Source organism: Cygnus atratus, chromosome 34, assembly GCF_013377495.2.
Source record: "Cygnus atratus isolate AKBS03 ecotype Queensland, Australia chromosome 34, CAtr_DNAZoo_HiC_assembly, whole genome shotgun sequence".
In the NCBI taxonomy this organism is placed as follows: domain Eukaryota; kingdom Metazoa; phylum Chordata; class Aves; order Anseriformes; family Anatidae; genus Cygnus; species Cygnus atratus.
The window spans coordinates 561284-625772 of NC_066395.1; the positions used below are offsets into that span (position 1 = coordinate 561284).

The 64489-nt window shown below is 50.9% G+C and overlaps 4 protein-coding genes and 1 pseudogene across 4 annotated transcripts; 3 read left to right on the plus strand and 2 right to left on the minus strand.

Annotated features, from left to right (window-relative positions):
* Positions 1 to 6557: 6557 nt before the first annotated feature.
* LOC118260993 (olfactory receptor 14C36-like) lies at positions 6558 to 7499 on the minus strand. The gene has a single exon (XM_035571603.2). It carries the CDS (start codon positions 7491 to 7493, stop codon positions 6558 to 6560), a length of 936 nt encoding a protein of 311 aa, XP_035427496.1. The 5' UTR covers positions 7494 to 7499.
* A 10531-nt stretch (positions 7500 to 18030) lies between these two features.
* Positions 18031 to 18990, plus strand: LOC126913632 (olfactory receptor 14C36-like). Its single transcript, XM_050716118.1, has one exon. The coding sequence runs from the start codon at positions 18031 to 18033 to the stop codon at positions 18988 to 18990; it is 960 nt and encodes a 319-aa protein (XP_050572075.1).
* A 6120-nt stretch (positions 18991 to 25110) lies between these two features.
* On the plus strand, positions 25111 to 26043 carry LOC118260976 (olfactory receptor 14C36-like). The gene has a single exon (XM_035571585.1). The coding sequence runs from the start codon at positions 25111 to 25113 to the stop codon at positions 26041 to 26043; it is 933 nt and encodes a 310-aa protein (XP_035427478.1).
* Positions 26044 to 34393: 8350 nt separating this feature from the next.
* On the minus strand, positions 34394 to 35323 carry LOC118260994 (olfactory receptor 14C36-like). Its single transcript, XM_035571604.2, has one exon. It carries the CDS (start codon positions 35321 to 35323, stop codon positions 34394 to 34396), a length of 930 nt encoding a protein of 309 aa, XP_035427497.2.
* An 11717-nt stretch (positions 35324 to 47040) lies between these two features.
* On the plus strand, positions 47041 to 47965 carry LOC118260995 (olfactory receptor 14C36-like; annotated as a pseudogene).
* Positions 47966 to 64489: the final 16524 nt, after the last annotated feature.

Sequence of the window (64489 nt, forward strand, 5' to 3'; positions counted from 1 at the left end):
TCCAGCAGTGAACCCCCTCATCTACAGCATGAGGAACAAGGAGCTCAAGGATGCATTGCGCAAACTCACGAGTGGGTGTACATCAGAAGTAATGCACTGCCTGTCTTCTTCTGCAAAGCACTCATAATATAACTCATGATATGTCAAGCTTGTCTTTTGTTCTTTGGTGGTTTTTATATGTTTATTAATGAGGGGTGTAAGGGACAACAATGTTTTCCATATAAATTGTCATTATTTATCCTACTCACGTATTTAAACAAAATAAAGGAACCTGCAGTGGAGTGTGTCTGAGATGCTTCCTCTGAGAACTTTGCTAGGGGTTGCAGGGTAATGCCCATGGGTAGAAGTGGAGAGGAATAGAGTCCCATCACAGCAGCACTACCAGGAAGCACCAGTGTTTGGTCTGTCTAGAGCTGCTTTCATTCCACTTCCACACTCTCCTGCTGAGCCTTTTCTGTTGGCGTAAGCCTGATTGTTCCTGTAGCTTGGCCACAGTACTGCTGTGTGGCAATCCTGTGATCACAGGCAGGGACAGGCAATGGGCACTTTTGTGACACACTTGGCCTCCAGAACAGCATTTCCGTCCCATAAAGTGATTCTGCTCAGGGTAGTGCCTGAGGGCTCAGGTCTTCCTTCTCAGTTGCTGTCAAGAACATTGCAGTCCAGAAATGGACTCCAAAGAGGGACCTGGCTTTGCCTGTTTCTCCATGGGCTCAGGGTGAAGTGATCAGAGCCCCAGCTGGGTGTTTGAGGGCATGGGGGCTGGCTCAGGTGTTGCTTGTTGGTGTCCAGCACTCAGGCATATGGTGAAGAGTCTCCAGTTAACCTGCCTGGGGCACTAGAGCATGTGATGGGGCTGTTGTGGTTTAACCCGGCTGGCAGCTAAGCACCACAGAGCCGTTTGCTCACCCTCCCCCCTCCCTCTCTGGAATGGGGAGAGAATCAGGAAAACGAAGCCTGTGGGTTGAGATAGAGACAGTTTATTAGGACAGAAAATAAAGGATAGTAATAATAACAACAGCAACAACAACAACAACAACAATAATAATAATAATAATACTAGTGCCACTAATAATAATGTGTACAAAACAAGTGATGCACAATGCAATTGCTCACCACCCGCTGACCAATGCCCAGCCTATCCCCGAGGAGCCAGTCCCCCCACCCCAGCCAGCCCCCCCATATTAATTGTTTAGCATGACGTCAGATGGTATGGAATATCCCTTTGGCCAGTTGGGGTCAGCTGTCCTGGGTCTGTCCCCTCCCAGCTCCTGCTGCACCCCCAGCCTGCCCAGTGGCAGGACAGAGCGAGAAGCTGAAAAGTCCTTGGCTTGGTGTAAGCACTGCTCTGCAACAACCAAAACATCAGTGTGTTATCATTATTCTCATTATTCTATTATTGTTAACATTATTCTCATCCTAAATCCCAAACACAGCACCCTACCAGCTACTAGGAGGAAAATTAACTCTATTCTAGCTGAAACCAGGACACTGGCAGCAGGTGAGCATTTTTTGGAAAGAATCAGGAGCTGCCAGGAGAGCCCAGAGGAGCTGCAGGGACAGCGTCTGCCAGGGAGTCAGCAGTGAATGGAGCCCATGGAGTGCGAGCCTGTCTCAGGTGGAGTTCCCCTGCGATAAAGTGCTAGACCTGGGTGTGAGAAGAAGAGCCCCGCGACCCAGGGGACACAGCGGGAACAGGGAAGGGAGTCTGGTGACTGATTTGTTTTACCCCTAGTGAAACACCATAGGCTGGATGCAGTGCAGCAGCCAAACACTTCTCATGGCACTCGAGGAAAGAAAGAAGGCTACTGCTGAGCACCCTCGACAGCCACAGAAGAGCTGGTGTGGGAGGCAGTCAGTGGAAGAGACCCATGACCTGTCTCTACCTCCTAGCCTGCACAGCACGGCCCTGCAGAGTAGCAGAGTGCCCCTGTGTCCCGGACACCACAGCCTCCTCACTCTACAGAGCAGCACCACCAGCTGGGGCTGTGGGGAGCATGGGGAGAGGGTGCAGGAATGGCTGGCCAGGCCAGAACAGGCATACTCCTTCCTGGGAAAGGCTCTTTGTTGAGGTGGGAAGTCCTGGGAGGAGAGTGGGGCCCCCTGTGTGTGCAGGGGATCCCTGGAAAGAGAAACCCCTTGGTACGTATGCAGCTTGGGGCAGGCTGCCAGGGCTTGGGGGCAGCAGGAGCTGCCTGAGGAGCTCCAGGACCAGGGCTCTCAGCCCAGCTCGGAGAGGTGGTTTGTTCCTCCGCAGAGGGATACAGAATGGCTCAGTCAGAAGTCCACATGTGTGCCCTGTACAGATGAGGCTTCAATGTGCATATTGTGTGCATGTAAGGCAAACCTGAGCACAAATGCCCTCAGCATGTGTCCATTCCTCATGCCATGGGGTATCTCAGACAAGTGCAGAGCAGGGCGATGTACCGCAGGGCTGAGATGCCTCCCAGCCTCTGGGAGAGGCAACACGAGCCAGAAGGACACCACAACCACTGCAATGCCCTGTCTTTGGATGTGCAAGACTCATGTCTCTGAACACTGCTGTGTTTACAAGAAGTACATGAGGCCAGCTCAGATGTGGACACCTCACAGAGCCCTGACACTTCCATGTGCGACACCAGGAACAACCCCAACCACCTGTGTGAAATCCATCTCACCTGTCCTGGACAGATTCATTGCAAATGCCCCAGTCTGCTGCATCACCCTCCCCTGCCTTTCCGGACTGTGTCAGCAAATGTGCCAGGGGGACCAGAGAGCTTTCTGGAGACTTGGAATGACATCAGACTTGTTTTCCAGAAGAGGAAGGAGGAGGGTGGGGAGAATTAAGGCTGGTCAGCCTCACCTCAGTCCCTGGGAAGGTGATGGGGCAAGCTTTTCCACAGCTACTTCCAGGCACTTCAAGGACAAAAATGGGATTGCTGAACACATAGGGGAGGAGAAAGAAAGTGACACTGTCTACCTACAGTTTAGCAAGGCTGTTGACATTGTCTCCCAGAGACTTGTTGTAGTGAGAATGGTGCTATGTGGGCGTAACTAATGGATGAAGCTGTGGGTGGGAATTTGGCAGGACAATCAGGCCCAGGTGTCATCCGTTGTGCAAAGTTCTGCTGTCAGGCAGTTCCTAGCAGCATCCCTCAGTGGTCAGCACTTGTGCCAACACTGTTGAGTGTTGTTATTAAATCTCGGAATTACAGGATGGAGCATGCTTTCAGACCCTTTCTGGTTTGTGCCAAGCCGAAAGGAGCCCTTGAGAAACCTCATCTATTTAGTTTGCTTTGAGCAAGACAGTCCAAGAAGATGCCATTCAGGGGTCTCCTTGAATATGAGTTATTTTGCAATTCAAAGATTCTTTCCATTGGAGAGCTCTCTGAAGACATAACATGCAGAGAAAGAAAAAGAGAAAGGCAGGGGTAGAGATACATCATGTCTCACTATGAACACAGTAGATCCTATGAAGAATGTTTCTAGCAGTGGCAGAAAATTTACTTCATAAATTTGATGTAAGAAGCTTACTTTTTTATCGCCTCATGTGCTGGCCCACAAGGAAGGTGTTGGGTGGGTATGTTATTAGGAGGTCTTTTGTGCCTCAGAAACTTAAAATTCAGTAGGAAGCATCTGGTCACCTCTGACTCTGGAGCTGACAGGCCAGCAGCAGTAACATGGCTGGGGACAGGGCCTGTGAGGTGGCTTCTTCCTGAAGCAGCTGATGTGTCAGCCCTTTCCTCCTGGCTGACATCTGTGCTTTTTGGCTTGCACCTGCTAGTATCCCCTGATAAGGCAGCAGAAGGCACCTGCTTGGCACACTGATTGTGAGATGCCCTCTGTCTGAGAGCCTGATAGGCTCCATGCAGGAAGAGGCCTTCGGTGTGGGTTTTCACGTCTCTTCTGCCTGAGTACGTGGTGGGACAGCAACAGGCACACAGCTTGGTCATGTCAACTTGAGAAGTTGGAAGGCCAGCAGCAGACATGTAGAGAAAACCAAGAGCACTGGCAAGGCTGCAAGGCCCCAACCGAACTAAGGTCTTTGTCCCCTTGGCTGTAGCAGCTGTCTCTGCTACTGAAGCTCATAGGGAGACATGCTGTGCTCGTGACACTGGGTCCTTGTTGCCTCCTTACAACCCTGTGTAAAGACATAGTGACCTTATGACTGTGATTGTGTTGTTTGGTGCATTGTGGAACAGCTCATCCTTGTAGGGAGGGGTGTAAGTTGCTGAGCACATATGCAGGGGAAAAGAGGAAGAAAAACAAGGAACTAACCAAGCTCTGAGACAATGCTGGTGAGACTGTGGGAAGGTTGGTGAAACTTTGCAGCTTGGCTTGTACCCATGACACCTGCAGCTGGAAAAGCTGGCCAGAGGGCAGCAGGGGAAGATGATGATGGAACAACCTTCGCAGAGTGGGTGCAACCCCAACTCAAATGGTACACATGCGCATTTGTAGACATGCTTATACAACACCAAGGAGGAGCCTGGTGGCCCTTGTGACATGTGTTGGCCTCACGTGTCAGAACAGCTACTGGGTAGGAGGGGATAAAACTGGGACTCCCCCAGAGGAGAGAGACAAGGCGCACTACCAAGGACAACGTTGCCTCAATGGGGATGCCTGCTCAAGCGGTGTGCCTAATGACTCCTTCCTCTAGGCCATCAATGATTGGGAAAAGCTTCACACTCATCGGTACCATTGTCATTGCCCTGGGGTTGGTATGTGTGTAAATAGCTCGTAATAAAGCTTGCTTACTTTATGTATATATATAAATATTGTCTGCTCCTTGCTAAACTGAACCAATCAGCTTCAGCCCCTGGAATCTCACTAGAATAGAGCCTGCTAGGCCCCATGCAGGAAGAGGTCTTGGGCGTGGGTTTTCAAGTCCCTTCTGTCTGAGTGCATGGTGGGACAGCAACAGGCACACAGCTTGGTCATGACTACCTGAGAAGCTGGAAGGGCAGCAGCAGACCTAGAAGATCCTGGTGAGGTTTCTTCTGTCTGATCAGTTCACAGTGCAACAGAAGGCTGATGGGTTAGGGCCAGAGGTCACCCAGAAAGAGTCTGTGGTCAGCCCATGCCATTGTGTTTCAAGGAACTGCCAGGGAGGGTGGGGAGACATCAGTGAGAGTAAGGAAATGCATGTATGAGAGCAAGGGGGAGAAGCAAGGTGGGTGACTAAAGCTTGCAGGGAAAAGGGGGCACAGACAGGACAGCATAGGACTGCCTGTAATGGAAAAGACCAAGAGCACTGGCGAGACTGGAAGGCCCCAGCAGAACCAAGGTCTTTGTCCCCTTGGCTATGGCAGTTGTCTCTGTTACTAAGGCTCATGAGGAGACATGCTGTGCTCATGACACTGGGGGCTCGTTGCTTCCTTGCAACCCAGTGAGGAGGCCAGGAGGTGTCATAGTATTGTCCTTCACGCAGCATCACGCACCCCACATCCCACTGCCCCAGGAAGAGCCCTGAGCCATAGGTGAGGGACAGGACCTCATCTTTACTCAGTATCAGAGTCTCCTGCACAGTGCCTTGGCCTATCTGTAATCATGGCCTCCAATTGCGTCCCGTAATAAGTCCATGGGGAGGCTTTGTCAGTAATGACCCTCACTGGAGACCATTAAACTCCAGGACACTTCGAAGTCTCCTTCTGACTTTAACTTCTCTTGCAGTTGCATCATTCTCTCACTACCTGAGGTTTGTGGACTCAGCACCAAACACACCATGGGGCTCATTACCATTCAGCCATTTTCATCCAGTCTTCCAGACTTGTCCTGTTAATTAGTGAGGTATCAAAAGAACAAGGAAGTTTCAGTGACAACTTTACAGAAAGCATTTTCTTTATTTAAGATTAGTTTCCATTAGTTTAGAGTTTTGAGGAGAAGTGATAGCATCATTCTCTAGTTGACATTGGCCCCATGTGTCTCCTAAGGAGCTCTGTATGTGTAGGAAAAGCAGTCCCTTGAAGTCCTAGACTGTATGGACAACCTTGCTGCTCACCTCCGCATGCCCAGCACTTCTCTCATCAGCCATGTGGGACTTCACATTTGGGAATGTTCGAGATAGGTAAGAAATTATGTATAGAAACACAACTACAGAGTTGGCTGTAGGGATGATGAGATAGAAAACTGGAATACAAGCAAGCTTGAAGCTCCCTCAGGATCTGAAAACCAACTGGGTAGGTGAGAAGTATCTGTATGATCAAAGAGTAAGGAAAGGGGAATCTGGAGAAGAATGGAGAGTGCATGTGTCCAGATAGTCTGCTGGAAAGGTGGCGTCCAATATGGTCTGTTTAATCAGGCCAGGTGGCCTGGAGGACCACAAACCTGAAGGACTGTGGAGATTAAGTGAAGTGCATAAGAGTCCTGGCAATGCAAGTATGGGAGAAGATGAGTACATTTTCTACTCCTGCAATACACATCCTAAAAAAAATAATATTCTAATGTCATGGGGAAAAAAAAAACAAAGCAAAAAAAAAATTTGCATTAGAAGTGTTCCATCATTTCAGATGATTGTAATGTGCTGATGGAAATAAAGAAAAGGAATCTATATCTGCTGAAAGGTCCAATTAAATTCCTCAGCACATCCTGGAAAACATCCGTGACATCACTTTCCTAATGGCATCCTTGAGCTCCTGGTTCCTCATGCTGTAGATAAGGGGGTTCAATACTTGAGGCAGCACCGAGTATAGAACTGCCACTGCCAGGTTCAGGGATGGGGAGGAGACAGAGGGGGGCTTCAGGTAGGAAAACATGCCTGTGCTGATAAACAGGGAGACTACAAAAAGGTGAGGGAGGCACGTGGAAAAGGCTTTGTGCCGGCCCTGCTCAGAGGGCATCCTCATCACAGCCTTGAAGATCTGCACATAGGACAGCACAATGTAAACAAAACACCCCAAAACCACAAAAACACTAAATGTGAGAAGCCCAATTTCCCTGAGGTAGGAGTCAGAGCAAGAGAGCTTGAGGATCTGGGGAACTTCACAGAAGAACTGGTCAATAGCATTGCCTTGGCAGAGGGGCACAGAAAATGTATTAGCAGTGTGCAGCAGAGCATAGAGAACCCCACTGCCCCAGGCAGCTGCTGCCATCTGGGCACAAGCTCTGCTGCCCAGTAGGCTCCCGTAGTGCAGAGGCTTGCAGATGGCAACGTAGCGGTCATAGGCCATGATGGTAAGAAGAGAATACTCTGCTGAAAACAAAAAGAAGAAGAAAAAGACCTGTGCAGCACATCCTGCATAGGAGATGGCCGTGGTGTCCCAGAGGGCATTGGCCATGGCTTTGGGGAGAGTGGTGGAGATGCAGCCCAGGTCGAGGAGGGCGAGGTCGAGGAGGAAGAAGTACATGGGGGTGTGGAGGCGGTGGTCACAGGCTATGGCTGTGAGGATGAGGCCATTGCCCAGGAGGGCAGCCAGGTAGATGCCCAGGAAGAGCGCGAAGTGCAGGAGCTGCAGCTGCCGCGTGTCTGCGAATGCCAGGAGGAGGAACTCGGTGATGGAGCTGCTGTTGGACATCTCATCCTCCTGGAGAAAGGGGACAATCCAAGGAGGAAATTACAGTGATAATTAGGAGAGGCGTGTCTGAGAAAAATCTACTCCTCATTGAAGAAGTGACTTTCTCCTTTCTGAGACCTTTCTTCTGCTCCCTTGCTTGAGCTTTGGTTGGTGGTGCCACTGGAACAGGGGACTCTGCTGTGGCCTCTGCAGAAGTCAGGCCTGCCCTGCAGCTCAATGTAAAAACAAACCAGGAGAGATCTCTGATTAAACCTCTCTCTGATGTATGTGGACTTCCCAGCAATACCACTCTCAAAACCCTTGACTGCAGAATAGAGTGCATGGTGTACTTTGTTCCAGTTGCCTGTGTCACACGCAGGGGCGGTAGAAAACCATGGCATTTGTATTCCAGGTGAGATCTTGTGAGTCCCAGGAAGCAAAATGACTATCCTTAGCGCAGTAAGGACAGACAGTCTGTCCATATGTCCTGGTCTCAGCCAGATTCCTCAAGGGCTCAGTACAGTTGCCCATATTTAGCAGCCCAATGAATGGAATCTAGTCCTCTGGACTAGAGGAATTCCCTGAAAGGAGGTTCAGCTTTTTCCTTCCCCATAGACTGCATTGCCCAAAGCCCCATACGTAAGAAGGGGGATTGGGCATTTTCCTCCTACAGACACGTCTGTGTGGTGGGACCCATAGGGTCAGTGCTTGAGCTGCAGCTGAAAGCCAGATCTGCAGAGAGCCATAAAACAAGAACAGCAGCTGCAGGTGCACAAATAGAGTGAAATAGCACAGGGCTTCTGCCAGGGGAGGCAAGGCCAGGGACCAACAGGAACTCGGGAGAGTCCATTCTACTGCAGGTCCTCCTGATGAGGTTATGAGTCATCCTGAATCCTGTGGGCTTGATGGCGGAATGTGAGGTGCCAGAATACTTTGCAGGCTCCGCTGCCTGCAGCTGTCCCTGCCTGCAGCTGGGTCTCTGTCCCCATGCCTCCTGCCTGCAGGTCACAGCCCCCATCCCACCCGCTGGGTGCTCAGCTCTGCCCTGCAGACACCTCCTGGCAGCAGGGCTCTGCCCAGGGGCAGCTCGCTGGGGGCACGTCCTAGAAATGAGGTCACACAGACCCTGCTGACACTGCACGTGTGGTGGTGGAGCTTTCTAGGGGATGAGGGGAAGGAAAGGGACTTGGTACAGTCCTTGTAATGCTCCTTGTGAAGGCTTAGAAATGTCAGCATACTCTTTGAAATAACAGCGTCTATTTCCATTCCCACTGAGCCAAAGAAGAAAACAATGAAAGCAGAAACTCAGGAAAAATGAGCTTGACGCAGCTAACCTCTGCCCTCACTCTCCTCTTGCAATGTCCCCTCGGAAACATCTTGGGTGTGCTGTAGATCTGTGAGCAGACTGCCCCATGCAGCAGTCCCCCACCAGCAGGACCCTGCCCTGCCGGGGGGGCTCCTTCCACCCGCAACTTCTCCCCGCAGCGCCCTGGGCAGCTCCCCGGGCAGGCTGAGTGCTGAGCCTGGCAGGCGGCAGAGGCCCTGCCCCGGCACACAGCCCCTGGGGCACAGCAGGGACCCTGCTCTGCACCACAGCCCTGGGCACCCCTGCCTGCACCCCCGGCTTCTCCTTCCTCCAGGAGCTGCGGCTGCATTGCCCTCCAGCCAGACACTTACCGGGCTCAGGGCTGGCAAGTGTTCTCCCCCAGCGAGCTCTGTGCATCCTGCCACTTCTGCCTGCCTTTACCCACTCTGTCTGTGCAGGCAGTGCCCCCAGCCCTGCTGCGCTGGGCAGAGGAGCTGCTCCTGGGCAGAGCTGGCTCCCTGCAGCGCTGCCCGCTTGCCAGGAGCTCCCCTTGGGCCCAGGAGCCCGGCCCAGCTCAGCAGCAGAGGCCCAGCCCAAGGCCTCCTTTGCTCTGCCCCCCACCAGGCTCCCTGCCCATGGCCCTGGGGCTGCAGGGGAACCTGCTGGGAAACAGCCTGAAGGAATCCCTGGGCTTCCCTCCCTCCCCTGCGCACAGACACACTTGACAGCAGGCTCATTTCTCCTTGAAGAAAACCAATTAAGTGTAACAATCACATCTTCTTGTCCCAGTATCGGTTTGGACATGAAGTCATGGTCAGGGACTGATCTCCTCCATCCCCCCTTAAGGAAGGAATTCAGCAGAGTCAGTCGAGGCATCTCATGCTGGTTGTTATTCCTGGGGCTGGAAGGTGCTCTCAGCTCCCTCCCATGCCTGCCCCAGACCCACAGGAGCTGGGGTTCCTCTGGCCTCAGTTCAGGTGTCCACAACATAGGCAGCTTAATGCGAATTACTGAGCCACAACAGCTCCTTAGTGGAGATGGAGGACAGGCAGGAGCTGTTCAGATGCAAACGTCTGGTGAAATTTGAGGTTGATCCCCTGGGAGTGTGGTGGAGGCATTCCTTTGGGTAACTGAAATGGCAGCAGATGCCACATGTAGGACAACTGAACCTGTCCCTACTCCTTTTGTGCAGGGCAGCCTGCAGAGGTTGTCAGCAGAGCAAAAGGAGTCATGTCACAGGGACAGCTAAAGCTATTCTGTTCTCTTCTACATGACCCTTGGCTGTAATGGCTGTTGTGTCTCAGACATCTCCACAGGGCCTCAGCTCTCACCAGCAAGGTCTCCCTGCCCTTTGTGCCTTGAGGCAGGACTCTGCAGGGGCACAACAGGTGGTGGGTGGGGATAAAATCAGTGGTTACTTTGCAGACTACACCCTTAGCAGTTCATGGGACCTTAGGCCCTGCATCCAAGGGTACAGGGAGAGTGTTCTGGCCAGGAGGTACTGGTTCCTTATGATCCCAGGAAGGGATCAGACAGCAGCATTCAGATACTGTAAGGGATCATTTAAATGCTCTTAGAGCTAAGACTATAAGGAGAGAAGACTATAGATGATCTATTGAATCTGGTGTGACTTCATTCTACACAATGCTCCAGTGTTAGTCTCAGCTCTCCATTAGACGTTTGCACTGTTTGCACTGACCCTATGGGATTATTAAAGGTTGAACAAATTTTGCTGATCAGTCCTTGGCTCTTCAGTAATGAAGCAGCATATATATGGTAATGAGGGAGTCTCGGATAGTGCCATATTGCCACTGGTGCACCATTTGGGTAGCTACTGGCACTTCGACCCTCAGCAACCCCACAACCGAAGGATCCTGTGAGGGACCGGGCAAGGCAGAATGTGTTTAATGTGCATAAATCACCATAAATCACCTCCAGCATGGCCAATTCCATCAGATACGGGCTGCCTCTCTCCCTGGTGGTCCATTTGCCTGAGTGACATGCAATATCTTCCTTGAAGAGATACCTTTCCTTTACACCTGACAGGAGTTGCCTCAAGAGAGTGAGGATTTGTGCCCCCTTTCCAACTGCTTTGTCAATGCCCTCTTCCCTGGGGAGCGATCCCAGCTGCTTGGCTTCCCTGCCCTCTAATTCCAGGCTACTGGCCCTGTTATCCCAGTATCAGAGCAGCCAAGCGACAATGTGCTGGCCTAGATGATGGCTGAAATCTTTTCACCTGTCTCGCAGCTCCCCAAGGAATAGTGATCAGGTGCTTATCGCTGCTTTTATGATATCATTATTCATCCACCTTTTCCTACTTCATGGTAGCCTGCCTTATCTTCTTCTTCTTCCTTCCCTGTATGAGCAGGAGCTTTTTTCCTTGCTAAACAAGATGATTTTATCTCTCTTGCTTCTTCTCGTGTGTATGTATGACTGATACAGGCACAGGCTGGTTCTCTGGCCCAGTCACAGGGATTGGAGTTGTGTAGATTGCAACTCAGTAAGCAAAGGCCAAGCCCCAGCACATTGCAGTGATTTCTGTCTCTTTGGAATTGCCAAGGTGATGACACTCCTTTTTCAAGCATTCTGCCATTTTTTTAGGTTTCTGCACTCGTTCAGGGGTGAAGTTCCAAGGCATTGCAGGTGCCCACAGTTCTAGGTGCCTGCCCATATCCTCCCACACTCCCTGCCACTCATAATTATCCTGCCTCAGAGCAGATCTCTGTGTGGCATTCTGAAATAGGTTACCCTAACCTTAAACAAAACCTGAAACACATTCAGGAGAAATAAGAATAAGAAGAAGTTGGTTTGAACATCCCAAGGATATTGAAAGTTTTGAAGAGCTATTGTAACTAGCCTGGAGGAGAAAGGGGGAGGTGAAGGAGAAAGGGAAAGGGAAAAATGGGGGAGAAGAAGTGTCCCCCCTCATCCCTCCCATAGATTGTCTCCCCGAGGAGAAAAGATAAAGACTGTTAATTATGAATAGTTTCTGAGAGAAGGTTCCTCAAGTATGGAGGTGACAGCAATGCTGAGTACAACTACCAGATTAGTCTCATGACCAGTAATTTTATCATAACATAAGGCAGTGTTAGGCTGTAGAGTAAACTAATAACCATAAACCAGCCCCCAGAAAGGATAAACAGCACAACAGGGAACACACACAGTATGTAATGTGCTATACAACACAATTCTGAGGGCAAACAGAGCTACTACATCGAGATAAAAACAAAATAAACATTGTGGTCAGCAACTATGAAGGTGATATAATGCTTATAACAGATTTATTCTAACATGATCCAGTCATAGCTGTCATTATCTCAACCCTTTGGGCCCCACGCAGGATCCATTCAGGAAGGACGGCATCCCATGGGAAGGATGCAGGGGCAGAGATTGACCGTCAAGGAGCGGTGGAGACAAGTGCCATGGACTGACTGCAATCCCCATTCCCCTGCTCCACTCAGGGGAAGGAAATAGAAGAGTGTGGTTGGGAGGAATGGTGTTTTTAGTTTGCTTGTAGTTCCTCACAGTTGTAGTCCACCGGTGATGGGCAATAAAATATATTAGTCTGCCTACGCTAAATCTGTCTTGCCCCGATGATAACTGGTGCCCATGAGGATGTTTGGTGGGTGACCTCATATTCTACCTGAACCCTTGATCTCTTTTCATCATATTTCTCCCCCTTTTCCTTGTAGGTGTGGAAGTGAAAGAGCAGTTGCTGTGGAGTTCACCTGCATAGCCAGGTAAAACCACCATAGCAGAGATATAGGAAGGGTTCAGCACCAGGATTGCGGCCATTCAGGGATGGCATCTCAGCATCCAGGACATGCTCTGCCAGCCTGGCGGAACAGGACGGAAGGAACAGAGGTTCCCCTGAAGGAGAACAGTACAAGGGGAAGGCTTGATTTCCAACTCAGGCATGGCTGGAACATTCCTGAGAGGCCTGTGGGAGCTGCAAGCCACACCAGTCTCTGGGACACCAGAGGTCTTTCCTCCCAATGCCAGATCCCAAAGAGGCACCAGCTCCCAGGGAAACCTGGCCCTGGATTGTCCCCCATCACGACGAGGCTGAGCCATGCCTAGTGGATCCCTGGGGCTCAGGGCAACCCTACCATCACTACCTAGGAGTCCTGGTTGCTGCAACGTCCCCTGAGCCCATTGGAATCCTCAGGAAGGGCTCTTGCAGCAGCCACCTGTCCTGCCCAGCCCCCCAAACAGCCTAGGGCTTGCAGCTTGGGACAACTGACAGCCCCTGGGACACCCCTTGGGAAGGGGCTCCTGACACCCTCACCTTTAGGGAAGAGGTGCAGGAGCACTGGGAACGCGGAAGTCATGTCGGAGGTGATGGTCACCCTCCAGCAGCCCTCCATCTCGCTTGCTGCTGGCCCTCAGCTCAGGACAAGGGATGCGCACCCTGGCTCCTCAACCACAGCTCCTCTGCAAGGTGCCCCTGCTCCTCCGCCCGTCAGCGAGGGCCGCCCAGTGCAACCTTGCTGCCTGCTGAGCCCACTCCTGGCCACAGAAGGACAGCGGTGGGGAGCACCCAAGCAGCGCCCAGCAGGGACCAGGCCTTGCAGGGAAGTGCTGGCACTGCTGCTGCTCCAGTGAAGATATCCTGGTGATGCAGTGCATCCCTCTGTGACATCAGCACATGTCATTTGAAGGCCTGGGAGGTCACCAGCATGGAGACGGCACTGCTTGGGAGAGAGATGAGAGATTTCCCTTCTTGTCCTGAGAAACTGTCACCTCCCTTCTGCCCAGTTCTTTACCAGCAGTTTCTGACAAATCCACCAGGAACATCTGCAAATGGTGACCAAGCCCATGCAATATAGGAGGTGGAGCCCTGGAGAAGTCACTACTGCCATCCTGCCCCAACATGCCTCTGCTCTTCGGAGCTGTCCCAGGAAGGTGGGTTTTGAGGCTTGTCCTGGGCCTGGGCTTCTTTCAAAAGATGGGAGCGAAGGCAGCTCGGTATGTGAAGACAGCCCCTCGGTATGCCTAAACTCCTTTTCAATGCATGTCGCTCACTTGGAGAAATAGGATGTGTTATATGGAGGGAATTGCAGCACATGCCAGTGCCTTCCTTCCCAGATATCTCACGGGGCTCTGAGATTTGAGAAGGCCTCAGCACCATCCCCCGGTCTGCCATGCAGGAGGCAGAAGTAGTACACGAGGGAATGGCAAACGTACTCTCAGCACCTCATGGCAAGGGAAAGGGGTAGGGCAGTGCTGCAGATGAAGGGAAGAGTAGGGAGAACAGCTTGGGACAGATGCAGTGCACTCCTTAAGGCTGACGCAGCTTCCTTACGGTGGGAATTCAGCTCCTCCTGCCTGTGCCCCACGCTGAGGGCATTGGGGCACATCTGGGCTGCAGCACCTCAAATGTGGCACAAGGGCCAAACTCAGACTTGTCCCAGATCTTGTGCCCAAGCATAGGCATGCAGAGGCTTTCCTTCACAGCAGAGACATGCTGCCGTGGATGGCAGATGGCCATGGGAGGATGAAATGAGGGGCCCGAAGCACAGCACGCCCTGGTGTTCCTGAGGCCAGAAGGAAACAGGCCTGGGCTGTGCCGCCCTGACAGCAGAGGGCCTTTTGTGGTGTCGGTGCAGCCCTGAGAGCCAGTGCTGGAGCTGGGGCTGATCTCCAGGCAGGAGAAGGGGCCGCTGCCAATGTCCTTGGCTACGGGCATCCTGTGATCCAGGGAGACAGAAAAAAATCACTGGGCTGTGTCTTGAGTAAAGGATGGGGGTAAGAAGCAGCAGCAGTGTTTGCAAACACAAGTGGAAACCCCGGTGTGATGTGCCTCATATCCATGCACTGCCTGCCTCTACTGGATAGAGGGGGGACAGAGCTTGGCTTGCTGCAGCCCTGGGAAGCGGCCACTTGCTCATAAGCATCAAGTCTGTTGGAGATGCCATCAGGGGTGCCCGTTAAGTACCAGCTATGAATGGCCAGAGCTGCCCTGTGGGTCCTGTGCTGCCCGTGTCAGCTGCATGCTCCAGTGGTGCTGGGCAGCGCTGGCATCTCAGGTAGCACTGCAGGCCTGGAATTGGCTATTACATGGAGCAGCTGCCCTGAACGTGGTTAGGCAATGTAGGGATGTCCGTGAGACAAGTGTCGTTACAGTCACTGGAGATGGAGGGAAAACCAGATGGAGAAGAGGGAGAGAGAGACTGAGCTCTCCCTGTGGCACAGTTCTCCATTGGGTCAGGTGGATGCCTCTACAGACTGCCCTGAACCTGCTGAGGAGGGACAGGTTTAGTTGTCCTAAATGTGTGCATTTGCTGTCACTTCAGCTGGCCAAAGGCATTCCCCACCAGCCTCCAAGGGGATGCCCCCAGGTTCTGCCCTGTCCCTCAGGGTTTCTCCATGAGAGCTTGCAGATACCTGCACATACCTCTGCCCCCTGACATGTCACCAGGTGTTTGCAACCCCCTGATTTCCTCCATTTCCATTAATGATGCTGGAGCTGAGAAATGGAGCTCACCTGCAGGTGCCCATGTGGTGTACATTAAAGTGAGAGCAGAGGAATCCCAGCTGCTGTTGGTCTAGGGCAGGCATAGGTGTGAGCTGAGCTCCATTTTGGTCGCAGTCCTGAAATCCGTCATGAGATATCTCAAGTGACTCTGCGGAATCCCTTCCCTGAACAGAGGATAAAGAAAATGATTCCCTGACTTTGTCTGGATGCCCAAACTGATAGTGGGACAAGACGATGTGATTGTTACACTTAATTGGTTTTCTGCAAGGAGAAATGAGCCTGCTATCAAGAAGTGTGTGTGCCCAGGGGAGGGATGGAAGCCCAGGGATTCCTTCAGGCTGTTTCCCAGCAGGTTCCCCTGCAGCCCTAGGGCCATGGGCAGGGAGCCTGGTGGGGGGCAGAGCAAGGGAGGCCTTGGGCTGGGCCTCTGCTGCTGAGCTGGGCCGGGCTCCTGGGCCCAAGGGGAGCTCCTGGCAAGCGGGCAGCGCTGCAGGGAGCCAGCTCTGCCCAGGAGCAGCTCCTCTGCCCAGCGCAGCAGGGCTGGGGGCACTGCCTGCACAGACAGAGTGGGTAAAGGCAGGCAGAAGTGGCAGGATGCACAGAGCTCGCTGGGGGAGAACACTTGCCAGCCCTGAGCCCGGTAAGTGTCTGGCTGGAGGGCAATGCAGCCGCAGCTCCTGGAGGAAGGAGAAGCCGGGGGTGCAGGCAGGGGTGCCCAGGGCTGTGGTGCAGAGCAGGGTCCCTGCTGTGCCCCAGGGGCTGTGTGCCGGGGCAGGGCCTCTGCCGCCTGCCAGGCTCAGCACTCAGCCTGCCCGGGGAGCTGCCCAGGGCGCTGCGGGGAGAAGTTGCGGGTGGAAGGAGCCCCCCCGGCAGGGCAGGGTCCCTCTACTGGTGGGAAGCTGCTGCCTGGGGCAGGCTGCCCAGAGCTCTACAGCACCAGCAGGGTGTATCCAAGGGGACTTTGCAAGAGCAGAGACAAGGAAGGGTTTACCTAATCCTGTTTTGGTATTTCTGAGTCTCTGATTTCAGTTTTCTCCTTTTGTCCCAGTGGGGATAGAAATAGGTGCTTTTATTTCCAAGAAGAGGCTGAGGCTGCTAAACCATCACAAGGAGGTTTACAAGGATCCCAGCAAGTCCCTTTCCTGCCCCTCAGCCCCTAGAAAGCTTCACCACCACATGTGCAGAGTCAGGAGGGTCTGTGTGACCTGGTCTCTAGGACGTGCCCCCAGCGAGCTGCCCCTGGGCAGAGCCCTGCTGCCAGGAGGTGTCTGCAGGGCAGAGCTGAGCACCCAGCGGGTGGGATGGGGGCTGTGACCTGCAGGCAGGAGGCATGGGGACAGAGACCCAGCTGCAGGCAGGGACAGCTCCAGGCAGCAGAGCCATGGGCAGGGAGTGAGAGGGAGCTGCTCCATGTCTAGCAGCCCCAAGGAGAACACACGTCAGTCCTAAGGCCGTAGAAATGCTGCTGGATGGCTGTATGTGGGCAGCTGCTATGATCCTTCTGTGTCCGTGGTGAAAAGCAGGGGGCTGAGATCCTCCTCAGGTACGATGAGATGGGTGAGGGGTTTGGAGATCTGCCCTTTGAACCTGGATTCCTCTGCTCTCAGCAGCATCCAGGTTCTTTTCAGGGAAACAGCTGAGTGTGAGCATCCTCCAGAGGTGCCTGCACAGGACAGCTGGGACCAGGATGGATGGAAACAACTGCTGTCTTCACTCTGCCCTGACGGACAGTCCCTTTGCCTTGCAGGATCCCCAAGATTTCCCTTGGTGGGCAGTACAAGTGCCAAGGATGTATGCCTTATATACACTTCTCAGGTGTGGGGGGACAAGTATAAAGAAACAGAGCAAAACGTTTTGCAAAAATCCTTGCTCTGCACTTGGATGAATTTTGAGAAAGAATGCTGACAAACTCCTAGTTTTGCCAAGCACGCTTCATCTGAGACCACCCTGTGTTCCATTTGTATACTGCTCTAGGGCAGGACCGTCTCCTGCAGAGTTCCTTGACTCCTGAAGCACCAATTTGAGATCTAACAGAGGACCAGTCTTCCCGAAAGTGAAGAGGCAATTTTTTTCAGGTTACTACAAGAAATGGAGTAGGTTTTCCTTACAGAGGTCTACCCTAGCATTTTAACTGTTTTTCCTCCTTGGACAGGCCTCCCTATTCAGAGGCAGCAGATCCCCATTTGCAGGAGGATCAAATATCCAACAGCAGCTGAATCTGTCCAGTGAGTTCCTGAGGCCACAGTAATTGGGCAACTAGACCAAGCCCTCGAGGACTGTGGCTGGGACCAAGACAAATGGAAAGACTGGCTGTCCTCACTGTAGTAAGGACAGTTCCTTTGCCTCCTGGGACTCACAAGATCTCACCTGGAATACCTTACAAATGCCAGGGTTTTCTTCCCTCAAAAAAAATGCTTCTGAGTGTGACATAGGCAGCTGGAAGAAACTAAACCACACTTTTCTGCAGTCAAGAGTATTGACAGTTTTAATGCTCCATAGATCAGAGATAGATTAAAGCAGAGAAAACAACTTGTTCTTATTTACCTAGGGCTGTAGGGCAAGTCTGATTCCTCCAGTACCCACAGCACAGACCGCTGCTCCCAGAGGCACCCTCAAGCCATCACCAACCAGATCTCAAGCAAGGTCTCAGAAAGGGGAAAGTAACTGTAGGGGGGCTTCGATGAGAACCGGGGTAGGTTTTCCTCAGAGTTGTCTCTCCTAGTTCATCACCATCTTCTCTTCCTTGTGTAGTTCCCTTTGTCCAGGAAGATTAGATGTCCAACAGCAGCTCCATCACCGAGTTCCTCCTCCTGCCATTCGCAGACACGCGGGAGCTGCAGCTCCTGCACTTCAGGCTCTTCCTGGGCATCTACCTGGCTGCCCTCCTGGGCAACGGCCTCATCCTCACAGCCATAGCCTGTGACCACTGCCTCCACACCCCCATGTACTTCTTCCTCCTCAACCTCGCCCTTCTCGACCTGGGCTGCATCTCCACCACTCTGCCCAAAGCCATGATCAATTCCCTCTGGGACACCAGGGCCACCTCCTATCAAGGATGTGCTGCACAGGTCTTTTTCTTCTTCTTTTTGTTTTCAGCAGAGTATTTCCTTCTCACTATCATGGCCTACGACTGCTACGTTGCCATCTGCAAGCCCCTGCACTACGGGAGCCTACTGGGCAGCAGAGCTTGTGCCCAGATGGCAGCAGCTGCCTGGGGCAGTGGGGTTCTCAGTGCTGTCCTGCACACGGCCAATACATTTTCCCTGCCCCTCTGCCAAGGCAATACTGTGGATCAGTTCTTCTGTGAAGTTCCCCAGATCCTTAAGCTCTCCTGCAGAGAATCCTATCTCAGGGAAGTTGGATTTCTCATGTTCAGTGCTTTTTTGGGGTTTGGCTGTTTTGTTTTGATCATGCTGTCCTATGTGCAGATCTTCATGGCAGTGCTGAGGATGCCCTCTGAGCAGGGCCGGCACAAAACCTTCTCCACATGCCTTCCTCACCTGTTTGTGGTCTCCCTGTTTCTCAGCACTGTCATATTTGGCTACGTGAAGCCCCCCTCCCTCTCCTCCCCATCCCTGGATCTGGTGGTGGCAGTTCTGTACTCAGTAGTGCCTCCAGTAGTGAACCCCCTCATCTACAGCATAAGAAACAAGGAGCTCAGAGATGCTGTTAGAAAAGTAGCTTCACGGATGTTTCTGAATATTGATAAATTTCTCCTCTTTCTCCAAAAGTGATTTCCTGGATACTTGTTTCATTATCATTATTGTTACATTTATCTTCATTGTCACTTCTGTTCATTAGTTTCCTAGAAAAATGGTTTTGATTTATACAGTCTCCATTCAGTTATGAAACTGCTCTATGCGTTGTTTTTTTTTTTTTTTTTTTTGTCTACCTATATGTCAACACTGCCTCTCACTTTGCTTTTCTGTAATAAAACAGAATCTCCCCAATATACGGACAGAAAGTTTTCCTCTCCTTTCATAGCTGGTGCCAATAACAGAGCTGAACAGTTTGGTAGTTTCACATTGATGGACAGCTGAACTCTGCCACACTGCTCTTTCACTCCCCCTCCTCAAACGAACAGCTGTCAACAGGCAGTTAACATGGCTTCACCAAGGGGAAGTCACGCTTGACCAGCCTGATAGCCTTTTATGAGGATATAACTGGGTGGACAGATGATGGTAAAGCAGTGGACGTGGTTTATCTTGATTTCAGTAAAGCCTTTGACACCGTCTCCCACAGCATCCTCGCAGCTAAACTGAGGAAGTGTGGTCCGGACGATCAGGTGGTGAGGTGGACTGTGAACTGGCTGAAGGGAAGAAGCCAGACGGTTGTAGTTAATGGGATGGAGTCTAGTTGGAGGCCTGTATCTACTGGAGTCCTTCAAGGTTGGTACTGTGACCAGTACTATTCAATATATTCATCAACAACTTGGATGAGGAAATGGAGCGCATTGTCAGCAAGTTTGCTGCTGACACTAAACTGGGAGGAGCGGCTGACGTGCCATAAGGCTGTGCTGCCATCCAGTGACACCTAGACAGACTGGAGAGTTGGGTGGGGAGAAATTTAATGAAATGTAATGAGGGCAAGTGTAGAGTCCTGCATCTGGGCAAGAACAACTCCAGACACCAGTGGAAGCTGGGGACTGCCCTGCTGGAGAGCAGCGAAGGGTAAAGGGACCTGAGGGTCCTGGTGGACAGCAGGATGACCATGAACTAACACTGCCCTTGTGGCCAAGAAGGCCAATGGCCTCCTGGGGTGTATCAGAACGGCTGTGGTTAGTAGGTCGAGAGAGATTCTCCTCCCCCTCTACTCTGCCCTGGTGAGACCGCATCTGGAATATTGTGTCCAGTTCGGGGCCCCTCAGTTCAAGGACAGGGAACTGCTTGAGAGAGTCCAGCGCAGAGCCAGGAGGATGATTAAGGGAGTGGAGCATCTCCCTTATGAGGAAAGGCTCAGAGAGCTGGGTCTCTTTAGTTTGGAGAAGAGAAGACTGAGGGGTGACTTTATTAATGCTTATAAATATGTAAAGGGTGAGTGTCAGGAGGACGGAACCAGGGGCTCTTCTCAGTGACATCTAATGATAGGACAAGTGACAGTGGGTGCAAGCTAGAAGATAAGAGGTTCCACTTAAATATGAGATGAAACTTTTTTACAGTGAGGGTGACAGAGCACTGGAACTGGCTGCCCAGGGGGGTTGTGGAGCCTCCTTCTCTGGAGACATTCAAAACCCACCTGGGCACATGCCTGTGTGAACTGATCTAGGCGTTCCTGCTCCATCAGGGGGATTGGAGTAGATGATCTTTCAAGGTCCCTTCCAGTCCCTAACATTCTGTGATTCTCTGTGTGATTCTGTGAAGATGGCAGCAGCTGCCTGGGGCAGTGGCTTTCTCAATGCTGTCCTGCACACTGCCAACATATTTTCACTGCCCCTCTGCCAAGGTAATGCTGTGGACCAGTTCTTCTGTGAAATCCCCCAGATTCTCAAGCTCTCTTGCTCAGATGCCTAAGCTATTCATCCAATGGGATGGAGGAGAGAACTGGGAGAAAAAAAAAAAAAAAAGTAAAAGTTCATGGGTTGAGATAAAGGCTGTTTCATAGGACACAAGAGGAATTATTATTACTATTATTATAGACACCAATAGACTAAGGACATGATATTTTTTTATGTATCTCAAAAGACAGAAAAGGTGGTAGTGATTAATTGGAAAGTGTCGGACCTGAGCATGACGTAGAATATATGGAATAAGCGGGGGATATTGTCCTAGTTTTGGCTGCGATAATTTTTCTTCTTAATAGCTGCTATGGTGCTGTGTTTCATATTTACAGAATCACAGAATGGTCTGGGTAGGAAAAGACCTTAAAGATCATATAATTCCAACCTATTCTTTCTAATATCTAATCTAAATCTACCCTCTTTCAGTTTAAAAGCATCACCCCTATTCTTATCACTACACTATTTGATGAAAAGTCCCTCCCCAGCTTTTCTGTAGTCCCCTTTAGGTACTGGAAGGCCACTGTAAGGTCTCCCCAGAGAGAGACCCCTTCTCTTCTCCAGGCCGAACAACCCCAACTCCCTCAGCCTGTCTACATAGGAGAGATGCTCCAACCCTTTGATCGTCCTCATGGCCCTCCTCTGGACTCATTCTAATAGATCCATGTCCTTCTTGTGCTGGGGGCCCGAGAGCTAAAAGCAGTACTTGAGGTGTGGCCTCACCAGGGCCAAGAACAAAGGGACGATCACTTCCCTAGTCCTGCTGACCACAGTATTCCTGGTACAAGCCAGGGTGCTGTTGGCCTTCTTGGCTACCTGAGCAAACTGCTGGCTCACATTCAGCCGACTATCCACCAATATCCCTAGGGCCCTTTCTGCCGGACAGCTGTCCAGCCACTCTTTCCCCAGCATGGATGGGGCTGTTGTGCCCCAAGTGCAAGACTCAGCCCATGGGTCCAGCCTATACAGATCCCTCTGCCGAGCCCTCCTACCCTCGAGCAGATCAACACTCGCTCTGAATTTGGTGTCATCTGCAAACTTACTGAGGGTGTGCTCAATCCCCTCGTCCAGATCATTGATGAAGATATTGAAGAAAACTGGCCCCAGTACTGGGCCCTGGGGGACACCAGTAGTGACCAGCCTCCAACTGCATTTAGCTCCACTTACCATGACTCTTTGGACCTGGCCACCCAGCCAGTTTTTAACCCAATGAAGCGTACATCCATCTAGGCCTCGAGTAACCAGTTTCTCCTGGAGAATGCTGTGGGAAATGGCCTCAAAAGACTTATTGAAGTCTAGGTAGGCCATATCCACAGACTTTACCTCATCTATTCATGCTGACTACTTTCCCTCATGCTGACTGGGCCTGATCTCCTGGTTGTCCTATAAATGTTGTGTGATGGTGCTCAAGATAATCTGCTTCCCCTTCATGAGCTTCCCTGGCACCAAGGTCAGACTGACAGGCCTGCAGTTCAAAGATCCTCCTTCTGGCCCTTCTTGTAGATGGCCGTCACATTTGCTAGTCACCAGTTGACTGGGACCTCCCCTTATAGGCAGGACTGCTGATCAGTGATGGAAAGCCACTCGGTGAGTGCTTCGGCCAGCTCTCTCAGTACCCTTGGGTGGATCCCATCTGGCCCCTGTAGACTTGCATATATCTTCGTGGAGTAGCATGTCTCTAAATATTTCCTCATGGATTATGAGAGCTTCATTCCACTCACTGTCCCTATCTACCAGTTCAGGAGTCTGAGTACCAGGGGAACAACTGTTCTTGCTGCTGGAGACTGAGGCAAAGGAAGCAATAAAAACCTCAGCATTTTCCTCATCACTTTTACCTATGTTTCCCCCCACAACCAATAGAGGATGAAGATTCCCATTTATCCTCTTTTTTTTTTTTATGAATTTAAAAATATATATTATTTTTTATTTATCTTTAATAAATAAATTGGGCTCCAGTTGGTCTTTCAACCTTCTAATTTTGTCCCTGCACAGCCTCACAACGTTTAGGATACGGTTCCAAACAAAATGACACCATGCATGAGAAGGAAGCAGAGAAAAGGTAGAATCCAGTGGAATTCCATCCCCTATCATTCTGTGATACTGTGCTGCAGTTTTATTCCACTAAATCCTGTATTGTCCAAATAGTCCTGCAATTGTTGGTGCAGTTATCTTATAATAGACAGCACAGTCAGGGTGAGCCATCCGCATGCAGATATTAACAGCTGACAGAATGGAGCGTCAGTCAGGGAGAACCTTGAGAAATCCCAGGATTTCTTCTGCAGAAACCTCTTGACATTTACAAGGAGAAGAGCCTAGTCCTGTACCAGACAAGAGTAACCACACATCAGGGCAGACTGGGACCATGCTGAGTGAGCCGTGCCCAGGAGGAGGAGGGCCTGAGCACCACGAGCGATGCCATAGAGCAGTGGTGCCTGCTCACCAGGAACCAGGCTGGCTTCATAGACAGCTGTATATATGAGATATTTGTGTCCATGGCTATGGCTGTTGTCTCTGCCACTAAAGCCTATGAGGAGACAGCTAATCGCTAAAGCACCAGAGCCTAGTTGACACCTTGCCCACCTATGAACCAGGCAGGGGTCATACAATTTTCCTGCACTTGGCAATGCACATCCCCATCTCCTACTGCCCAAGGAAGAACCCTGAGCAATGTGTGACAGAAACAGATCTCCCTTCCAGGGTGCCAGGGGACAAGGCATAGCGCTTTGCTTTGGTGAAACACATCCAGGTTGTCTACACATCAGTGTCACCTTCACATTGCCTTTGTCTCCTTGTCCTCACTGCCTCCAATGTTCTGCTCTAATGAGCTCCAAGGGAGGCTATGTCAGTCCTGGCCCTCAGGGGGACACTGCAGGAAACTTGCCTCTGACTTGGACTTCTTGAGAGATTTTTTCAGTTTGCTCTCAGTGTCTGAGGTTCGTGGGCTCATCACCAAAGCCCCCAGAGGGGTGATTCCAATGCCTTGGGCTGGGCCTCTGCTGCTGAGCTGGGCCGGGCTCCTGGGCCCAGTGGGAGCTCCTGGCAAGAGGGCCCTGGTGCAGAGAGACAGCTCTGCCCAGGAGCAGATCCTCTGCACAGCGCAGCAGGGCTGGGGGCTCTGACCGCAGCAGAGACACAGAGAGGAGAGAAGGAGAGAGGGCTTGGAGGCAGTTGGGAGTGGGAGGATGCTGAGAGCTGACTGCAGGAGAAATCTGCACAGCCCTTGACAAGGTAAGTCTGTGGCTGCAGGGCCATGCAGCTGCACGTCCTGGAAGGGTCTCCTTCTGGGTCTTGTTTCTGGGAGGGCAGTGGGCAATGCAGTAGGCTTTGAGAGTCCTGCTGGATGGCACTGTGAGGTGAGGAAGTCTGGCAGAAGCCACATGGAGTGCCCTAACCTAGCTGCCCTTGGTCAGCCAAGAGCAGAGTGGCCAGGCATCCTCCAGACATTGCAGGGGTTGCAGCTGCAATTCTGGGACACCCCAGCTTGTGGAAATCCAGCTCTGTCTGTGGGGCATACTCCTGGGCTGCAGGCTGTTCTCCAGCTAATGCCGCTCTCTCATGGCATCCTTGTGTTATCCAGGTGCCCCAAGAAGAAGGCACCTCCATGCAAAGGCCATGTCCGTGGTGCTGGATGGCTGTCTGTGGGCAGCTGGAGTGAGGCCTCTGCACCCCTGGTTAGGAGGGAAGAGCTGAGATCCTGATCAGGCTTACAGAGACAAGGTGAGGATGTTGTCCAGCTGCACTGGGACTGGGGCTTCTCTGTTCTCAGCTGTCTCCAGTTTCTTCTCAGGGAAACACCTCAGTGGGATGGTCCTGCGGCTCACAGAGGGGTGACACAGGGCAGCTGAGAACAGGTCTGGTGGGAATATCTTCTCTGCTCAGTCTTCACCAAGGGACAGTCCCTTTGCCTCCTAGCACCCACAAGATTTCACCAGGAGCGCACAGGAAATGTCAGGCAGTTCAACAATCCAACGCCTCTCTTAAGCATTAGGGGGCAACTGGGATAAGAAAAGCAAACAAAAAGAAAGCAAACAAAATCCCTGCAGCTCTGCTCTGCTCTGTATTCAGATCTGTTGTTGCAACAACACTGCAAAACTCATAGACTGAACTTGAGTTTCCCCCATGTTCCTGCTTTCATCCTGCTGCAAAGCAGGAAGGACTCCTCTGGAGCCCACAGCAGCCCCTGCTCCTAGTGCCACTCTCAGCCAGCACGACCACAGCTCAAGAGAGCTGCAGAAAGGTTCTTTGCAAAGAGAGAGGCTCAGGCTGGGGCTGCTCTAAGTCTTGCAATAGGTTTTCCTCTGAGGAATCTGTTCATTCTGCCTTCTCCTCTTCAACAGACAACTGTATCCAAACTCACCAAATGCCCAACAGCAGCTCCATCACCGAGTTCCTCCTCCTGCCATTTGCAGACACGCGGGAGCTGCAGCTCCTGCACTTTGCGCTCTTCCTGGGCATCTACCTGGCTGCCCTCCTGGGCAATGGCCTCATCCTCACAGCTGTAGCCTGCGACCACCGCCTCCACACCCCCATGTACTTCTTCCTCCTCAACCTCGCCCTCCTCGACCTGGGCTGCATCTCCACCACTCTCCCCAAAGCCATGGCCAATGCCATCAGGAACACCAGGGCCATCTCCTATCAAGGGTGTGCTGCCCAGGTCTTTTTCTTTCTCTTCTTCATATCAGCAGAGTATTTCCTTCTCACTATCATGGCCTACGACCGCTACATTGCCATCTGCAAGCCCCTGCACTACGGGAGCCTCGTGGGCAGCAGAGCTTGTGCCCAGATGGCAGCAGCTGCCTGCGGCAGTGGCTTTCTGTATACTGTCCTGCACACGGCCAATACATTTTCCCTGCCCCTCTGCCAAGGTAATGCTGTGGACCAGTTCTTCTGTGAAATCCCCCAAATCCTCAAGCTCTCCTGCTCAAAGTCATTCCTCAGGGAGGTTGGGCTTATTGTAGTTAGTGTTTCTTTAGCCTTTCTTTGTTTTGTTTTCATCGTTTTCTCCTATGTGCAGATCTTCAGGGCAGTGCTCAGGATCCCCTCTGAGCAAGGCCAGCACAAAGCCTTTTCCACGTGCCTCCCTCACCTGGCTGTGGTCTCCCTGTTTCTCAGTACTGGCACGTTTTCCTACCTGAAACCCCCCTCCATCTCCTCCCCGTCCCTGGATCTGGTGGTGGCAGTTCTGTACTCAGTCTTTCCTGCAGCTCTGAACCCCCTCGTCTACAGCATGAGGAACAAGGAGCTCAAGGACGCAGTGAGGATACTCTTTGGATACATGCTTCTTCATCAGTAATATTGAAGCCCACAATCCAATCAGAACTCACTGTTTTTCTATAAAATTGTTAGGATAGTCTTTTGTCATAATTCTTTTATAATATATTATACTGCATCTTTAGATTTTCATTTAATAATGGTATTTTTATTTTCATATCTCTTAATTATTCTTTTTTTTTTTTTTTTTCACATGAATGTCTCATGTACCTGTAGAACCGTGCTTGCCTTGTAGATAATGACAATTGAGAAGCTGTCAGAACCTGATTGGTCTCAGTATCCCTCTCTTCCCATCTCCTCTGCAGCTTGGAGAGCTGCCCCAGCATGCAGGAGGGGCTCGGAGCCAAGAGTCCAGCTGCCACATGGAGGAGCAGCCCTGCTGGCCCTCGGGGCTGCCCCTCACTGCCCACTGGGCTCTGCCTCTCTGCTGCCTTTGGGTCGGGGCTGCTGCTTCCCTGGAGCCATGGCCATGGCCAGCAGCAGGACCTGGTCTTTTTACTGCTGCTCTATTTTGGCTTCCTCATTGTGCTTCTTGTATTTGGATAATCCGTGAGATCTCATGTACCTTGGTGACAGTGCTGTTGTCCCTACAGTGACATCCCTGTCCCTGCAGGCTGCAGCGGGCACTGTGCAGCCCTGGGTCACAGCTGGCCTCCCTGCTAGCACCAAAATAACAAAAGGGGCTGCTCAGGGCAAATCCAGAAGCCTGGACACCTCTTCCAAATGTGTTATCAGGAATAGAGCCAAGGGGTTGCTCCCTGCTCTTCTGATTTTTTTGGGTTCTTCATGGAGTGAAGGACACGGGCTGAAAGTCCCAGCGTGGTCTGTGAGGAACCAAGGGCTGGGCCAAGAACTCCTTTTGTGGCAGCACATGCCCAAACAGACAACACTGTCCCCTGAAGTGGGGTAGATGGCCAATGCCAGCCTGGAGAGGAATCTGAAGCTTCCAGGAGATGTCAGGGGATCTGCAGGGACAATGTGCTCAGTGGGCAGTGATTAGAACCTCATAAAATGAGTGACCATCCAAAGAAGGGTCTGGTAAATGAAAAGGCAAATCTGAGGAGTCCATGGGCTAAAGGAGGGCTCTGCAATGCCAGAAGAGGTGGTGAAGAGCCAGCAGGCAAAGGCCCATAAGACTGCAGATTAATTGAGGATAACCATTTTGAAGTGCTGTGGGTGAGGTCTGGTGCAGTACTCGCTTGTCCTTTGTGCCCTTCGAGACACCCCATGGCCCTGCCAAGCACTGTCCTGTGCTGCTGACCCATCAGGGCAGATGGAAAGGGGCTCAGCAGCAGAGATTCCCATGGAATTGGGTCTGCTGCCCACCCTGAGCAGCACGGGCAGGGGGGAGACCCCCAGGATCCCAGGGCACAACAGCCCCTGGCTCTGCACAGCAGCACCGCCAGCTGGGGCCCTGCAGGGAGCATGGGGAGGGAAGCAGCAACAGCCAGCCAGGCCATCACAGACACACTGCCCTGGGCAAGGCTCTCTGGGAGCAGGGATGGCCCTGGGGAAGAGTAGGGCAGCATTTCTGGGCCTGCACCGATAGGAAAAGGAGAAAGGGAAAGCTCTTTTTGCAGGCACCTGCTTGGGGCAGGCAGCTCTGTGCCTGGGCCAGGCCTCTTGTGCTGGCCTGGGGAGCGGGGCTGGCCCTGTGGGGCACAGGCACTCTGTGCTGGGGATCTCCCAGGCAAGAGACCAGGGCTCCTGCAGCTTTACGGACCTCCATTTCCTTGCACCACAGCCAGCCTCCTCCTTGCTCACCCCAACCAGCAACTACACATGCATGAGCTGCCTCCTTCCTCCTCCTCTAGAGGGAGAGGAGGAAACACATCTAGAGAGAGAAGGGAAAGAACATAAAAACTCGCAGAGAGATAGACACATAAGGAAGGGAAAGGAAAAGAAAAATTAAAGAAAAAGAAATTCCAACCCCAGACATGATGAATATTTAGTAACTCATCAATTCCCACAAGCAGACCGCTGTGCTGCCAGTCTCCGAGAAACTGCTACCTTGTCTTGGAAAGATGACCCCAGTATTTACTGCTGAGCACCATGTTATGTCCAAGGTGGACTGACCAGAGCTCAAGTGCTCAATCTAGTGTGAGCAGGCTGAAGAGAGCTCTGCAGCCCCAGGGCACGCAGCAGCCCCAGCAAAGGAGTCTAGAGACTGATTTGTTGCAACGCTGGGGCAATGGCAGTGACCCCATGAGCTGGGTCTGCCTCCTAGCCTGCCCAGCACAGTCCTGCAGAGTGCCCCCATGCCCCAGGCACCACAGCCCCCTCTCTCTGCAGAGCAGCACCTCTGGCTGTCATGTCAGAGATTTCAACTTTGGCCTAAAGTCATCCTCCACAGCTGCTTTCAGTTTTCTACACAGAGTCAGCCAGTGCCTCCGTGATCCCTGGGGGAAACTGAAGCATGCATGAGGGCCTGGGAAAAGTTAGCTTGAATCCATAGGAGCCATTCTGGAACCAAAACGTAAGAGCAAGAAGCTCACTTTTGTGGTGGTGCAGAGCTACTGGGCACATTGTGCAAGGTGCTCCTAGACATGTTTGTGTCCTCTTCCATTTTGCCTTAGGTGACACTTCTGTTTTAGGAATGGAGTAGCCAACAGAGGTGAGACAGACACTCTGAGATCATGAAAGCCATCAGAAAGCTGATCCCAACAAGATTACTGCTATGGGCAGGTCAGCTAAACCCTGGCTAGGAGCAATGTGAGATTTAGGGGAGGGAAGAGGACCTAGGGCAGCAGAAATTAATGATTTTGAAGAGGAAAAGAGTTCAGGTAATGTTAATGCTGCTCTAACACTAACTTCAAAAATTCATGTGAGGCCCTTCCCATGTCTCAGCCAGTAACCTTAATCCCTAAACCTAAATGCTACTCCACACCCTGAGAGGAATACACTACTCTAATGCCAGACCTCAAAGTATCCCTTGAAGCCAAAACTCAGCCCATAGCCTCTTTCCCTTACGCTTTCTCTCATGCTTACCTTGATCCCTGCCCTTAATACTAGCATTGAAATGCTCTGTTTAACCCTGGACATCTTCTTAACAGACCTAAACAAAACCCTAAACCACAAAGCTTGTCCATACCCTAACCACAGATGTCACACCTTAAACAGAACATCAAACACTTCCACTAAATTTTCCTTAATCTCTAACTCAGAAAGGTAAACCCTAGTCCCTAATCCTATACATGAACAACTAACACCCAAAGCCCCTGTTCCTGTGCATTAACCTCCTCATCTGCAACCCCTCTCCTAACACTTAACTTTATGCACTTGGCCCTTTGGGGCAGGGCAGAAATTTGAGATTGCTGTGCAGACACATGGCATTCAAAGATGAATGTGAGGGGCCATGGATCTGATCAGCTTGTGGGCCACAAGGAGGAGATGAGTGGGAATGCTCTGATCAGCTCAGCTCTGCCTCAGGATCTCCTGCCCCAGCAGGAGGAATGTGACTGGGGCAGTGACTGTGAGGTCACTTCTGTCTCTGCAGTTCACAGGGCAGCAGCAGGAACGTGTCACGGAAAGAGACTGTGAGGTCACTTCTATCTTAGGTAGCTGACAGGTCACCCTTGACTTCTCCCTGGGATCTGCACTTTTTGGCTGACATCTGCCAGTGGCCCGGGTAGGCCAGCAGAAGGCACCTGGTTGGCATGCTGACTGTGGGATCCCCTCTGCCTACATACCCAGGAGGACCTAGGCAGAAAGAAGGCCCAGACATGGGTTGTCTGTCCCTTCTGCTTGAGTCCATGACTGGACAGCAGGAGGCACATGGCTTGGGTGTGTCTAGCCAAGAAGTGCAAGGCCAGCAGCAGGCCCATGGCTTGGAAGATGCTGGTGAGGTGACTTCTGTCTGGTGGGCTGACAGACCACAAGAAGGCTGATGGGTTGGGATGCCTACTTCAGGAGTGGTTTCCACCCTGATGGAGCTTTGTTTGGTAGTAGGAAAGAGCAGGAGAGAAAAACTTCCACAAAGTGTACCTTGGAAGTTATGCGTTAGCCACGAGGAGGAAGAAATGTCCCTCAAAGGGTCGTGCTGTGGTGCCAGAGGTCACCCTCTGATCAGACCCTGGCTTTGTGTTTCAAGGAACAGCTGGTGAGGGTTGACGAAACATGGGTGAAAGCAAGGGCTGAAAGCAAGGTGGTGAACAGGGATGGGTGTCTGCAGACTTCAAGGAAATAGGTCAAAGTGTGGGATAGCATAGGAAAGCCTGCAGAGGAGAAGGCAGAGGGTGCTGGTAAGAAGGGAAGGACCCAACAGCCCTGAGGTTTTTGTCCCCTTGGCTAGAGCTTATGAGGAGATATGTTATATGCATTGCGATGGGGCCTCATTGATTCCTTTCAACCCTGTCCAGCAGCTCGGAGGTGGCATACCACTGTTCTTCTCGTGGCATCACACTGCCCACTGCGTCCCACAGACCCCCAGGAAGAGCCTTGAGCCAGACGTGGGGGTGCAGGATCTCCCCTCCCAGTGGCTGGGGTCAGGCCTTGGCCCTTCTGCTTCACCAAAACCAACCAAGACTTTTCTCAGCACAGCGCTTTGCCTGTCTGTAGTCATGGCCTCCAATTATCTGCCTTAATGCATCCCTGGGGAGGCTTTGTTAGTTAGGGCCCTCAGTGGGGCATTAATACTCCAAGTCAATTCAACTTTTCCTCCTGACTTTACTTGCTCAAGCGGTTACATCATTCTCCTCTCAGTACCTGAGCTTCATAGACTCAGCACCAAAATACACCACGGAACTCATTAAAATGCAGAAACTCCTCTAACGTCTCTTCCACAGTTTTCTTCAAGTCTTCACAGCTTGTACAGCTAATTGCAGAGCTTGCATGATGTAGTTAAGGAAGATTTCAAAAAGCATCTAATACAAATCTTTTCTTGTTTTAAAGGCTGAATTTTGCTGCATTTCAGTTTTGAGCATCGTTCTCCTATTGCTATTGATCCAGGGTGACTTCTTTGGAGACCTTTATCGGGAGGAAAAGCAGAGTCTGGAGGTCTGACACCTCCACTGCCAGCAGTGGTCTTTGTCCCTGTAACTGCAGCCCAGCCCAGCACATGAAACCCTTTCTAAGATAAGTCCTGGGTTCCTTGGGAAAATTAAAATAAAATAAAATAAAATAAAATAAAATAAAATAAAATAAAATGAAATAAAATAAAAGTTGAAATGACCATTGGAACCTGAGAAATTCAGCTTGAATCTTAGTAGACACCTGGACATCCATGGTCTATCTTGGGTCTTCTGTGGAAAACTCAGGATGAAAGTAAAGAAAATATATCTTCAAGTGGCTGTAGCTGTACCCATGAGCTTAGCCTCTTTTGGGAAATTGTCCCCTTCCAGCCACAGAAAACTAAACTGAGTAATGTGAAAAGACCTGTCCGGTCGATAGAGTAGGGCAAAGTCATACTTCCTGTGCTATAGATGCAGAAGGCAAAAAGAATTGCATTATGTCTTACACTACTCTGGGACATGTAAGCCAGGTCATGCAACTTTACCTTAGTACTGACAAGTCCATCACTAAACCATGCTACTAAGTTCTACATCTACACATTGGCTCTCCAGTCAATGAACCAGCTCATGGATGGGAATCAGGGAGTCTCGGTTAGTGCGATGCTGCCTCAGGTGTGCCAGCGTGGTAGCCATTGGCACGTGCTGTTCTTCAACCCTCAGCAAACCCCCAACAGAAGGATTCTGTGGCAGGCCAAGCAAGGTAGACAACTGTTTAATGTCCTCCATCTCCAAGGCAGCTATGCCAAAGCCCCACCGGTGCCCTCTTGGAACTTCGAAGTACCCTCTCCTGAAGTAGTCTATGCTGAGGACGCACATAGCCTCCAGGCCAGTCCCAACGGGGTGCTTTCACCATTCCTTCCCAGTTAGACTCACTTCAGGCTCCAATACAGTTAACTCTTGGGATCCCCCGTCACTCCAGAAATACAGGTGGGCTCTACCTCTTTATAGCTTGACAGCATTAGGGTACACTGTGCACCGGTGTCCAGTAGAGCCTGATACATTTGGGGGTCTGATGTGCCAGGCCATTAAATACACACAGTCCAGTAAACCCGATTGTCCCTTTCCTCCCTGCCTCCCCCTGGCTGGAAGCAGGACCCCTCTAGTCCTGCTCATAGTATTCATTACTGTGTCTGGTGGATGGCCCACTGGAAACACATCCCACCATAGCACTGTCATCCCACAGGACAGGGGAGAGGGAGCTGACAGCCAAGGGATGCAATTCGGTGCAGGAGGTGGGGCTCAGCAGAGACAAACAGTCAAGGCAGTGGGGTGGGGGAGGCCAGGAGAAGCATCTCAATCAGTGGTGCTGCTTGTGAGGACACGTTTGTGCCAGCAGCCTGAGTGGGCAGCAGCTGTGCGCAGGCGAGGGGAGGCCAGGAAGCGCAAGCCAAGAGCGCTCCTGCCAGCAGAGACAAGGCCGGGGCCAAGGGCAGGGGAAGAGGCAGGCCCAGGGCAAGGGGCTGCAAGGGCCATGCTGAGCTCCCTGTCCCTGCAGCAGCTGCACTGGCCCTCAGTAGATGTGCTGGCCGGCACGCACGGGGAGGTCCTGGTGTGCATCAGAGAGCAGCAAGGAGGGTGCTGGAGAGGGCCGGGGCGAGGTGGGTGGCAGAGCCCCATGCAGGGGCTGGCTGGGGGTCCCCTCTGCTGCAGCCACCACACGGAGTGTGGCAGGAGGAGGGCAGGCAGGGCTTGTGGCCGCCTTGCTGCGGATGAGCCCTGAGCTGGGAGGCAAAGCTTTTCCTGCTCTGCAGGCCGAACAGCTCCTGCTTCGCCCCACACCCCGTGGCTTTGCCCTCTCCCTGCACACCACAGGGCAGAGCCTGGTCCTGGGCTCTTCCTGACATCCCTGCAGGTCCTGGCAGTCTGTGGTGAGGTGCCCCTCAGCCTTCCCTCCTGTGCTGCCAGGGCGCACAGCTGCCTTATTCCCAGCTCACTGCCCACCAAGAACATCCGACAGGGCTGCTTCCCAAGCTGGGCCTTGCCCAGGGTCAGTCCCCTGCAGGAGCAGAAACTGGCCCTTGTCCTGGTGGCGTTTCATGGCCTTCCTCTCAGTATATTCTCTTCTCATCCTTGAACTCTTTTGCTGAATACAGAGGTCTAGGAGAACTTTTTGGTACAGACTAATACAGAGAAAACATTGAGTCCCTCAACCCCATCTCTGTCTTCTGCTATGAAGTGGCTACGGGACATGGGTTCACTATCAGATCTTTTCCTCTGACAATCTCAGCAGTGCCCAGTGACAGGACAAGACATGGGAATTCCACACAGGAAAACACTTTTACTGTGAGCAATACCAAGCACTGGATCATGTTTCCCCAGAAGTGGGCAAGTCCCCATCACTGGAGATACCCAAAGCCCAACTGGAAATGGGCCTGGGCTGCCTTGTTTATGTGTCCATGCTTGGCTAGTGGGGAAGGGCTAGATGGGCTTTGCAGGTACCCTCCAGTCTCAATAAATCTGTCACTCTGCAGTGCCTGGCAGTGTTTCTGAGAACTTCTCTGCAGTATCTCCAAACTGGCTGGACACCAGGTGCTCATGGGCCAGAGGATCTTTTGAGGATGAACTCATTCATGATGTAACCCTGAGGACAACGTGGAGCAGGGATTACAAATGTCAGCAATACCTCAACCCACAGCAGTGTTTCCTCCCCCTACCTCCCTCTACTGACCCTTCTTTCCTTCAGGATTAGAGTCAGAAGGGACCTCTGGAGGTTTCCAGTGCCAAGATCTGCTCTGAGCAGGGAGAACTTTCACATCAGATCAGGCTGCTTCCTCAATGCTTCCTCCACCTCACTTTTGAAAGCCATACTTCTAGGGGCGCTAGCTGGAAGGCCAGTTCTGATTCAGTGGTGCTACAAGACAACAGTATGGAAGAGAGGGGTGACCAGCACCAAAACGACCATGTTCTGCTGCTGCCAGTGTTCATGGGTCCAAGAAAGTGGCGACCCTAACTCAAAGGCTGCAGGGAGGGAGTGCCTGCCAGGGCAGAAAAAGGCAGCCCCAAAGGACACCAGGGCTCTTCCACCACGTTGCAGCAGGGATCTTCATCCCACAACCACTGCTGTACCTGAGAAGAATTTAAGAGAAATGAGATCCACAGAAATAGACTACCTGCTGATTCCTTTATTTAGTTAGTTACAAAGAGCTTAGCAGCACCTCTACATGAGGCCTTTGGGTTAGAAGAAAAGGTAGAAGAAGTTAGAGGAAGAAAAATATCTTAATTTTATAAAATAAAATTATAAAAAAATATTTAACATATTGGAATAAAATTGAAAAGGATGAACAATTTTTGAAATATATGAACAAAGATGTTTCTGCTTTATCCAGGTATATTTCAGGGAATAACATGCAGAAGATGGGTTCCTCACTGAAATAATGCATATTGCAATAACATCCTCAGTGCCTCCTTGAGCTCCTTATTCCTCATACTGTAGATGATGGGGTTCACTGCTGGAGGCACCACCGAGTACAGAAATGACACCACCAGATTTAGAGCTGGGAAGGAGATGTAAGGGGGCTTCAGATAGGCAAACATGGCAGTACTGAGATACAGGGAGACCACGGCCAGGTGAGGGAGGCACGTGGAAAAGGCTTTGTGCCGGCCCTGCTCAGAGGGCATCCTCAGCACGGCCCTGAAGATCTGCACATAGGACAACACAATGAAACCAAAACAACCAACACCTAAACAGGCACTAACCAGAAGAGCCCCAACTTCCCTGAGGTAGGCATTTGAGCAGGAGAGCTTGAGGATTTGGGGGATTTCACAGAAGAACTGGTCCACAGCATTGCCTTGGCAGAGGGGCAGGGAAAATGTATTGGCCGTGTGCAGGACAGCATTGAGAAAGCCACTGCCCCAGGCAGCTGCTGCCATCTGGGCACAAGCTCTGCTGCCCAGGAGGCTCCCGTAGTGCAGGGGCTTGCAGATGGCAACATAGCGGTCATAGGCCATGACGGTGAGAAGGGAATACTCTGCTCCAACCAAGAGGAATAGAAAGAAGACCTGTGCAGCACATCCTGCATAGGAGATGGCCCTGGTGTCCCAGAGGGAATTGGCCATGGCTTTGGGGAGAGTAGTGGAGATGCAGCCCAGGTCGAGGAGGGCGAGGTTGAGGAGGAAGAAGTACATGGGGGTGTGGAGGCGGTGGTCGCAGGCTACGGCGGTGAGGATGAGGCCGTTGCCCAGGAGGGCAGCCAGGTAGATGCCCAGGAAGAGCGCGAAGTGCAGGAGCTGCAGCTCCCGCGTGTCTGCGAATGCCAGCAGGAGGAACTCGCTCACAGAGCTGCTGTTGGGCATTTGCTGGTGTGGTTCATGGGGTCTTGCCCAAGGAGGAAAAACGCAGTAAGAAAATACAACAGAATTATCTGACAAGGAGTAATTCATGCACACATATGGAGGTCCCCTTCATGAGTTCTGTCCAGTTCTGCCTGCGGGTGTCCCTGGGAGCAGAGGACACTGCTTTGGTAATGCAGGAGGTAATCCTGCTCTACAGCAACAGATAAAGACGGACAAAGGGTAATGCCAGATTCAGTTCATTCCTGATATGTGATTATCCACATTTTTGCTCCCAATTCACCTGAAAGGAAGCAGGGCCGCAGGCTTTTCTTTTTTGTATATTTTCCTTCCTGCTGCACTCCAGGTGAAACCTGGATCTTCAGAGAAAGGGACGCTCCCTTTAGTTCAGAATATCCTTCAGAGGGGAATGCCAGTCTGTCCATCAAGGCTGGTCTCTTCTGCTGGCATCTCTTTCAGCTGTATGACAATGACATTCACATCCTCACCTGAAAAGAACCAGGACACTGCTGAGAGCAGAGGAATCCAGGCTCAAAGTGCATATCTCCAGACCCCTCACCCTGTCCCCGTACTCCCCTTCCCCCAAGCACAACGGGGGCTCACTCCATGGGCATGTGAAACCCCCATCCCCAGCCAGCCTGAGAACAAGAACAGCAGCAGCATGGACAGGTGGAGAAGCCAGGAGGAATGCCAGCATGCTGCTGCCAGAGGAGGCAAGGCCAGGGAGGGATAGACGGACACTCAGCAGACCCTCCTCTGCTACAGCTCTGCCTGCAGAGAAGGCAGCTCATGCTCATTGCAAATGCTGTGTGCTCTGCTTTGGCCTGCAGACACCTCCCAAAGACAGGGGGTATCAGGGGGTTTGTAGCTCCTAAAAATCAGCTAGGATAAAACCTAGCTGGGTAAAAGGATGAAAATATGATGTTGGTGCAGTCCGTGAGACGAGGGAAGGTACTTTACAAATTTCATCACTGACATTCTGATTTCTCAGTGCAATGCTCCAGGAGTCTCAGTCTCCTGTACAATACTGACAGTCCATTACCATGAAATCTGGCTTCCCTCCACTGCAGGAATCTGAAAGCACAGACTGCAGAAAAAGCCTTACCCTTCAGATAAACCAAGCCCCGATCTTCCTCTTGAAATGCCCCCTCATAATGCCATTCTCTAAAGCACTTCAGAAACAGAGAGAACCATCCTGACAGATGCTATCAGCCATTGGATGTGCCAGCTGTAGAAGACCCCTCTGGCAACTGCACCTGCATTGCCCTCCAGCCAGAGACTCACGGTGTCGAGATTCTGCAGGAGCCTGGCCCAGCTCAGCAGCACAGCACCTGACCATGGCATTGCTTGCTCTGTGCCATTGGACTCCCTCGAGGTGTCCCCAAGGCCTCGGGGCTGACAGCTCCTGAAGGCAGCAGGGTCTCTCCTGGGGTGTGGTGTTTGAAGCAGACTGAAGGCATCACTGACTGCTCCTCTCTGAACATGTGAGAAAAGCATTTTAGAAGTGTGATTTGTGCTGGAGCGTGTGGTTTTCTAACAACAGTACAAATGATTCCCTCCCTTAACCCTTTCCTTTTCCATGGTGCGGTAGCATACCTCAGCCATGGCAGGCAGGGATCATTTTAACCAGTCGAACACCCTTCACCATTTCTTTTAGGAACTGAGAAAGAAACATCTTGCTTATTGGTGTCCTAACAAGAGATGGGGATCAGAATGCTCTAAAAGGGTTTCCGTGAAGAAAGGGGAGTGGGACACTAAGACACTATTTGTTGAGTTTCCCCAGCTGTTCATCCGGAAGATCCTCTACCCATAGACAAACTTCTTCTTCCTCTTTTGCATGACCAGCATGGTGACTGGGATGTGGAACACCCTCATCATTGTGCTGGTGCCTACAAGCAAACACCTGCAGATGCCCATGGCCTTCTTCCTCTGGGAGACTTGTCCTCCTTGCAGACCTTGTACAGCTCCACCACCCTGTGCCAGATGCTGGCCAGCTTCCTGACTGGGGACAGAACCCCCATTCCTCACAGAGGGTGGAGCACTATCAGCTGCACCTTCTGCATGAACTGAGTGCTTCCTGCTGGGGCCATGTCCTACGGTCAGCCCTGGGCTGTATGCCATCCCTGTTCTCTGCAAGGCTCGAAAGTGGAAGGTGTGACTCTAGAAGGCAGCTGTACCTTAACACAAGGGATTTCTCTCATGCACAGAAACCATTTAATTCTTTTCCCAGCTACAGTTCTGTGGTCCCAATGTTGTAGACCCCTTCTGTGATTTTTCCCCTTGCTGGAGCTCTCCTGCAGTGCCATGGTGATTCTCATGGTCTTTGCCTTCATAATCTGCATTTTGGATCCAATTTTTCTCTTCCTTCTCATGTGGTTTTCATGTGTGTGAAGCCTGTGTTGGCATGCCCAAGGCCTTATCCACCTGCTCCTCTCTCCTCACTAGTGTCACTGTTTTCTATGATACTGCCATCATTGTCAGTGTGAAGCCCATAACAGCCTGCCCTGGTTTTGGCTAAGATAGAGTTAATTTTATCTCCTAGTTGCTGCTATAGTGCCGTGTTTGGGATTTAGGATGAGAATAATGTTGATATCACACTGATGTTTTAATTGTTGCAGAGCAGTGCTTACACCAAGCCAAGGACTTTTCAGCTTCTCGCTCTGTCCTGCCAGCGGGCAGGCTGGGGGTGCAGCAGGAGCTGGGAGGGGACAGACCCAGGACAGCTGACCCCAACTGGCCAAAGGGATATTCCATACCATTTGACGTCATGATAAACAATATATAGGGGTGGGTAGCTGGGGTGGGGGGGGCAGCTGCTCAGAGATAGGCTGGGCATCGGTCAGTGGGTGGTGAGCAATTGCATTGTGCATCACTTGTTTTGTATACATTATTACCAGTATTATTATTATAATTATTATTATTTTCCTTTCTTTTCTGTCCTAATAAACTGTCTCTATCTCAACCCACAGGCTTCATTTTCCTGATTCTCTCCCCTATCCCAGAGAGGGAGGGAGGAGGGGGAGCAAATGGCTGTGTGGTGCTTAGCTGCCGGCCGGGTTAAACCACAACACAGCCCTCCTCAGAGATTTTAACCAAGCCTTTTCCCAAACCTTCATCATCCTCAGGTTGAACAGAGGTGATGTGGGAAGGGTGGGAAAGGTGCTAGTTGAGCTGCTGACGTAGTCATAAGACCTGTCTCAAAGAGCTGGGAAAGGACAAATTGATCAACAACATTCCTTGGGACTCAGAAAAGGCAGATGTCAAACCCATTTTCTGCTAGAAGCACGAGCAGAAGGATGATTATGCCTAGTCAAGAATTAAAATGCCAGACTTAACCCTAGCCCTCAACCAAGAACTAAACAAAACTCTAACCCACAAAGCTTGCCCTTATCCTACACCTTGAGTAGGCATCTTGAGCAATCCCACCAATCCCTCCCTCAAAGCCCTTGCCATTCCATTAGCCATTCCATTAGCCCAAGCAGTTGACCTCTAATCTCTAAATGTTAAATTGAACTCCTAACCCCCAAAGCCCTCCACTACACACAGAGCACATCTCATCTTCAACCCCACTCCTACCCCTAACTTCAGCTGTTTGTCTCCTTGGGGCAGGGCAGGGATTGTGAGGTCCTTCAGAAAAGAATCACTCTCCATCTTTTTTATAAGCCCCCTTTAAGTACTGAAAGACCACAAAGAGGTCACCCAGGGGCTTTCTCTTCTCCAGGCTGAACAGCCCCAGCTCTCTCAGCCTTTCTTCTTCATAGGAGAGGTGCTCCAGCCCCTTGATCATCTTCATGGCCCTCCTCTGGACCTGTTCTAACGGATCCACATCCTTCTTGTGCTGGGGGCTCCAGACCTGGACACAGGACTCCAAGTGGGGCCTCACAATCGCAGAACAGATGGGGACAATCACCTGCCTCCACCTGCTGCCCACTCCTCTCTTGATGCAGCCCAGGGTACAGCTGGCCTTCTGGGCTACAAGCACACACTGCTGGCTCATGTTGAGCTTTCCATCCAGCAGAACCCCCAAATCCTTCTCTGCAGGGCTGCTCTCAATGAGTTCTTCTCCCAGCCTATCCTCCTGTCTGGGATTTCCCCAGCCCAGGTGCAGCACCTTGCACTTGGACTTGTTGAACTTCCTTAGGTTCACAGGGGCCCAGATTTCACGCTTGTCCAGGACCCTTTGGACAGCATCCGTTCCTCTGTTGCATCAACTACACCTCTCAGCTTGGTGTCATCTGCACGCTTGCTGAGGGTGCACTCAACCCCACTGTCTATGTCATTGATAAAGATATTAAACAGTACCGGTCCCAGGACAAACCCCTAAGGTACACCACTCATCACCAGCCTCCACTTGGACATAGAGCCATTGACCACTGCTCTCTGGGTGTGACCTTCAAGCCAACTCCTTATCCACTCAATGGTGCACCCATCAAATGCGTATCTCTCCAATTTGGAGACCAGGATGTCATGTGGGACCGTGTCAAAGGTCTTACAGAAATTCAAGTAGATGACATCGGTTGGTCTTCCCTTGTTGTCTGATGTGATCACTCCATTGTGGAAAGCCACCAGACTGGTCAGGCATGATTTACCCTTTGGTGAAGCCATGCTGGCTGTCTGAGATCACCTCTTTGTCTTGCATATGCCTTGACATTGATTCCAGGAGGATCTTTTCCATGATCTTGCCAGGCACAGAGGTGAGGCTCACCATTCTGTAGTTCCATGGGTCCTCCTTTCTACCCTTTATAAAAAGGGGAGTGATATTTTTCTTTTTCCAGTCTCTAGGGACTTCACCTGACTGCCAGGACTTTTCAGATATGATGGAGAGAGGCTTGGCAACTACATCAGCCAATTCCTTCAGTACCCTGGGATGCATGTCATCAGGCCCCATAGACCCGTACATGTTGAGTTTCATCAGGTGGTCTTGAACCTGCTCTTCGCTTACAGCAGGTGGGACTTTGCTCCCCCAGCCTCCATCTTCAGGTTCAAGGAAACCAGAGACTTGGGAAGCCTGACTGGCAGTGAAGACTGAGGCAAAGAACTTGTTTAGTACCTCAGCCTTCTCCATGTAAGTTGTTAACAGTACAACTACTACTACTACAAACAATATCGTATATAATAATAAATAATTCCATAAAAATAATATGTTATAATTATCATTATTATTCTTTGTCTTCCTTTTTTGTCCTATTAAACTGTCTTTATCTCAACCCATGAGCTTTACTTTTTTTTTCCCTTCCTAATTCTCTACTCCATCCCACTGTCTGCGGGGAGGGGGTGAACAGCACTTTAGTTCTGAGCTGCCTGCCGGCTTAAACCATGTCAGTATTTTTGGTGCCTAGCATGTGGCACAAAGTTTGAGATGACAGAGCATGTTAAAAAAAAATTGTTATAAGCATTACACCAATTTAAGAGTTGCTGATCACAATGTTGATTTTTTTGATCTTGGGCCTGTTCTGGGTGTGGGTTTAAGGTTATTCTTTTGCTGTTGGCTAACACTGACTTATAATAGGATAAAATTATTGGTCATGAGGCTAATCTTGTACTTGTACTGGGCATTGCCATCCCTTCCATACCTTGCGAACCATATATCAGAAGCTATTAAGAATTACACTCTTGACCTTTTCTCCTCAGGAAGTCAATCGGGGAGGGCAGTGGGAGGAAGGGAACAACAATGGGCATCACTTCTTCACTCCCCTTTTCTCCTTCACCTCCCCCTTCTCCTCCAGGTTAGTTACAATAGCTCTGCAAAGCTTTGAATATACTTGGGATGGTCAAACCAGCATGTTCCTGTTGTGATGTCAGGTGAATGTCTTTCAGCTTTTGTTTAAACAAGTGCTTAAGAATGCCATTAAGGGATCTGTCCCAAGGCAAGAGAGTTAGGAGTAGCAGGAAGTGTGGGAGGATATGGGCAGGCACCTACAGCAGTGGTCACCTCCAGTGCTTTGGAACTTCACCCTTGAGCAAGTGTAGAATCCTAAAAAACTGTTGAAATGCTTGAAAAAGATGTGTCATCACCCTGGGAATTCCAAAGAGACACAAATCGCTGGAACATGCTTGGTCTTGGCCTATGCTTACCAAGTCTCAATCAACACCACCCAAAACCTGTGAGAGATCCTGCAGCCACTCCGCCTGTGACTGGCCCTGCAGCCACTCCAACACCTGCAAGGGGCCCTGCAGCTACTCCAACTCCTCTGAAAGGCCCTGCAGCCACAGAGATGAGCCCTGCAGCCACTCCAATACCTACCACACACCCTGCAGCCACTGCAACTTACTGTGACAGTCCCTGAAGCCACTCCAATCCCTGTGAGAGGCCCTGCAAGCACTCCAACTCCTGTGATAGTCCATGCAGCCACTCCAACTTGTGTGACAGGCCCTGCAGCCACTCCATCTCCTGACATGGGCCCCACAGTTACAACAGCCCTTGTGACAGCCCCTACAGAAACTCCAAAACCTGTGACAGTCCCTACAGACACTCCAACTCTTGTAAGAGACCCAGCAGCCGCTCCAACCCTGTGACAGGCCATGCACACGCTCCACCTCCTACAACAGACCCTGCAGACACTCCAGCACCTGTGACACAAACTGCAACCACTCCAGACCCTGTGATGGGCCCCATGTCTGGGCTGAGACAGGGAACGAGATAAAGGATGTTGATTCTGTAGGTCTTAGCTAGCACAATTGTATGTTAACGACCCCAAAGATAAGGGAGTAAAAAACTGTATGCATAGATAATGGAACCAGCAAGAACTGGCTTGACTGATGAAGTCTGTCAAAAAAAGGGAAGGTCAGAAGTTTAGCAGTGAAGAAGAGTTCTGGCCTTCATCAAAAGACCACCAGAGTATGCCCGACAACCACCCAAGGACTCCAGTACATATGCAAATAGGGGTGGGAACCTATGTTAATGATTCTTTGGAGACCTGATGAATATGCAAGAGACTTACAGGAAATGAATATGTATTTATCCCACTAATATAAGCACACTGCCAGTAACCCTTGGTGTGTGTGTTAGGCAGAGCAATCCCCCACACACCCGAGGCCGTAATAAAGAATACCTGCTTAATAACTTTGGTTATTAAGTTTTCACTGTGTCAGGGCCAGAAAACCAACCTGTGCCACTATCAGTTGCTCCTATATGCAAGAGACAACAATGGACATGAAAGTCAGTTGTTTTTGTTTTTGTTTTCTAAATGGAACGAAATGCCTACCCAAACAAAAAAGGAGGAAGAAGAAGATGAAGCAGGCTACTCCAAAATTGGACCATCATGGAAGCAGGAGGACGAAGAAGAAGAGATTAACCACAGGATCCCTATCCCAGGGTGAGCTATGAGATATGTGAAAAGATTTCAGACATCAAGCCATCATTTAGCCGAGCACACTGTCATCTGTCTGCTCCGGTGCTGGGAGAAAGAGGCCAATAGCCTGGAATTAGAGGGCAGGGAAACCAAGCACCTGGGATCCCCCTTTAGGGAAGGGGTGATTGACAAAGCGATTGAAAAAAAGGTACAGGGAACTTAACTCCAGTCAGGTGTGAATGAAAGGTATCCCTTGAAGGAAGATCTTATATGTCAACCAGACAAGTGGATGACCATCAACAGGGCTATCCCGTACCTGATGGACTTGGCTGTGCTGAAGGTGAAAGGAGAAACCTAGACAACAGCTATCCAAAGATCCAGATGAAGTGCACTTGACCCATGTGGTTGAAAACTGTACAGATTACACAACCAATATATGCCAACTCATTGACAGAAATAGCATGGAAAGGCCAAGAGAAACCCACGGTGGATTAATCAGCTAGCCAACTCTGGCAGTACGAAGAAAGTCTCTCTTCTTCCCTATGGGCCTGTCTCTCAGCTGTCAAGAATCTTTCTCTAGATTTCCACCAAGTTAACGAGAATACATCTTCCTCCCCACCTGAAGAAACCAATACCTATGCTACTAGGAGTAAGTGTCCCTCTGCTTAAGAAAGGGAATATAGTGGGTACACACCATGTGCCACCCTGTGGTTTTACCTGTGTGACCATGGAGAGGACTTGAGAAAATGGGATGGAAAATCTGCCTCGACCCTAGAGGCATGGATACATGAATTGCAAGGAAAACCAATCACAAAAAGGGATTCTTCTGATGCTCCAGTTTCTGGCAAGGCAGTCCTCCTGACATAGTAATGGATACTAGGAGCAGGACTAGAGGGGTCCTGCCTCCAGCCAGGGGGAGTAAGGGGTCAGTCGGGTTTATTGGACTGTGTGGATTCAACAGCCTGGCACATCAGACCCATAAAAGTATAAGGCATTAGTGGACACTGGAGCACAGTGTACTGTGATGCTATCAAGCTAAAGAGTGGCAGAACCCATCTGTATTTCTGGAGTGACACTGGGATCCCAACAGTTAACTGTACTGGAGACTGAAGTGAGTCTAACTGGGAAGGAATGGCAAAAGCACCCCTTTGGGCCTGGCCCAGAGACTATGTGCATCCTTGACATAGACTACCTCAGGAGAGGTTACCTCAAAGATCCAAAAGTTTACCCGTGGGCTTTTAGCAGAGCTGCTGTGGAGACAGAGGACATTAAACAGTTGTCTACCTTGCCCAGTCTCTTGGAAGATCCTTCTGTTGTAGGATTGCTGAGGGTTGAAGAAAAGCTGGTGATGATCACTATCACAGCCATGCACCTGAGGCAGTATTGCAGTAACCAAGACTCCCTGATTCCCATCCATGAGCTGGTTCATCGCCTGGAGAGCCAAGGAGTGATCAGCAAGACTCGCTCACCCTTTAATAGTCCCATATGGCCAGTGTGAAGGTCTAACGGAGACTGGAGACTAAGTGGAATATCATGATGTGAATGAAGTCACACCACTGCTGAGTGCTGCAGTGCCGGACATGCTAGAACTTCAATATGAACTGGGAGTCAAAGGCAGGCAAGTGCTATGCCACACTTGATATCACTAATGTATTTTAACTCCATTCCTTTGGCAGCAGAGTGAAGGCTGCAGTTTGCTTCAGTTGGAGGGGTGTTCAGTCCACCTGGAATTGACTGGCCCAGGGCTGGAAACAGCCCTACCATTTGCCATGGACTGATCCAGACTGCCCTGGAACCGGGGGAAGCTCCTGAACACCTGCAATACATTGATGGCATCATCATGTGGGGCAACACAGCAGAAGAAGCATTTGAGAAGAGGACGAAAATATTTCAAATCCTTCTGAAAGCTGTTTTTACCCCAAAACAAACTAAGGTCAAGGGACCTGCACAGGAGATGCAGTTTTTAGGAATAAAATGGCAAGATGGATGTTGTCAGATCCCAATGGATGTGATCACCAAAGTAACAGCTATGTCTCCACCAACTAACAAAAAGGAAACACAAGCTTTCTTAGGCATCTTGGGGTTTTGGAGAAAGCACATTCCAAATTTCCATCTGATTGTTAGCCCAATCTGTTTGGTGACCCTGGAAGAAGAATGATTTGAAATGGGGCCCTGAGCAACAACAAACCTGTGAAAAATTAAAATGGGAGATAGTTCCTGCAGTGGTCCTGGGACTAGTTTGAGCAGGACAAGGTGTAAAAGACGTGCTGTACACCGCAGCCAGGGAGAATGGCCCCACCTGGAGCCTCTGGCAGAAAGCACCAGGGGACACTCGAGGTTAACCCCTCGGGTTCTGGATTCAGGGACAGTGAGGACTATTCCAACCACTACAGCCCAACCAAAGAAGAGATCTTGGCAGCATATGAAGGGGTTTGAGCTGCTTCAGAAGTGGTTGGTGCTGATGCACATCTCCTCTTGGCACCCCAACTGCTGCCATTTGGCTGGATGTTCAAAGGGAGTGTCCCCTCCACACATCATACACCTGATGCTGCATGGAGTGAGTGGGTCACACTGATTTCAGAGCGGGCTCAGTAGGAAACCCCAGTCCTACAATCTTGGAAGTAATCGTGGACTGGCCAGAGGGCAGGGACTTGGAAATATTGCCAAAGGAGGAGGTGGGATGTGCTGAAGAGGCCGCACTGTTTAATAAACTCCCAGAAAATTACAAGCAGTATGTCCTCCTCTCTGATGGGTCCTGTCATATTGTGGGAAAGCCATCCCTCCAAAACCTCTGGTGATTGTAGTTACTCCATGGCTTTGAGCTACATCTGTCATCACAGTCATTCAGGACAACAGAGCTGGTCTGTGGTGTTGGGTTGTTGTTGCTGAGGCCAGCTCTGGTTCCATCACTGCTGTGCTTGCCTGGTGCTATCACCACTACACTTTGCTTCGTGCCATCAAAATTCATTCATCATTGTCTGAACCCTTGTGTAGTGAAACACATACTTTCCTACACATCAGTGTCACTTTAACATTGCCTTTATCTACTTGCCCTCACTGCCTCCAATGTTCTGCTCTAACGAGCTCCAAGGGAGGCTGTGTCAGTCCTGGCACTAAGGGGAACACTGCAGGAAACTTGCATCTGACTTGGACTTCTAGAGATTTCTTCAATTGGCCCTCAGAGCCTGAGGTTCATGGGCTCATCACCAAAGCCCCCAGAGGGGTGATTCCAATGCCTTGGGCTGGGCCTCTGCTGCTGAGCTGGGCCGGGCTCCTGGGCCCAATGGGAGCTCCTGGCAAGAGGGCCCTGGTGCAGAGAGACAGCTCTGCCCAGGAGCAGATCCTCTGCACAGCGCAGCAGGGCTGGGGGCTCTGACCGCAGCAGAGACACAGAGAGGAGAGAAGGAGAGAGGGCTTGGAGGCAGTTGGGGGTGGGAGGATGCTGAGAGCTGACTGCAGGAGAAATCTGCACAGCCCTTGACAAGGGAAGTCTGTGGCTGCAGGGCCATGCAGCTGCACATCCTGGAAGGGTCTCCTCCTGGGTCTTGTTTCTGGGAGGGTAGTGGGCAATGCAGTAGGCTTTGAGAGTCCTGCTGGATTGCACTGTGAGGTGAGGAAATCTGGCAGAAGCCACATGGAGTGTCCTAACCTAGCTGCCCTTGGTCAGCCAAGAGCAGAGTGGCCAGGCATCCTCCAGACATTGCAGGGGTTGCAGCTGCAATTCTGGGACACCCCAGCTTGTGGAAATCCAGCTCTGTCTGTGGGGCATACTCCTGGGCTGCAGGCTGTTCTCCAGCTAATGCCGCTCTCTCATGGCATCCTTGTGTTATCCAGGTGCCCCAAGAAGAAGGCACCTCCATGCAAAGGCCATGTCCGTGGTGCTGGATGGCTGTCTGTGGGCAGCTGGAGTGAGGCCTCTGCACCCCTGGTTAGGAGGGAAGAGCTGAGAGCCTCCTCAGACACCTGGAAACAAGGTGAGGATCCTGTCCAGCTGCATTTGGACTGGGGCTTCTCTGCTTTAAGTTGTCTGCACTTCTTTGGAAACACAAGAGTGTGATCATTGTCCTAAGCAAAAGAAAATCTGCCTTGCTCTACACTGTGGTTGGATGTGTTCTTTGCAACAACGCTGCAAAGTTCATGGATCTGATAAGTGGACTGAACTTGAGTTTCCCCCATGTTCCTGCTTCCTGCCTGCTTCATGGCAGGAGGGACTCCTCTGGAGCTGACAGCAGTCCCTGCTCCCAGTCCCTGCCACTCTCAAACAGCACCAGGTAGAGATCAAGCAAGAGAGCTGCAGAAATGTTCTCCTGCAAAGAGAGAGGCTTGGGATGAGAGTGCTCTAAGATACGCAGTAGGTTTTCCTCAGAGAAGTCTCTTCTTTTTTCTGCCTTATCCTCTTCAACAGACATCTGTGGCCAATGTCAGAAAATGCCCAACAGCAGCTCCATCACCAAGTTCCTCCTGCTGGCATTCACAGACACGCGGGAGCTGCAGCTCCTGCACTTCGCGCTCTTCCTGGGCATCTACCTGGCTGCCCTCCTGGGCAACGGCCTCATCCTCACCGCCGTAGCCTGCGACCACTGCCTCCACACCCCCATGTACTTCTTCCTCCTCAACCTCGCCCTCCTCGACCTGGGCTGCATCTCCACCACTCTGCCCAAAGCCATGGCCAATTCCCTCTGGGACACCAGGGCCATCTCCTATCAAGGATGTGCTGCACAGGTCTTCTTTCTATTCTTCTTGGTTGGAGCAGAGTATTCCCTTCTCACTGTCATGTCCTATGACCGGTACGTTGCCATCTGCAAGCCCCTGCACTACGGGAGCCTCCTGGGCAGCAGAGCTTGTGCCCAGATGGCAGCAGCTGCCTGGGGCAGTGGGGTTCTCTATGCTCTGATGCACACTACCAATACATTTTCCCTGCCCCTCTGCCAAGGCAATGCTGTGGACCAGTTCTTCTGTGAAATCCCCCAAATCCTCAAGCTCTCTTGCTCACATGCCTAACTCAGGGAAGTTGGGGCTCTTGTGTTTAATGTTTCTTTAGTCTTTGGTTGCTTTGTTTTCATTGTGTTGTCCTATGTGAAGATCTTCAGGGCAGTGCTGAGGATGCCCTCTGAGCAGGGCCAGCACAAAGCCTTTTCCATGTGCCTCCCTCACCTGGCCGTGGTCTCCCTGATGGTCAGCACTGCCATGGTTCGCCTACCTGAAGCCCCCCTCTATTTCTTCCCCATCCCTGGACCTGGTGGTGTCACTTCTGTACTCAGTGGTGCCTCCAGCAGTGAACCCCCTCATCTATAGCATGAGGAACCAGGAGCTCAAGGCTGCAGAGAGAAAACTTTCTATATGCGCTTCTTAAGCATCAGTATTGTTAACATTATTGTGATTTGTATCATATCATTTTTATCATTAGTAACATTATCATAATATAACCATTAGTAATAACCCTATCAAGATATTTGAGAAACTGACGTGCCAATTTTCATATTATTTTCTGCATTATTCTTTTCATAAATTTTGATACTGATTTAAATGGTATTATTCTTTATATGCATATTTCCTCGTAATTAATTTGACTAAATCTTCTAATCTACCTATAAAACCAGGCTTCCAGTGTACATAAAGACAATAAAGAATCCATCAGAACTTCACTGGTCTCAGCTGCCATCTCTTCCCATCTCTTCTGGAGCTGGGGGAGCAGCCCCAGCACACAGGAGAGGCTCAGGGCCTAGAGCCCAGCTGCCACATGGAGGAGCAGCCCCGGTGGCCCTCGGGGCTGCCCCTCACTGCCCGCTGGGCTCTGCCTCTCTGCTGCCTTTGGGTCGGGGCTGCTGCTTCCCTGGAGCCATGGCCATGGCCAGCAGCAGGATGTGGCCTTTTCACTGCTGCTCTCTTTTGGCTTCCACATTGTTCTCTTCTGCTCTTGTATTTGGGTTAGCCCTCATGTACCTTGGTGACATTCCTGTTCTCTCTGCAGTCGCGTCCCTCTGACTGCAGGCAGCAGCAGGCACTGTGCAGCCCTGGATCACAGCTGGCCTCCCTGCTCGCACCACAGTAACAAGAGGGGCTGCTCAGGGCAAACCCAGAAGCCTCAACACCTCTTCCAGTGCTGCTGTAAGACATACAGCCAAGGAGTTGCCCCCTGCTTTTCTGTTTTCTGGGATTTTTCCTGGACTGAAGAACACAGGCTGAAAGTCCCAGCGTGGTCTGTGAGGAATCAAGGGCTGGACCAAGAGCTCCCTTTGTGGTGGCACATGCCCAAGCAGACAACAACTGGTCTTGGAATCATCTACTTTGGAATGTGCCCCCTGCAGGGGGGCAGATGGCCGATGCCTGCCTGGAGAGAAATCTGGAGCTGCCAGATGGCAGGGGAACCCAGGGACAATGTGCTCATTGGGTAGTGATTAGGACCTCATAAAAGGAGTGACCAAGAAGAGTCTGGTAAAGGAAAAGGAAAATCTGAGGTGTCCAGGGGATAAGGAAGACTCTGCAATGCCCGGTGAGGTGGTGAAGAGCCAGCAGGTGAAAGCCCATAAGATTGTGGAGTAATTGAGGACACCCTCTTTGAAGCCTCATGGTCCACTCACCTGCCCTTTGTGCCCTTAGACACACCCCACCATCCTGCCAAGCACTGCCCTGTGCTGCTGAGCCTTCAGGGCAGATAGAAAGGGTATCAGGAGCAGAGATCCCCATGGAGTTGGGTCTGCTGCCAACCTTAGAAGCATGAGCAGGGGGGAGTCCCCCGGGAGTTCCAAGGGCACCACAGTCCCCTGGCTCTGCACAGCAGCACCGCCAGCTTGGGGCACTCCATTTCCTTTGCCATGGCTGGCCCCAGCCCGGGGGCTGCTGGGGAGGCCCAGAGCCACCTTTGTCCCAGCAGCTGCGGTGCCTTGCAAGGGGCTGAGGATGTGGTGGCTGTGCCCAGAGCCCTGCAGCAGCCTTCGATGGGCACTGCCCTGGGGCCAGCACAGCCTGGGTTGCTGGGCTGGGCTGGGCTGGGGAGAGGGCAGGGAGGTGGGGAGAGGTGGGCAGGGACTGGGCTGGGCTGGGCAGTGCCTGGCAGAGGGCAACAGCAGCGTCAGGGAGCGGTGGGAGCATGCAAGGGAAGGGCTCCCAGCATGGCTTGGTGCTGCAGAGCCAGGGCTGCGCAAAGGGAGCCCAGAGCTGCAGGGGCAGGGGAGAGGAGGCCGCTCTAGGCCCTTGCTGGCCTGGGCAGAGCAGGAAGGAGGCCCATGGCATTCATCCCCTCACTGCAGCCTGCAAGGACCTGCACGGCAGTCATGGAGCGTCCAGGGCCAGGCTCTTCCCTGTGGTGCGCAGGGAGAGGGCAAAGCCTCTCTGAAAAAGAGGCTGAAACTGAAAAACGTCCCTCCCCTGCCCCGTGGTGTGACAGGGCCAGGGTGGGACAGGTTACCTTTATTTGATGTAGTTCTTGTATAATTTGCACTGGTGATGGCACAAAAAGACGGTTCCTTCACCAGTGATGTACATCCTTCTTCATGTTAGGACACAACTCAACATCCTTCACTCTGCTTTATCTCATGGATGAACTGGATTAGGTCTCCTTGATTAGTCTGAGGCACAATGCAATGCTTTTTGCCTTCTGCCACTGCAGCACAATACCTATGACTTTCCCTTACTCTGCACCTTGACCAGACAGGTCATTTCACATTTTTCACTTTCATACCCGTAGTTGGAAGGGGATGGTTTCCCAAAGTCGGGCAAGCTGAGGGGTTCTGTCTCAGCCATTTGAAAAGTCCTGTTCTTAAGTCTTTCAGCCTGAGTTTTCCACAGATGACTCAAAAAGTTTAATGGATGTCCAGGAGTCTACTAGGAATAAGGGAGAGTATCTTGGGTTCCCAGTGGCCATTTCAACTTTAGGTCAATCCCAAGAACCCACTGAAGAAGGGGTTTGTCTTTGAATGGGTTTCAATGTGCCGGGCTGGGCTGTAGTTACAGGGACAAAGACCACTGCTGACAGTGAATGTGCCCTGGGAACTGCACCTGGCTCCATCTGAATCCCCCAAAGGGCTCAGATCTCCTGAAGGTTCATTCTGACAGCTGCCAGTCCAGGGAATTACTTTAGATGCACCGGGGCCTCTGGAGGTGGCACTGGTTGCTTACGGTCTGTAAGCAAAGCTCTGCCTGAATACCCAGTAATTTCCACAGTACTTAACGAAGAAAGCATTTACTCGTCATCTCAGATGACTCAATCCCTCCGTAAAATGTCAGAAAGTATAGTTTCTATCATGAAGAAATGTGAATTTTCAGGATCTATGGTCATTGTAGGAGAAGAAATATTGATGTTCACCTGTACTTGCTTTGTCATCGCTTTGTCTATCATGGTGTACTCCCTCATCTTCCAGGTACAAAACCTGTCTTCATTAATCTACCCTGCTGAATGTCCCCTTTCCAGCTGCCTGTCTGGACCTATCCTCTTCCCATGGTTCTCCTGGTTTGCCCTCCCCTTACTCCTGGTTCACTCAGACCGCCCTCACCAACCCAGTTGCTGCTTTGAGGGAGTTGAAGCTTGCCCATCTATTTGCAGTCTGTCTAATTGTGTCTTTAGAAGGCTCATCATCATTTATCATTGAAGTAATATCATACGGATTAATTCTAATCTTAATACTTATAATTTCCGGTCTATCAGTATAAAAGACTTCTTGAACAGTCATCCTTTTGGGAAGGTAAACCTCACAGGAGGCATACAAGATGAGGAGCTTGCTTTGCTTTTGGAAAATTGCTGCATGTTTTCCTGTTGTTTGTTCTGAAATAAGGAGAAACCTTTCAGCACCTGTGTGCATCCAGGTCTGTAAGGAAAGCAAGAGGTTGCTGGTGCAAAGGAGCTGTAACATCCAGATGCAGACTTCTGTGCCGAAGTCTGGTGTAAGGAAAAGTGATGCAAGAGCCAAAGAGAGAAATGTCAGGGCTGGGGTGGTGAGGAGCAAGGTTTTCCATGCAGTGTCAGACCTCAAGAGTCTGCTTTTCCTCCCTATGCAGGTCTCCAAAGGAGACACCCTGGGTCAATATCAATTAGAGAATAATGCTCCAAACCAAAATTCAACTAAACGCATCCTTTAAGATGAGAAAAGATTTTTTTCGGGTGCTTCTTGAAATCTTCCCCCTTAACTACACCATGAAAGCTTTCCAATTAGCTCTACAAGTCTTGAAGACTTGAAGAAAATTGTGGGACAGATATGTCTGCTTAGGACTTCCTGCATTTTAATGAGTTCCGTGGTGTATTTTGGTGCTCAGTCTATGAAGCACAGGTACTGAGAGGAGAATGATGCAACCGCTTGAGAAAGTAAAGTCAGAAGGAAAAGTTGAAGTGACTTGGAGTATTAGTTTGCCCACTGAGGGCTGTTACTAACAAAGCCTCCCCAGGGATGCATTAAGGCAGATAATTGGAGGCCATGACTACAGACAGGAAAAGGGCTGTGCTGAGAAAAATCTTGGTTGGTTTTAGTGAAGCAGAAGGGCCAAGGCCTGACCCCAGCCACTGGGAGAGGAGATCCTGCATGCCCATGTCTCACTCAGTGCTCTTCTTGGGGTCTGTGGGATGTGGTGGGCACTGTGATGCCATGAGAAGAACTTCATTATGACACCTCCCCACCCCTGCACAGTGTTACAAGGAAGCAATGAGGCCTCATTGCAATGAGAATATCTTGTCTTCTCATAAGCTCTAGCCAAGGGGACAAAAACCTCAGGGTTGTTGGGGCCTTCCTTTCTTGCCAGAACCCTCTGCCTTATTCTCTGCAGACTCTCCTATGCTGTCCCACACTTTGCCCTGTTTCCTTGAAGTTTGCAGACACCCATCTCTGTTCACCACCTTGCTCTCATCCTCGACTTTCCATCATCTCACCCATGTCTCGTCAACCCTCACCAGCTGTTCCTTTAAACACAAAGCCTAGGTCTGATCATAGACTCTTTGGGTGACCTCTGGCACCACAGCACGACCCTTTGAGGGACATTTCTTCCTTCTCATGGCCAGTGCCAACCTTCCAAGGTGCACTTTGTGGCAGTTTTTTTCCTCTCTGTCTCTTTCCTACTACCAAAGAAAGCTCCATCAGGGTGGAAACCACTCCTGAAGTAGGCATCCCAACCCATCAGCCTTCTTGTGGTCTGTCAGCCCACCAGACAGAAGTCACCTCACCAGCATCTTCCAAGCCATGGGCCTGCTGCTGGCCTTGCAGCTTCTTGGCTAGACACACCCAAGCCTTGTGCCTCCTGCTGTCCAGTCATGGACTCAAGCAGAAGGGACAGACAACCCATATGTGGGCCTTCTTTCTGTCTGGGTCCTCCTGGGTATGTAGGCAGAGGGGATCCCACAGTCAGCATGCCAACCAGGTGCCTTCTGCTGGCCTACCCGGGCCACTGGCAGATGTCAGCCAAAAAGTACAGATCCCAGGTAGAAGTCAAGGGTGACCTGTCAGCTACAGACAGAAGTGACCTCACAGTCCCTTTCTGTGACACATTCCTGCTGCTGCCCTATGCAGCTGCAGAGACAGAAGTGACCTCACAGTCACTGCCACAGTCACGTTCCTCCTGCTGGGGCAGGAGATCACGAGGCAGAGCTGACCTCTCTAGTCTCTTTGGGACTAGGGCTCACTTTTCTGGGTTAGAAATTTAGCAAATGTGTTGTTCAGTTTAGGGTGTCAGGTCTGTGGTTAGGTTATGGGCAAGCTTTGTGGAATAGTTTTTGTTTTACGTCTGCCTAGAAGTCTAGGTTTAATAGAGCATTTAAATGTTAGTGTTGAAGGCAGGGATTAGGGTGAGCACAAGAATAAAGGCAAGGGCAAAGGGCTATGGGATGAGTTTTGCTTCATGGAATACTTTGAGTTCAAGCATTAGAATAGTGGATTCCTGTCAGGGTCTTGGAGTAGCATTTCGGTTTAGGGATTAAGGTTACTCTTTAAAATTGGGTAACAGCCTTACATCAATGTTTTAATTCAGTGTTAAAGCAGCATCAACATTACCTGAAGCCTCTTACCTCTACGAAATCATTGTAGATGTTCGCTCACCCTTCCCCCTCCCTCCCTAGGATGGGGGGATAGAATTAGAAAGAAATGAAAACTTGTGGGTTAACATAAAGACAGTTTATAAGGACAGGAAAGAAAGGATAATAGAATAATAATAATGATAATAATAACGATGATGATAATAATAATAATAATAACACTACTACTGATAACGTGTATAAAGAAGCGATGTACAATGCGATTCCTCACCACCTGCTGACGGATGCCCAGCCTATCCCCGAGCAGATGGTCCCCCCACCCCAGCCAGCCCCCCCCATATTATTTGTTCAAGCATGACGTCACATGGTATGGAATACCCCTTTGGCCAGTTGGGGTCAGCCTGTCCTGGGCCTGTCCCCTCCCAGCTCCTGCTGCACCCCCAGCCTGCCCGCTGGCAGGACAGAGCGAGAAGCTGAAAAGTCCTTGGCTTGGTGTAAGCACTGCTCTGCAACAATTAAAGCATCAGCATGATATCACCATTATTCTCAGTCCTAACTCCCTAAACACAGCACCCTACCAGCTACTAGGAGGATAGTTAACTCTATCTTAGCCAAAACCAGGACAGTCCACCCCCCCAGCCTGTACTGGTGCTTCGGGTTATTCCTCCCTAGGCACAGGACCCTGCACTTACCCTTGCTGAACTTCATGAGGTTCCTCTTGGCCCAGCCCTCCAGCCTGTCGAGGTCCCTCTGAATGGCAGCACAGCCCTCTGGGATATCAGCCACTCCTCCCAGCTTTGCATCGTCACCACAAGTCAGGATGACTTTTGGCAAAAGCTGAAACTTCTGACATGACAACCCCTGTCCAAGACCTCTTCCTCTATGGGGCCTACCAGGTACTTAGGAAGAGTGGATCTCACAACCTACGTGCAAAGCAGGTGCCTTCTGCTGCCCTATCATGGACACTGGCAGATGTGACCCTAATGGCAGAGATCCCAGCTACTTCAGAAAGAGCTCAACTCACAATCCTCTTTACAAATATTCAATTAGGACTGGATTAGGAATTTCTGAGGCACCTCTGAACTCATAATACCACATCTATAAAACACCCCTTTTTGGCCCAGGACCTGCCCAGGTAGATGTGAGCAGGTTGTGATCCTTCAGGCCCATGGTACTGCTGCTGGACTCCCAGCCTGAGACACGGTAGCCAGTTACTTGCAGTCCTGTGAGGTGCTGTCAGCCATCAGCCCCATCATGTGCTGTAGAGCCCCAGTGCCTAGGAATTGGGAACATTCATCAACTCAAGGGAACTGGCAACTAACAGGGAACCTCTGAAACAGCCCCAAATCACTAAAAGTCCATGCTGGGACTCTGCTCTCACCACACCGAGCCTATGTGGAAAGAAGCAAAGCATCGTGCCCCTTTGGAGCCTCTTCCTGGGGCTTGATCTTGACAGCAGCTTTGCAGGAAGGCCTCAGCCTTCAGGCAGTGCCCGGAGGAGATCCCCTCTTAGGAGGGAAGTGCTGCAGCGGAGGCCAGCTGTGCCACTGCTGTGCCCACTGCCTGTCCCTGCCTGCAGTCCCAGCATAGCCGCACAGCAGCACTGCCACCAAGCTACAGGAGCAGCGGGGCCTGACCCCACCAGCAGGGCTCAGCAGGAGAGGGTGGCAGTGGCAAGACAACAGCTCTGCATGCCCCAAGCGCTGGTGCTCCCTGGCCGTGCTGCTGGGATGGGACTCTTTTCCTCTGCACCCCTGCACACTGGCGCTGCCCCTGCAGAGCCAGACCAGGTCTCAAAGGAAGGACGCCAGACCAGGCAGTGCAGACACCTTTTTTTTGTTTAAATTCACAGAGAGCCTGGCTCCTCATATACAGAATCTCTGAGCTGTACTCGACAGGTACATACTGAAAAAGAAATGAGATGAATCCTATCATGTTAATGGGCAACTTTAGCAGTATTAAAACAAAGAAAATCCTGTAATAAAAAGACTCATAAATACACAAATGCACACAAAAACAGTATTAGTTGTTGTTGTAGTCATTGATATTATTAGTCATCTGCAGTAGTAGCTTGGAAATCTATTGCTTCTGAAACACATCTAGTCATCAGTTTCCACAGGGCATTCTTGAGCTCCTGGTTCCTCATGCTGTAGATGAGGGGGTTCACTGCTGGAGGCAACACTGAGTACAGAACTGCCACCACATGGTCCATAGATGGGGAAGAGACGGAGGGGGGCTTCAGGTAGGCAAACATGACAGTGCTGACAGGGAGACCACAGCCAGGTGAGGGAGGCACATGGAAAAGGCTTTGTGCTGGCCCTGAGAAGAGGGCATCCTCAGCACAGCCCTGAAGATCTGCACATAGGACAACACAATGAAAACAAAACAACCAACACCTAAACAGGCACTAACCAGAAGAGCCCCAACTTCCCTGAGGTAGGCATTTGAGCAGGAGAGCTTGAGGATTTGGGGGATTTCACAGAAGAACTGGTCCACAGCATTGCCTTGGCAGAGGGGCAGGGAAAATGTACTGGCCATGTGCAGGACAGCATTGAGAAAGCCACTGCCCCAGGCAGCTGCTGCCATCTGGGCACAAGCTCTGCTGTCCAGGAGGCTCCCGTAGTGCAGGGGCTTGCAGATGGCAACGTAGCGGTCGTAGGCCATGATTGTAAAAAGAGAAAACTCTGCTCCAGACAAGAAAACAAACAGAAAGACCTGTGCAACACATCCTTGATAGGAGATGGCCCTGGTGTCCCAGAGGGCATTGGCCATGGCTTTGGGGAGAGTAGGTGGAGATGCAGCCCAGGTCGAGGAGGGCGAGGTTGAGGAGGAAGAAGTACATGGGGGTGTGGAGGCGGTGGTCACAGGCTACGGCGGTGAGGATGAGGCCGTTGCCCAGGAGGGCAGCCAGGTAGATGCCCAGGAAGAGCGCGAAGTGTAGGAGCTGCAGCTCCCGCGTGTCTGCAAATGCCAGCAGGAGGAACTTGCTCACAGAGCTGCTGTTGGGCATTTGCTGACGTTGGACACTGTTGTCTGTTGAAGAGGAGAAGGAAGAAAAAAGTTAGAACAGACTTCTCTGAGTAAAACCAGGGCAAGTCTGAGAGCACCCTCCAGCCCAAGCCTCTCTCTTTGCACAGAACCTTTCTGCAGCTCTCTTGCTTGAGCTGCACCTGGTGCTGGATGAGAGTGGCACTGGGAGCAGGGACTGCTGTGGGCTCCAGAGGAGTCCTGCCTGCTGTGCAGCAGGAGGGAAGCAGGAACACAGGGGAAACACGAATTTATTCTACTTCTCAGATCCAAGAGATTTGCAGTGTTGCTGTTCACCAGAATACAGACTGGAGCTGCAGGTAATTTGTTTGCTTTCCTTTCTTTCAGTTATTCCTGTAATGCTTAGGAGAGGTATTTGATGGTTAAGCTCCCTGACATTTATGCAGTCCCAGTGAAATCTTGGGGGTGCCAGGAGGCAAAGGGACTGTGCCTTGCTGAAGACTGAGCAGAGAAGTTATTCCCACCAGACCTGTTCTCAGCTGCCCTGTGTCACCCCTCTGTGAGCCGCAGGACCATCCCACTGAGGTGTTTCCCTGAGAAGAAACTGGAGACAGCTGAGAACAGAGAAGCCCCAGTCCCAGTGCAGCTGGACAACATCCTCACCTTGTCTCTGGGCACCTGATCAGGATCTCAGCACTTCCCTCCTAGCCAGTGGTGCAAAAGCCTCACTCCAGCTGCCCACAGACAGCCATCCAGCAGCACAAACATGGCTTCGCAAGGAGGTGTCTTCTCCTTGGGCCACCTGGATAACACAAGGATGCCACGAGAGAGCTGCATCCTGCTGGAGAGCAGCCTGCACACCAGGAGGATGCCCCACAGACAGAGCTGGATATCTGAAAGCTGCAGTGTGCCAGCATCCCAGGTGCACCCCTGCAGTGTCTGAAGGATGCTTGGCCACTCTGCTCCTGCTGTTCTGGACCCTTCCTCTCTTTCACCCTGCCCGTGGTCACACACCCCTTCGCACGCGGCTGTGCTCAGCGCTGCCCTGCAGCACTCTGCCACCAACAGGGCACAGCCAAGGGGCACCTCCATGGCTGCAGGAGCTATGGGGCAGCTTACAGAGAGCCCGGCATGGCCAGCCAGGGCAGTGTGTTCTGGGCTGACCGGGGGCACCTGGCTTAGGGCACTCCAAGGGGCTTCTGCCAGACTTCCTCACCTCATAGTGCAATCCAGCAGGACTCTCAAAGCCTACTGCATTGCCCACTACCCTCCCAGAAACAAGACCCAGAAGGAGACCCTTCCAGGACGTGCAGCTGCATGGCCCTGCAGCAAGAGGGCTGTCAAGGGCTTTGTCAAGGGCTTGTCAAGGGCTGTGCAGATTTCTCCTGCAATCAGCTCTCAGCATCCTCCCACTCCCAACTGCCTCCAAGCCCTCTCTCCTTCTCTCCTCTCTGTGTCTCTGCTGTGGTCAGAGCCCCCAGCCCTGCTGCGCTGTGCAGAGGAGCTGCTCCTGGGCAGAGCTGTCTCTCTGCACCAGGGCCCTCTTGCCAGGAGCTCCCACTGGGCCCAGGAGCCCGGCCCAGCTCAGCAGCAGAGGCCCAGCCCAAGGCATTGGAATCACCCCTCTGGGGGTTTTGGTGATGAGTCCATGAACCTCAGACACTGAGAGACAATTGAAGAAATCTCTCAAGAAGTCCAAGTCAGATACAAGTTTCCTGCAGTGTTCCCCTTAGTGCCAGGACAGACATAGCCTCCCTTGGAGCTCGTTAGAGCAAAACATTGGAAGTAGTTAGGACAAATAGAGAAAGACAATGTCGAGGCACAGTGATATGTAGAAAAGCTGGATGTGTTTCACCAAGACAAGGGCCAGGCCTTGACCTTGAAGCTGTCAGATGTCAGCCAAAAAGTACAGATCCCAGGGAGAAGTCAAGGGTGATCTGCCACCTACAGACAGAAGTGACCTCACAGTCCCTTTCTGTAACAGGTTCCTGCTGCTGCCCTATCACCTGCAGAGACAGAAGTGACCTCACAGTCACTGCCACCGTCACATTCCTCGGGGGAGCTGACCGCTTTCAGATACACATGGGACTAGAGCTCACCTTTCTGGGTTAAAGAGTAAACAAAGACTTGGGAAGGTTTGGTGTTCTTCTGTGGGTATCAGGTCTGCCAAGAAGTCTAGGGTTAAATAGAGCATTTTAACGCTAGTGTTAAGGGAAGGGATTAGGGTGAACAAGAGAGTAAAGGTAAGGGAAAGGAGTGATGGCCTGAGTTTTGCTTCAATGGATACTTTGAGTTCAAGCATTAGAGTAGTGGATTCCTGTCAGAGTGTTGGAATAGCATTTAGGTTTTAGGGATGAAAATTATTAGTTAAAATAAGGTAAAGGCCATACATGACTGTTTTAAATCAGTATTACTGCAGCTTCGACATTACATGAACCTCTTACCTCTATGAAATCATTAATTTCTGCTTCCATACTCCTCTTCCCACCCCAAAATCTCACATCTCTCTTGTCCAGGCTACTTCTGACCTCCCCATATCATGGGATTACCTTTCTGATGACATTCAAGATCTCAGGGTATCTGTCTCACCGTCTGTTGGCTACTCCATTCCTGAGAAGGAAGTGGCATTGTAGTCAGGAGGGAAAAGGACTCAAAGGTCTTTAGGAACATCCTCCACAATGTGTCCATCAGCTCTGCACCTCCACAAAACTGCACTTCCTACCTACAAGTTTTGTTTCCCAAATGTCTTCTATGTATTCAGGGTTACTTCTCCCAGGCCCTCATGCATGTTTCAGTTTAAAATGTGCAGGAATGGTATAAAGAAAGCCAAGGCACGGATGGAACTGTGCTTGTCAAGGGATGCGAGGAATAACAGGAAGAGATTCGTTGCTCAGATAAGAGATACATTGCTCAGAAAAGAAAGGCCAGGGAGGGTGTACTCCCTCTGATGGATGAGAAGGGTGAACTAGTAATGACAGACATGGAGAAGGCAAGGGACTCAACAACTTCTTTGCCTCAGTCTTCACTGCCAGTCAGGCTTCCCAAGTCTCTGGTTTCCTTGAACCTGAAGATGGAGGCTGGGGGAGCAAAGTCCCACCTGCTGTAAGCGAAGAGCAGGTTCAAGACCACCTGATGAAACTCAACATGTACGGGTCTATGGGGCCTGATGACATACATCCCAGGGTCCGGAGGGAACTGGCTGATGTAGTTGCCAAGCCTCTCTCCATCATATTTGAAGAGTCCTGGCAGTCAGGGTGAAGTCCCTAGTGACTGGAAAAAGGAAAACATCACTCCCCTTTTTGTAAAGGGTAGAAAGGAGGACCCTAGGGAACTACAGAATGGTGAGCCTTCACCTCCTGTGCCTGGCAAGATCATGGAAAAGATCCTCCTGGAATCAATGTCAAGGCATATGCAAGAGAAGAGGTGATCCAGACAGCCAGCATGGCTTCACCAAAGGGTAAATCATGCTGACCAATCTGGTGGCTTTCCACAGTGGAGTGATCACATCAGACAACAAGGGAAGACTGACCAATGTCATCTACCTGGATTTCTGTAAGACCTTTGACACGGTCCCACATGACATCCTGGTCTCCAAATTGGAGAGATATGGCATTTGATGGGTGCACCATTCAGTGGATAAGGAGTTGGCTTGAAGGTCACACCCAGAGAGTGGTGGTCAATGGCTCTATGTCCAAGGTGGAGGCTGGTGATGAGTGGTGTACCTCAGGGGTCTGTCCTGGGACCGGTACTGTTTAATATCTTTATCAATGACATAGACAGTGGGGTTGAGTGCACCCTCAGCAAGTTTGCAGATGACACCAAGCTGAGTGGTGCAGTTGAATACAACAGAAGGAAGGGATGCCATCCAAAAGGACCTGGACAAGCTTGAGAAGTGGGCCCCATGTGAACCTAATGAGGTTCAACAAGTCCAAGTGCAAGGTGCTGCCACCTGGGCTGGGGCAATCCCAGACAGGAGGACAGGCTGGGAGAAGAACTCATTGAGAGCAGCCCTGCAGAGAAGGATTTGGGGTTCTGCTGGTGAAAAGCTCGACATGAGCCAGTGCAGTGCAATGCTTGTAGCCCAGAAGGCCAACTGCATCCTGGGCTGCATCAAGAGAGGAGTGGGCAGCAGGTGGAGGGAGGTGATTGTCCCCCTCTGCTCTGCCCTTGTGAGGCCCCACCTGGAGTACCTGTGTCCAGGTCTGGGGCCCCCAGCACAAGAAGGATGTGGATCTGTTAGAGTGGGTCCAGAGGAGGGCCACAAAGATGATTTCTAAGGGGCTGGAGCACCTCTCCTATGAAGAAAGGGCTGAGAGAGCTGGGGCTGTTCAGCCTGGAGAAGAGAAGGCTGGGGGGACCTCATTGCAGTCTTTCAGTACTTAAAGGGGGCTTATAAAAAAGATGGAGAGTGACTCTTTGCTCAGTCAGATAATGACAGGAAAAGGTGGAATGGTTTAAAACTGAAAGAGGGGAGATTTTAGGATTAGACATTAGGAAGAAATTCTTCACTCAGAGGGTGGTGAGGCACTGGAACAGGTTGCCCAGAGAAGTTGTGGATGCCCCATCCCTGGAGGTGTTCAAGAGCAGGTTGGAGATGAGGCCCTGGGCAACTTGATTTAGTGGTGGCATCCCTGTTTATGGCAGGGTGGTTGGAACTAGATGATCTTTAAGGTCCCTTCCAACCCAAGCCATTCTATGATTCTAATGTCTCACAAACATCATTCACTCAAGCATGGTACTCCCATGGCTGTCAGCCTTCCTGTGGTCTATCACCCTAACCAGAACAGAATGAAGTTGCCTCACCATTTCCTAAACAATTTCCTAAGTTATGTTGCAGCCTTCAAGCCTTTTACTGTTGTGAACCATCTTTGCCACAAGTTCCTCCTGCTGAAGTCTGTCAGTCCAGGGACTAAGTGAACCTCCCAGAAAACTTGTCACATTCAATCGTGATCCTGCAGGCCAGCAGATCTGAAAAATACAGCTGACTAGGTCACAGCATTTCTTAATAGCCAGCTCCTCCTGTGGCCTCTAAGATCTGAAATTTCAATGCCTGTCACCTGCACATGCCTCTTCCAATGGTGTCATGCGAACTGGCTCACAGGACCTTTCACATTCGCTCACCCTCCCCCCTCCCTCTCTGGGATGGGGGAGAGAAAACAGGGAAAGTGAAGCCTGTGAGTTTGAGATAAAGACAGTTTATTAAGACAGGAAAAATAATAACAAAATAATAATAATAATAATAATAATAATAGTATAATAATACTAATAATAATGTGTACGAAAAAAGTGATGCACAATGCAATTGCTCACCACCCGTTGACCGATGCCCAGCCTATCCCCGAGCAGCCGGCCCCCCCCACCCCGGCTAGCCACCCCTATATATTGTTCAGCATGACGTCAGATGGTATGGAATACCCCTTTGGCCAGTTTGGGTCAGCTGTCCTGGGTCTGTCCCCTCCCAGCTCCTGCTGCATCCCTAGCCTGCTCGCTAGCAGGACAGAGCGAGAAGCTGAAAAGTCCTTGGCTTGGTGTAAGCACTGCTCTACAACAATTAAAACATCAGCATGTTATCAGCGCTCTTCTCATCCTAATCCAAAACATAGCACCCTGCCAGCTACTAGGAGGAAAATTAACTCTGTCCTACCTGAAACCAGGACAGATATCCCCCTTATTCCATACCATTTATGTCATGCTCAGGTTACACTCTTTCCAATACCTTCTAATTAATCACCATTTTCATCTATGATATATAGCAACCATGGTAGTGATGACATACAGTTATATATGAAATGCACATACTACAAACATTCAACTCTCTGGGCTATTCTCACCCAGTATTAGGTTCCCCTTTGAAGCAGGGCCTCAACCACCTATCCATGTTCAGGGAGGACAGAAGTTTGCAAAACTACCACACCCCCCATTCTTTTCATTACCCACCAAGTGCATCCAGGTCCCATAGCAAAAGCAATCCCACGAATGGGCTTGCTTGGTTCCTGAGGCAGGAGTAGCCTGGTGACTGTCTTACCCAGCATGTTTTTGCTTACGTGCACTACAGGAACTTTATCCCCTTCTATGCTGTGCCAGTAACAGGTTTGATTGGCAGCAGAACACAGCTCGGTTGGCAGATCCTCTAGTATTGACTAACCAGTGGCCTTTGCCAAATGTGTTTCCCCAATTTTTGAATGTCCCAGCACCCATCGCTTTCAGTGTAGTCTTTAACAGTCCATTGTATCGTTCAACTTTCCCGGAGGCTGGTGCATGATAAGGGGATGTGATACACCCACTCAATACCATGTTCTTTGGCCCAAGTGTCTATAAGGTTGTTTCGGAAATGAGTCCCATTGTCTGACTCAATTCTTTATGTCTCATAGCAGGAAGTTTTCAGGGTGCCATTTTCCCATAGGACTTGTTTTTTGTTTCCAAGTCCAAGGATCTGTTCCGGAGGCCAGGATGGGGTGAAAGACGTGGATAGGCAAGGAGCTGCCATCCCTGTGGTTGCTTCCACCATTGTAAGTACGTGGCGCTTGCTTGCGGGTTTGAAGTGTGATGTAATCAATCTGCCAGGCCTCTCCATATTGAATTTCAGCCATCGTCCTCCATACCAGAGAGGCTTTGACCGTTTGGCTTTGTTTTAATTGCAGCACATGTTTCACAATCAGAATAACCTGTGCTACAGTGTGTGACAAATCAGGTCCACCCCTCGGTCACAAGCCCATCTGTATGTTGCATCTCTGGAGATTGATGGCCTGAGGTGTTCATGGGCCCATCGGGCTATAAATAATTCACCTTTATGTTGCCAGTCCAGGTCCACCTGAGCCACTTCAATCTTAGCAGCCTGATCACCTGCTGGTTGTTTTGATGTCATCTTCAGAAAAATCCATGATTCACTTTTTGATGTCACTTCTTGAGCATCAGTTTCTCTGAATGCTGTAGCATGATTTGACAAAATTGCAGGTTCTGACTGCATTTAGAGCACCACAGTTCCCAGGGAGGGCACAGGCGTTTCCTTTCAAGTAGCAAAAAAGCCTAGGCAAACAGCAAGATCTTGCACAAAGCAGGTTTTGCAGCCCAGATGGGTTTGTCAACAGTTCCAGCAATTGTGTCGCATGTTCAGTTGCTTCTTCAGCACAGGCTTGAGCACTGCACATAGGACAGTTTGCTACCATCCATGAATCAGTATAGAGATAGAGAAGCCAACCACTTTTCTCGTTCAGCAATATCTAAGGCCAGCTGAACGGCTTTCACTTCTGCAAACTGACTCGATTCACCTTCTTTCCCTCAGCAGCTTCTGCAACTCGTCGTGTAGGACTCCATACAGCAGCTTAGATCTCCGATGCACTGGTCCCACCATACGACAGGACCCATCAGTGAACAGGGCATATTTCTTCTCATTTTCTGGTAGCTTGTTGTACAGTGGGGCTTCTTCAGCACGGACCACCTCCTCCTCTGATGATATCCCAAAGTGGTGCCTTCTGGCCAGTCCATAAGGACTTCCAAAACTCTGGGGTTTCCTATTCGAAAAATCTGGCCAAAAGACATGTCAATGAATAGCATCAGTTGCAACCCACTAGGCCAGATGGAGAAGGGACCCCCCTTTGAACATCCAACATTGGTACCGGCAGTGGGGTGCCAGGAGGAGCTGCGCTTCAGTACCGACCACTTCCGAAGCAGATCGAAACTCCCTCATATGCTGCCAATATCTCCTTTTCGGTTGGAGTATAGCGGGCCTCAGATCCTCTGTATCCCGACTCCAGCAACCCCAGGGGTCGACCTCGAGTTTCCCCAGGTTCTTTCTGCAAGAGGCTCAAGGTGGGACCATTTCCCCGGCTGCGGAGGTGTAGAGCACATTCTTTACATCTGGTCCTGTTCGGACTGTCTGGCAAGAAAATATAGGCTACTGCATGGACTATTTGAGCTTCTTAATGTTCAAAGGCTTTG

Bases quoted from the DNA above. Each gene is read 5' to 3' on its own strand.
- LOC118260976 (XM_035571585.1), top strand. From the start codon at position 25,111: ATGCCCAACAGCAGCTCCATCACCGAGTTCCTCCTCCTGCCATTTGCA.
- LOC126913632 (XM_050716118.1), top strand. From the start codon at position 18,031: ATGTCCAACAGCAGCTCCATCACCGAGTTCCTCCTCCTGCCATTCGCA.
- LOC118260994 (XM_035571604.2), bottom strand. From the start codon at position 35,323: ATGCCCAACAGCAGCTCTGTGAGCGAGTTCCTCCTGCTGGCATTCGCA.
- LOC118260993 (XM_035571603.2), bottom strand. From the start codon at position 7,493: ATGTCCAACAGCAGCTCCATCACCGAGTTCCTCCTCCTGGCATTCGCA.